Source organism: Pinus tabuliformis, chromosome 7 (genome assembly GCF_031772625.1).
Source record: "Pinus tabuliformis cultivar Carrire ecotype Pingquan chromosome 7, CPIR1, whole genome shotgun sequence".
In the NCBI taxonomy this organism is placed as follows: Eukaryota; Viridiplantae; Streptophyta; class Pinopsida; order Pinales; family Pinaceae; genus Pinus; species Pinus tabuliformis.
The window spans coordinates 2,048,709,417-2,048,781,505 of NC_142293.1; positions in this window are offsets into that span (position 1 = coordinate 2,048,709,417).

Consider the following 72,089-nt stretch of genomic DNA (forward strand, 5'->3'; position numbering starts at 1 on the left):
CTGGTATGAAAAACTAACTGAGCATCTTCTGAAACTCAACTTCAATCATTTTGATCTTGATGATGCAACTTTATTTGTCAAGAAAGTTGGCAAAACAGTTGTATATCTTGTAGTATATGTAGATGATCTTTTAATGACAGGGAACAATGAAAGCTACATTGCATCCATAAAGAAGGAATTGGGGAAAAGTTTTGAAATGACTGATTTGGGCTATCTTCATTACTATCTTGGCATTGAAGTAACCCAACATCCAAAATCCATATTTCTTTCTCAAAAGAAATACATTGGAGATTTGTTAAACAGATTTGGCATGACAGAGTGCAATCCTCTTTCTACTCCAATGGAACAAAACTTAAAGCTCACATCTATTGAAGGAAAGGAATTTGAGGATGCAACAAAGTATAGACAGCTTTAGGAAGTCTCATCTACCTCACTACTACCAGACCAGACATTTCATTTGCTGTTGGAATCCTCTCCAGGTTTATGCAAAAGCCTTGTGAGGGACATTGGTCTCCTGCAAAAAGAGTTCTAAGGTACTTGAAGGGAACTCAAGACCTTGGAATCAGGTATACACAGGTGGACGACTTCAGATTGATTGGATACTCCGATTCAGACTTCAATGGAGACAAAGAAACTGGGGTATCTACTTTAGGATATGCTATGAGTCTTGGATCAGGAGCTGTCTCTTGGAGATCACGCAAACAATCAATTCCAGCAGATTCCACAACAGAAGCAGAATACGTGGCAACAGTTGAAGCAACGAAAGAAATTTTGTGGCTCAAAAAAATTCTTGAAGATTTGCAGGTAAAACAAGTACAATCAACTCCACTCATGATTGACAACACCTCTGCAATAAAGTTGGCCAAGAACCCAAAGTTCCATGATTGTACAAAGCACATCAATACTAAATATCATCTGATCCGACATCATGTTGAGGCCAAAACAATCCATCTCCGTCATTGTTCCACAAATGAGCAAATTACAGACATCTTCACCAAAGCGCTTGGAAGAGAAAAGCTTCAAAGATTCAGAAAGATGCTTAGACTCACCAACATCCCTTCAAATTAAGGGGGGGAATGTTGACACCTAATCCTCTGAGATTGGGTGAATTTGGAATGTGAACAGTCATCAGAAGATGAACTGAGCAGTCACATTCTTTGTATATAACAATAGCTACCTAATGAAATAACTTGTATCCGTTTTCTGCCAAACTGGAGTTACTCCTGGCCTGACAAGATCTTTGTCTACCAAATTTAGTGTTGTGGTAGAAACCATAGAAGAACATAAGGGTTTGAAATCATTGACATTTGATGAGATGATGGGATCACTTCTATCACATGAGGCAAGGATAGATAGAAATTAGGATTGCACTTTAGAAGCCACTTTCGTAAGTTAGGTTTCTATTTCAAGAGACAGAGGTCGAGGTAGAAGTAGACTGAGAGGTAGAGGACATCGCTGGAGCCATGGTGGTTAGAGAGATGGCCGAGAAGAGCATGAAAATGATTGTGGAAGTAAGAAAAAAAGCTTCAACAATAATCAAAGAGTTGACAAATCAAAGTTGAGATGTTATTACTGTAATAAATTTGGTCACTATGCCAATGATTGTAGGAAGAGGATTGATCCAGGTGGATGTTGTTGGCCACCTACCTATTCCACTGGGACCCCACCACTGTCTCTTTCAATTTTTAGTTTCCTTAATTGTAGCACAATCTACTATTTTTGGCAGTTTTTCGGGTCATGAGCTTCCAGAGGCATTTTGAGGCCCTAAATGATGTTTTTATGGAAAATCAGGGCCAACAAGTATAATAGACAAGTGTTGGCCTATTGGAAGTTGTATTCCTCGAATAGATATTTCCAACGAGGTATTGTGCACATCAAACGGAGATCGTGTGCCAAAGTTATGACATGTGAAGTTGATGCACCAATTTACCTAAATAGGGCCTATATTTTTGGCACTTTATCTCCTAGGGTTAGGTTTTTGGATGTTTAGGGTTTTCCATTGTTTCTCAATAATAAATAGGCCTTCAAGCCTCATTGTAACACAGTTCAAAGGCATGTAACCACCACATCTCTTCTCAGAGATAAGCTACAATCATCCGAGGTAGCCTTATTTCCATTCTATTTGTAAGCATATTTCAATATTTGATATTAATGAAATGAAGTGTTATTTCTGTTGTGTCTTTGTATTTATGGTTATATCATTAATATTTTGCATTCGTGTTTAAATTCGGATCAAGGATAGTTGATCAAGGAAACCATAGAACTAATGTCACTACAAAGAGTACTAAATCGATGTTCCTAGCTTGCCATATCATGCATGAACCTTCTGATAATGTGTGGCTATTAGATAGTGGTTGCAGTAATGTTTTGGAGAATTTAGTATCTACGTATAAATACTAATTCCCTAGATAAGTAGTTGTATCTAGAACAACAATTTAAATTGTTTTATACTTTTTCTATAAGCAATAGATAAGATGAGAAGATAGAAGGCTTACCTATAGTTCCACTTTCCTCTCGTCTCCCTTGTATCGATTCCGTCGCTGCTTCCCAGACTTAATCGGCTTGAGAAGTACCTTGTAAACACAACAGAAGACAAAAACTGATCAAAGCATACGATCCATTGAATATAAGTGAAAGGAATCAGATACAATTCACACACATAAGCATTATAAAACAATACAAACATATGGGAAAAAGGTTCAAACACTTTATTAGGTAGAAGAAGGAATTACAACCATTGGTGTATGATTCAAAGCCATTCCTCCAACTTCGATCCCATCCACATCACGTCAAAAGCATGACAAACTTGTAGCATCACAATACTTGCTTCAAAGCCAAATCTCATAGGAGCATTATCTCCTTACAATTCAACATAGTCCAGCCCCTGATCACTTAGATGAGTGGTCAATTTATAGGAAGATGAAGGAGGTTGTCATAAATGGTGGCATTGAATGGCCTTCCATACTTAGAATTAGTTCCATGGAGGAAGGGATGAGAGCATAGGATGCATCTTAACTCATTCCTCATCCATTTTCGAGCTCATAGGAGTTGATAAGTGAGGGAAACTTCTAGATGACTCCAAAAGATGAGAATATTCCCAAAACCCTATGTGAATTTCATTCATTCTCTCCTACCGTAGGTGAAAGGAAGCCTAATTGCTCTGCAGAGCACCCTCGCAGTGGACTTAACTTCTCTACAGCGCACCTTCATAAGGGTTTACCTGCGATGGTCCCTTTAGAGGCTATTTCTGGATGTCTTCAAGTCATGAAACTATCTAGGAAGGAGGCATTCAGAGGGGTGACTTGTTTAGGGCATGAAGCAACTGAAATTAGGGTTTGATGAGCCCTAAAACATTGATCTCAATGTTGGGATTTGATGTGCCCAAATGGATCTGTAACAGCTGCCCCCTAAAGAATGAAGTCGGAAAAATGCCAATGTCGAATGAAATGCTTTACGATGTGATGAGGAGTTATAAAAGTGGAAGGTGACCTACATCAATTAGAATACATATATCATGATACTTGATTTTACATGAATTGCTGATGGGAGGCACACCCATGCTCAGCTTATAAACTTTCATTACATGTACATAAACAATCGTCTAAGATATAGACCCATGATCAGAATGACCAATGACCATCAATGTAAATCCATTGTACATATGATTTAGTAATCCTGAAATCGCAGCTCGAATGGATGAAACTAGATATAGGGTCTTCAATCTAGTTCAACCGTTCGCTCAAGTACAAGTCTAACCATGTGAATATGTGATCTAAAGCGAACATGGGAAGACACCATCTAATTACTAGCCAATGATGTAAGTTGTTAACAGAGCGAGAGAAATCAACGATAATGATAACAATCATCAAGGTACTACAGTACATTCTGCATGGTGTGAATATATGATTTGATGTCGAACACCATACAAATTCTTTTGGTCGATGGCCATTGATGTATGCCTATCGCCGAAAGCGAGAAACCTGTCGTTGATGCATGCAAGATTCAAGGTACTGAATGGGTGTTTCTAAGTCAATGACAGGAAACGAGTGTAGTGATTTTAGATATAGAATTTAACTGACAACACAAGGTTCAGGAATGGCGGTCATGAAATTCAAGGTTTATGGTATTGTAAAGGATGAATTCTCTTGAACATATCAACAAAACTGAATGAATTGGTAGCATTGACCCAAAACCAAAGTAATGGATGGTGTGATAGACCATAAGTATGATAACCATCAAGCAAATAACCCAACCTACATAGTCTGAATGAATTGGCAGCATTGACCCAAAACCAAAAGTGATGGATGGTGTGATAGGCCATAGGTATGATAACCATCAAGTAGATAACCCAACCCAAATAGTCACGGAGATGACGTGAAAGTGTCATGTTCAAGAGCGACCTGCTACCATAAAGTGGTTTTCCCCTTTTTCCCATTTTCCCTAGTCATTGTTGACCAATATCTCTTTATTTTTATCAATCTTGAGGAGGATAACATATGCTTGTTGTATAATTTCACCCTTCGAGCGAATCCATCGCTATTTGATGTTTTAACGAGTCTAGTGAAGGTGAAACTCGGTCTTGTCTAGATGGACAAGTTTGTTGCTATTTGATGTTTTAATGAGTTTGAACCATCTGCCATTACAATAAGGATATCGACTAATATATACACCTTACAGACAGATTCCTAAACAAACATCTCAACAGTGATTCCGCAAAAGAAACTTAAGAAGGTTTCACTAATGTCGCTCAACACAAAAAATCATATTATTTCTGCTGACTAACGGTTTAATACAATTTTATACTGTCTATGATTCACTCGGAAACAAATTGTGCACATAATCTATTCACCCTCAAGCACATTGTGTTTTTGTATTTTCATTAATATAACAGAATATAATTACATAGGCCAATGGCCATACTGGTAAGGTCCAATTTACAGCCTCGATCCAATCTCTCAAATGCTTCAAATGTTTAGAATATATACAAAGAGAAATCTGAACTAATTTCAATTTAGAGAAATGTGAACTAATTTTAGTTTAGAGAAATGTGAACTGATTTCAATTTAGATCCAACAATCTCTCAATCTCTCCTAAAGCTTCTCCTAGTTCCATTCTTTACTCAACCAAAATCCTATATTAGACCTCTAGATCCCTAAAATTCTTATGTGTTCTAAATGTACAAAATTTGGAACCATGATGCTCCTGCATCATATATAATACCTATGATATTGGTATGTGAAGAATCTCTTTTACTTAATGTAAAATTTGTTAGTTTAAGCTTACTTAGGTTGGTATATGATACATATGATGTGACATTTTTTAATATATAAACAATCTCTCATATTTAATATTAAATTTGTTGGTTTCAGTTTACTTATATTGTTATGTGATATTTAATATTAAATTTGTTGGTTTGAGCTTATTTATGTTGTTATGTAATATATATGATGTGAGCTTATTTATATTGTTATGTAATATATATGATGTGTTGTTACTCCACTTAGTAACAACACTAAGTGGAGTAAGAACACTTAGTGGAGTAATAACACACACCAGTGGAGTAACAACACATCTTAATAGCAGCATCGGTGGAGTAATAGCACTGAGTGTTACATTTCTCATAGCCATATTCCTTTGTTATTCCTGCAAAATACAAACAAGTAATAACAGTATTATTATTATTATTATTATTTTATATTATTATTATTATTATTTTTTATTTTATTTATTTATTTATTTATTTAGAGCAAAGTGAGAGTGTCCTTTATTCCAACAACCATTAAATCAGATGAATCAGAAATGTGTTTGACAAAGGAATCTCTAGAGGCTAGACGGTGGTATAGTTTTAGACAGTTTCCATTTACTAAGAAAGAGGTATGATTCTCATCTATTGTAATTAATCTAACCGTTCCATTGTTGAACACTGCATCCACTTGATATGGGCCCATCCAGCAAGTGCAAAGGTTGCCTTTGAAATCCTTAAATCAGGAGTCATCAAGTAATGCCCAATCCCCCAATGAAACACCTTACTTTTGATAAATTTATCATGCCATTTCATTCTTTGTTGTTGAATAGCAGTAGTCTTCTGGAAAACTACTAACCAAATCTCTTCCAACTCATTCAGTTGTTCTAGTCGGTGTTTCTGTGCTTCTGATAGGTCTAGGCCTACTTCTAGAGCTGTTTTGAGTGTACTGATCTCAAATTCTACCAGAAACAAGGGGGATTTCCCATAAACTAATTCAAATGGAGAAAACCCAGTTGTGTTCTGCCATGTTGTTCTATATGCCCATAAAGCTTCTGGAAGTTTCTATGCCCAGTCCCAGTGATGACTTGCTGCTGTCTTTGTCAAGATATTTTCCAATATCTTGTTTGTGCTTTCTACTTTTTCGTTTGCTTGGGGGTGATAGGGGATTGTCACTCTATGTTTGACCCCATATTTTTGCATCAACTTCCCTATCATGTGAGATGTGAACTGTGATCCTCCATTTGACACAATTTCCCTTGGAGTACTGTATCAAGAAAATATTTCTTCAAAATGAAAGTCTGAAACTATTTGCTCTGTTGCTCTCGTGACCGCTCTGGCTTCCACCCATTTAGTCACATAATCATTGCATACCAGGATGTAAGCTTTCCGATGAGAAGGTGGGTTAAAGGGTCCAAAAAAATCAATGGCCCATTTCTAGAATGGTTCAAGGACTATATGTGGCTGTAGAGGCATTCCATCTGCTTTCCCAGGTTGTCCCATCCATTGGCAACTATCATGCCATCGGACATAATCCCGAGCATCACAAAAGATGGAGGGCCAGTAATATCCCATTTGTTGTACTTTATGACCTGTTCTTTTATCTACAAGGCATCCTCCACGGGGTACGTCATGTGCAACCTTTAATATCTCATAGATATCATCTTTTGCAACACAGTGGCAAATCTGTTGGTCAACCCATGGATGAAATAGATATCCTACCATCCATGAATATCAGGCACTCTGATGAATAATCTTCCTTTGCTCCTTATATGACAGATGATGAGGCACCTTCCTTGTAGCAAGATAATTAGCAATGTCTACATACCACGGAGTGTTAGCAGAAACTGCAAAAAGATGTTCATCCGGAAAATTATCTTCAATTGGTGTATTCTTACCATCATGATATATCCTAGACAAGAAATCTGCGACCACATTATCCTTCCTTGGTTTATCTACTATAGTAATATAAAATTCCTGTAGTAGCAAGAGCCATCTTGTAATGCGACCAGGGGTAACAGGTTTATTCATTAAATACCTGATAGCTGCATGATCAGTATGCACAAAGGTAGGATACCCGGTAATGTAGTGCCAGAATTTGTTGATGGCGTAAATGACAGTGTTAGAGCCTAGATTTGTCTCAGGCTGAAAAGACAAGGTTCTAGGTCCACATCAAACCACGCTCAGCCTCGTAGCTAGCCCTACGAGGACAGGAGAGGGCTCTCTCCGGGTCAATCTCGGCAAAAGGTGATCAATGAGGCTCGAGATGACTAAATTGGCAATTGATCTTAGGCTAGGTATGAAGTACAAGGAGTTTGAGGTTGATTTTTGAGGTTTTTGTTTAATCAAAGGAAAAGGCAATTTTGGGTGCGGGGATGAGACACAGTTTTTGCATAGGTCTACTTGGGGAAAGGTAGTCGATTGTCTTGACGCTTTAAAGATAATGAATGGCTAGATATGACTGGTGAGAAGCTAAGGAGAGCAAGAAACTTTCAAGGATTCTCCTTAAACAGACGAAAACATGGAAAATCAAACAAACTTAAAGGCAGAGCATAACAATCTATGGATTCTACCTTAACACTTCATTTGTTCAATTGCAGAAGATGAAAGAAGGAAAATGATACACATTAACAACTTACAATTACAGAAAGAAGCACACCCTCAACACACAAAGCCACAAGGATCCCAAACAGTGCTGCAAAACCCTGGTCATTCCTTTGCCAAAAATGCAGAAGTGAATATACAATAGAGTGTTAAGCTTTTCCCAAGAGTCCAACCCTTGCTACTGACTGAAAATTTAAATAATATAGACGAAGCTAACCAATTCCCTAACCTCTAGGGGTCGAGCTCCTCCTTTTAGGAGCAGTTTCAACCAATTCTAAACAAGGAACCAAAATCTAGGTAGTCAAACAACTAACCCCTATATCCTAGGAAACTGATTCATTACATTAAATTTTTGCTAATTTGTGGATGAATAATCTAGAATAGGAAAATAAGTACCAAATTTACATCATGTAAATTAAATTACATCAATCTGGGTCAAAAATCACATCAAGAGGTGAAACTGGTCATGAATGGCCGAAATTCTGAGCTGGAAAGTGAAAAATTGACCAAAAACCTCTATGCGTAGCGCCCTGATCTCTATGCGTAGTGCACCTTTCAGCCTATTTTGGGGGCACTTCCAAACATCCAAATTGAGCTCATGATAGCTCGTTGGAAAGCCCTAGATGTCTACTTTCCAACCCAAGTGGAATTTTTCAATTTGGAGCTCATTTTCCCCTCCCAAACTGCATTCTTCCATAAGTACTTCCTGATGTTGCAAAAGGTGGAAGCAAGGTGGTTTTCATGGTGTTTTTAGGCCTTTTGATCATCCAAAACTTGATGAAATGCTTCGGAAATAACTAAGAATGCATAACTTACCATGAAAAACCCAAACATACAAAGTTTCCCTCCAGCAAGTGTCCCAATCAAAAGCGAGCGTGTCGACGCGCTACTCGTAGAGCTGAAAAAACTGTTTTTGGGACCAAAAAATTTCAAAATGACAAAAATTTCTCTGAATTTGCTCAAATTCGGAGCGAAGACCCTCCATCATGTATCATGCCCAGCCAACGAAGCCTCGGCCAAAAATCGAAGTGGATCTAGCCTCTTTCACCGTTTTAATGCTCTGCTCAACCTCCTTTTCAAAATCTTCATTTTTGCTTTGCCGACATGCATGTGATACCAATAGTGATGTTTCATGTGACATAGCATGTCTTTGTCTCTATTGGCCTTCACCAGCAACTTCTCTAAGTGGATGTTGACCCTCTCAAGCCAAAAATCTCGGTTAGCCTCTACCTCCTGCTTATAAACTGAATCTGTGTCTGACATGGCTTTGAAAACAAGATGTCTGCAATATGTATGTTGATATAGGTTTAGTGAAATCAAAAGTTCAATGTATGCTCAAAACCTAAACATGTTACATGTGTACCAAAGCATCATAAGGAACAAGCCACAGTGGTAATAGCTCTATTTAAGTAGATTGGCATAAAATAGTCACTGCTTTGATCACAAGGGAATTTGACAAATGAGCAAAAAGTTTAATGTGCACCCTTTGCAATGTTGGCTAAAACTTTACAAATGAGTATGGGACTGTATTTCACCAATGGAGAATGGGAAAATCTTCACCAAGCCACCCACATGTCTTTAAAAACCCTAAGGAATGATTTTGGTATGTGCATAGGGTTTCACTTTTCTACACCCAACACATCAAATTTCCCACCTTAAACACACTAAAAACATTTTAAAATTGACTGAGCAGCCATGAAAAACCTACTTGCAAGCTTTGGAGTCGATTTGGCAAGATCTGGTCGCATTAACAAAAAAACATTTTGGTGCTGTGACTGAGTGCGTAGCGCCCGAACCCAACACGTAGTGCACACCTTTATGCGTAGCGCCTTTGTTTTTTTACACTGGGCAGTGAGGCCCAGTTTGTAGCGCACACCTGTGTGTGTAGCGCACACCTGTGTGCGTAGCGTACACCTGTGTGCGTAGTGCACACCTGTGTGCGTAGCGCACAGACTCAATGCATAGCGCATTTTGTAGGAGGCGTTTGGAGGCCTTGCTAGTGTCAAAATCGAGTGCAGGATAGCTATTTGGAAAGGTATCTGAGTCTATTTCCACTACAACTAGAATTTTTCAATTTGGAGTTCATTTGCCTTGTCAAAAATAAAATATCCCAAGACTCGTCAAAATGTGCCAAATGAGGCTGCCTCAAGGGAGAGTGTTGTTGCAGTCAACTTTTGAATGCCTTCCTCAATTCAAAATTGAGCTCATGACAGCTCATTGAAAAGATCGTTTTGTCTAGTTATCCTTTGACTTATCAAGAAACTTATTTTTCCAACCGAGCTAGGAGAAAAATTGAGTTTCCCAAGGTCACTTCAGAGGTGGATCAATTCTCCCGAGGCGATTGTATTTTTAACATTTATCCAAAAATATTATACTTGTGTAAAATGTGAAGGAGGGTTTTCTTCCTTTGCCTGTTGTGGACAAAAACCTCTCTCAGTTTTCCAAAATTCATTTTTTATTGCTCTAAAACATCATTTGAGTAAAACCTATCCCGATGTGTGAAACAAGGGATTTTGTCGAAATGAAGCGAAATGAAGGGGATAAGGGGCTTCTAAATTATTGGGGAAATTTTTGGAAGTAGGGAGGGATGTTAGGAAGCAGGGGAAAGTGGAATCTCAGATATCGAGTGAGGGGAAGGGGTCCAAAAGGGCAAAACACAGGCCTAGCCTAGAAAATTGCCAAGTTGTGGCAAGAAACTAGGGTTTGTGCGAAAATGAGGAATTTGGGGATATCAGTGATGGGAAGTGTTTAATAAGGTAAATTAAGGATAGGGGAAGGTGTATGAACATTAGGATACAAGTTTTGCTGATGATTTGGCCATCCAAGAGAAATTGCCTTCAAAACCCTAGGAGAGGGAAATGAACCTTGCCTAGGCGCCACTAAAGCATGACCAAGGTGTAACATGACCCAATGGAACCTGATATGATGATAACAACCATATGAATGATGATAGAATCAGCTGAATAGTGACATAGACTGACATTTGGGCAACTTTGAAAGGAGTGAAAGCAAACCCTAGACCTAATGCCTAGTGACCAAATTTTGCTTGAAGACTCTTTGAAATGACAAAATTGACCTTGACACCTTAAAATCACTTTGTAAGAGCATATTTGATCACTGGAGGAAGGCTACAAAGGCTGACACTAACGTTGGCTCCAATGGGGATGGTAGCTCCTTGGAGGTGCCAAGAACGGCAGATCTTTGGGAGAGCAGACCAGTGCCTTCATCCATTGGGAAATGGAGTCAAAAACTCAAGCTGAAATGCATGACTGAAAACCAAGACAAACTAACTTAACAACAAGATTGAAAATTGATTCACAAATGACTCATGACTCAACTAAAAACTGACGCGATACTTAAACGCAACCGACAAACTGAAAATGATGCTCAAAGGGGAGCTTATTCATCACAACCTACTCTAACAGTTTCATTCATCACATGATCAAGTGAAATGAAACAACCAGTGCAACCAAGTAAGTATTCCATCTGCTGTTCGAATTTTCCGCAAGTTCTCACTTATGAACAACAAGAGAGAACTACTGAAAGACAACTCCCACGACAACTTAGAAACATATTCGTTGAATGATATGGATTTTCTATTCGCCTCCAAAAACATTTCATAGGGATCTTGAAATTCAAGTACACTGGAACTTAGCTCATCCAATGGATTACTTCTCTTTTCCTCATACCATGAATGCAAACTTTGATCTAAGCCTTGTGACGAGACCTCTGCTGAAAATGACAAAGAAACCAGCTGTCGGATCAAGTTTGTATCAATACACGTTTCAAGCTCACATATAGTCAATGGAGAAAAACTTTGACTGCAAACCTCATCCAAAACATCAGCTATTGGATCATGAAAAACTTGAAAACACTGCTACAAACCATTTTCTATTGGTTCCAATGTGATTACATGATTGCGCTGCTCATTCTTTACTGAAGATTTACTTTGCAATTATCCCTTCAAAAGCTGAAATGATTCAAAACAGAAAGGTAGGGAACCTTCTTATATCATTTGATCATATTTTTCAGCTTCCATGCCTTCATCTGCAACTTGACAATCAAAGGCATTCGGGGGCTGCAATTCTGGATATGACAAGTCTTGAACAAGGTTTTCATTGCTCTCAAGATGGTCCAAATCAAAACTTGTTGACAGCTGATTTCTGATTGCATGGAAGTTGTCTCTGATGAACTGACATGAATCAAAACAAAAAGGCAAATATCCTTCACTTATTTCAAAATTTGCTGCACTTTCCTCGTCACTGTCATAGCTGATATGTGATGGTTGAACATTGTATTCAAGCTGCTGAAAATGAACTTCTTCCTCCTACAAACTAGCTGCTTCTTTGATTGCAAGATTAGCTTCTGTTTGGAGAACATAATCATCATCATACTGATCAAACTGAGGCAAATCATCAGTATAAAAGACATCATCAAGCATACATGTCATATCAACGGATCTCTCTTCTCCAAGGTAATCTACAAAACAATCATTATCAGATCTATGACAACTAGGATAAGAAACAAAATGTTTTGGATCAGCAACTTGTTCTTCTTCAATCAGCGAGCCATGAGCTTGAACATCATAATCATTCCTTGGGGTGATCCTTTGCATCATCTCTTCTACTACACTCACCAAAATGTCAAGCTTTACCTCTAGAGATGTTGATTTGACCGGATCTATGTTTTTCATCTCTTCTTCTTTCAACCTTGCCCGTCGGATCAGCAGATGCGCCTCTACATTTACTGCACTGTTTTGCATCTCATGAAGCGTTGCAATATCCCTTTCTCTCAGCTGAAACTCCATCTCCGGATCAAAGGCACCCGGATAGTGCAAGAGAGCAGATCTAGGAGTAGGCCTTATCTCAACTGGCATTGAATAATAAACTTGGTTAAATCTGGCTGAAAACTGTTGTACTGTCTCCCCTGGCAATCTTTTTAGCTGGTTATACTCTTCTATAATCAAGAAAAGGTTCTGCCCGATCATCCACCTGTCGAGAAAAACTTTGATGAACTGCCGGAAATCTAAGATGCTCACATCAGGCAGGGTTTTGAACCAACTCTTCACTTTGCCTTGCAAAGAAAGAGAAAAAAGCCTTATACTGACATCTTCTTCATCAACTTCAAAAATATCTAGAAAAGACTCAAAATTCTGCACATGTTGCTCAGCGTTGACATTCTTACATTCACCGGCAAACCTCGGCAAGTATAGATGATAGTTTTTGGGGAAAGCATGGAGAACAGAAGGTAAAACAAGAGGTTTATACCGATTTGGAATTTTACAAGGTGTAGGGGTATGTACAACAGCTATAGAATCAGTCTTGGTCTCTTGAGGTTCATCAGTTTTAAGATGGTCATCACAAGATTTAGAAGAAAGGTCTTGATCAAGCTCAAAGGTATGCAAATCTTTGGTATTCACAATCTTCAAAGTGAAAGAATCAACTACAAACCTGGGATCTTTTCTTAAGCATAGTATACTTTGCAAAGCCTTCTTGACATTCTTGGGAAAAGAGAAGAAATAATTTATGACAAAGAACAAAATGTCTTGGATGAAATTCCAACTTAAATACCTGATCTGTCCATATTGTCCTTTCATGTTTCTGCTAGTCAGGATTATCCTCCAGTGGAGTCTTTGGATCTGATCTCGAAAATGATTTAGAGGTACCAGGTGAATGATTTCAGCCTTGCCAGTGTCTGATCGTTGTCCACCATCAACAATCAGATCTGAACTTGATACATGTACTAGGGTAATTAACAAGTTAAATGTCACATTTACAAGCTAGACAGGAGATTGACTGAAGAAGCGTTTATCTACTTCCGCTAATGCAAAACAAAAGTGTTTCGAAGGCTACCTGACATAACTTCAAGCTCCGTTTGTAGCTATAAAACAAATGACATCAACAATCAAACCATTTTCTTCCCCAGTATGGTCGCCACTATGTTCGAGCCTAGATTTGTCTCAGGCTGAAAAGACAAGGTTCTAGGTCCACATCAAACCACACTCAGCCTCGTAGCTAGCCCTACGAGGACAGGAGAGGGCTCTCTCCGAGTCAATCTCGGAAAAAGGTGATCAATGAGGCTCAAGATGACTAAATTGGAAATTGATCTTAGGCTAGGTGTGAAGTACAAGGAGTTTGAGGTTGATTTTTGAGGTTTTTGTTGAATCAAAGGAAAAGGCAATTTTGGGTGCGGGGATGAGACACAGTTTTTGCACAAGTCTACTTGGGGCGAGGTAGGCGATTGTCTTGATGCTTTAAAGATAATGAATGGCTAGATATGACTGGAGAGAAGATAAGGAGAGCAATAAACTTTCAAGGATTCTCCTTAAACAGACAAAAACATGGAAAATCAAACAAACTTAAAGGCAGAGCATAACAATCTATGGATTCTACCTTAACACTTCATTTGTTCAATTGCAGAAGATGAAAGAAGGAAAATGATACACATTAACAACTTACAATTACAGAAAGAAGCACACCATCAACACACAAAGCCACAAGGATCCCAAACAGTGCTGCAAAACCCTCGTCTTTCCTTTGCCAAAAATGCAGAAGTGAATGTACAATAGAGTGTTAAGCTTTTCCCAAGAGTCCAACCCTTCCTACTGACTGAAAATATACATAATATAGACCAAGCTAACCCATTCCCTAACCTCTAGGGGTCGATCTCCTTCTAGGAGCAGTTTCAACCAATTCTAAGCAAGGAACTGAAATCTAGGTAGTCAAACAACTAACCCCTATATGCTAGGAAACTGATTCATTACATTAAATTTTTGCTATTTTGTGGATGAATCATCTAGAATAGGTAAATAAGTACCAAATTTACATCATGTACATTAAATTACATCAATCTGGGTCAAAAATCACATCAAGAGGTGAAACTAGTCATGACTGGCCGAAATTCTGAGTTGGAAAGTGAAAAATTGACCAAAAACCTCTATGCATAGTGCCGTGATCTCTATGCGTAGCGCACCTTTCAGCCTGTTTTTCGAGCACTTCCTGACATCCAAATTGAGCTCATGATAGCTCATTGGAAAGCCCTGGATGTTTAATTTCCAACCCTAGTGCAATTTGTCAATTTGGAGCTCATTTGCCCCTCCAAAAATGCATTCTCCCAGAAGTGCTTCTTGCTGTTGCAAAAGGTGGCAGCAAGGTGGTTTTCATGGTGTTTTTAGGCCTTTTGGTCATCCAGAACTTGATGAAATGCTTTGGCAATAACTGAGCATGCATAACTTACCATGAAAAACCCAAAAATACAAAGTTTCCCTCCAGCAAGTGTCCCAATCAAAAGCGAGAGCGTCGACACGCTACTCGTAGAGATGAAAAAACTGTTTTTGGGACCAAAAATTTTCAAAATGACAAAAATTTCTCCGAATTTGCTCAAATTCAGAGCGAAGACCGTCCATCATGTATCATGCCCATCCAATGAAGCCTCGGCCAAAACTCGAAGTGGATCTAGCCTCTTTCGCCGTTTTAATGCTCTGCTCAACCTCCTTTTCAAAATCTTCATTTTTGCTTTGTCGACATGCATGCGAGCCCAATAGTGATGTTTCATGTGGCAGAGCATGTCTTTGTCTCTATTGGCCTTCGCCAACAACTTCTCTAAGTGGATGTTGACCCTCGCAAGCCAAAACTCTCGGTTAGCCTCTACCTCCTGCTTATAAATTGAATCTGTGTCTGACATGGCTTTGAAAACAAGATGTCTGCAATATGTATGTTGATATAGGTGTAGTGAAATCAAAAGTTCAATGTATGCTCAAAACCTAAACATGTTACATGTTTACCAAAGCATCATAGGAAACAAGCCACAATGATAATAGCTCTGTTTAAGTAGATTGGCATAAAGTAGTCACTGCTTTGATCACAAGGGAATTTGACAAATGAGCAAAAAGTGTAATGTGCACCCTTTGCAATGTTGGCTAAAACTTTACAAATGAGTATGGGACTGTATTTAACCAATGGAGAATGGGAAAATCTTAACCAAGCCACCCACATGTCTCTAAAAACCCTAAGGAATGATTCTGGTATGTGCATAGGGTTTCACTTTTATACACCCAACACATCAAATTTCCCACCTTAAACACACTACAAACATTTTAAAATTGACTCAGCAGCCATGAAAAACCTACTTGCAAGCTTTGGAGTCGATTTGGCAAGATCTGGTCGCATTAACAAAAAAAAATTTTGGGGCTGTGACTGAGTGCGTAGCGCCCGAACCGAACGTGTAGCGCACACCTGTATGCGTAGCGCCTTTGTTTTTTTACACTAGCCAGTGAGGCCCAGTGCGTAGCGCACACCTGTGTGCATAGCACACACCTGTGTGCGTAGCGCATAGACTCAACGCGTAGCGCATGTTGTAGCCGGCGTTTGGAGGCCTTCCCGGTGTTGAAATCGAGCGCATGATAGCGCGTTGGAAAGGTCTCTGAGTCTACCTTCCACTACAATTAGATTTTTTTAATTTGGTGTTCATTTGCCTTGTCAAAAATAAAATCTCCCAAGACTGGTCAAAATGTGCCAAATGAGGCTTCCTCAAGGCAGAGTGCTGTTGCAGTCAACTTTGGAATGCCTTCCTCAATTCTAAATTGAGCTCATGATAGCTCATTGGAAATACCTTTTTGTCTAGTTATCCTTTGACTTATCAAGAAAGTTATTTAGCCAACCAAGCTAGGAGAAAAATTGATTTTCCCAAGGTCACTTCAGAGGTGCATCAATTCTCCCGAGGCGATTGTATTTTTGACATTTATCCAAAAGCATTATATCTGTGTAAAACGTGAAGGAGGTTTTTCTTCCTTGGCCTGTTTTGGACAAAACCCTCTCTCAGTTTTCCAAAATTCTGTAAAATTTTCTGTTTTCCCACCCCGGTTTTCAGTTTCACCTTATTTCTCCCATGTAGTTAAATGCCCATTCCCATAGCCATTCATTTAACAGACTGAAAAAAATAAATATTGCTGAAAACACAAATTCTGGAAATTTTTCAGAGTGCTGGAAATTGCAGAAATAAAAATCAGCAATTAAAAACAGCCATTAAAACACATTTAAACTCAGTGATTTTTGGTCAACTTGACCCTGGAAAAACCCCCTACAACTCTTGGGGAAAACCAGTTTGAGAGCTCTTCTTTATTTCTGGAAAATGCCTTTTATAGAGAAAAAAAATTTCAGCAAAAAATCAGCAAAACAAAAAATTTTCCAGCAAGCAAACTTATCTGTTTTTCAGCTAACAGACAATCTGGAAAATGGCTGTACGAGCTGTACGGACCGTACGGATGTACAGACTGTACGGACGTACAGATGTACGGACCGTATGGACTGTACGGATGGCCGTACGGACTTGTACAGACAGACCTCGAAATTCGTGCAGAAAATCGCCTCCTCGATATTCGTGCTGAAAATCAATTTTTTCACTGTTTTGCTCACTAAATCTGCTTTTTTCTTCTTGTTCTTTGAGCTATACGGATTTGTTGAAGTGCTGCCTTGGTATGTGTGCCAAAATGCTGCCTCTTTCTCCTCCTTGTCTAGAAATCTCCTTTGCTCTCTTGCTCTCCTTCTCCCAATCTGCTCATGAAAGAATGAATGAACTTTTCCTCCTTTTCCTCCCTTAACCCAACCCTAAATGACTTTTGGGTGATCCCTAAATCCAATGGCTAAAATAGATTTAGATCAATGGCTGAGATTAAATGCTCATTTAAATCTGACTTTCTATTTTTTAATTCACCCCACTTTAATAAAGACCCACTTAGTCATTTATTTCCAAAGTCACTTTTCCTTTCTAATTTTTCATTGACTTTATAAAAGTCACTTTAAAATTAGACTTAGTAACTTTATCACTTAAAGTCACTTTCAAATTAGATTTAACTTTATAAAAATTATAAAGTTACTTTAGGAGAAAAATTAAATTCTTTTGGACACTTTTCCCTAGGCCAAAGATCAAAGCCTTAGGGAACCACCTGTCCTCCGGTACCAAATTTCAACAAATTCAACTTTTATTACTCTGAAACATCATTTGAGTAAAACCTATCCTGATGTGTGAAACAAGGGATTTTGTCGAAATAAAGCGAAATGAAGGGGATAAGGGGCTTCTAAATTCTTGGGGAAATTTTTGGAAGTAGGGAGGGATGTTAGGAAGTAGGGGAAAGTGGAATCTTAGAGATCGAGTGAGGGAAAGGGGTCCAAAAGGGCAAAACACAGGCCTAGCCTAGAAAATTGCCAAGTTGTGGCAAGAAACTAGGGTTTGTGCGAAAATGAGGAATTTTTGGGATCTCATTGATGGGAAGTGTTTAATAAGGTAAATTAAGGATAGGGGAAGGTGTATGAACATTAGGATACAAGTTTTGCTGATGATTTGGCCATCCAAGAGAAATTGTCTTCAAAACCCTAGGAGAGCGAAATGAACCTTGCCTAGGCGCCACTGAAGCATGAACAAGGTGTAACATGACCCAATGGAACCTGATATGATGATAACAACCATATGAATGATGATAGACTCAGCTGAATAGTGACATAGACTGACATTTGGGAAACTTTGAAGGGAGTGAAAGCAAACCCTAAACCTAATGCCTAGTGACCAAATTTTGCTTGAAGACTCTTTGAAATGACAAAATTGACCTTGACACCTTAAAATCACTTTGTAAGAACATATTTGATCATTGGAGGAAGGCTACAAAGGCTGACACTAACAGACAGCAAGGAACTCTTTTTTAGTCACTGTGTAGTTTAATTCAGCAGGAACCAAATTCTTACTAATACTGCACCAATCGCTATTTGGGAAGCATCCATATGAATATGCAAAGGTAATGCCTAGTCTGGCCCTCTAAGGATTGGAGTTCTATAGACCAATTCCTTAATTTTTGTAAAGGTTGCATCACAGTCACCTGTCCACACAAAATAATTGAAAGAGTGGATGTGCTACCTTAGCAAAATTTTCTATAAAACGTCTGTAATAACCAATACAACCAATAAATCTGCATACCTCCATGGGCGTTTTGGGTGTCAGGAAGTGTAAAATTTCCTTTATTTTCGCTGGGTCCATGCGGATTCCTTCGGCTGAGAGAAAATGTCCTAGAACATTTCCTTCCTCCATCATCATATGGAATTTACCATACTGAGAGAGACATGCACTTGTATACACCTTTCGAGAACTTTTTCTAAATTTTTTAGCCCTTCTACAAATTAATCCCCATATGGAGTAAAGTCATCCATGTAGATTTCAACACTGTCATCTACCAAATCAGAGAAGATTCCTAAAATTACCCTCTCGAACATTGTAGGAGCATTACGCAGGCCAAAAGGAAGGACCCGATATGCGAATGTTCCCCAGGGGCATGTGAAAGTGGTTTTGTCCTGATCTTCAAGAGCTATCTGGATCTGGTTATACCCACTAAATCTGTCCAAGAAGGAGAAAAACTTTTTGCCAGCCAATATGTCCAAAATTTGGTCAATAAATGGTAAAGGAAAATGAACTTTCTACATTTCCTTATTTAGTTCTTGATAATCCATGCATATCTGCCATTTACCAATTTTCTTTGGGACCATTATTAATGGGGAAACCCATTGGCTATCTAAGATGGGGTAAATAAAACCTACGTCCAGTAATTTCCGAAGTTCTTCTTTCACAAAATTTTTCAATGCAAGGTTCATTCTTCTCTGAGGTTGTCTCACAAGATGACAATTTTCCTTAATATATATAAAATGGGTACATAAAGTAGCAGGAATCCCCTTCATGTCTATGTAATCCCAGGTGAAGTATTCTTTATGCTTTCGAAGGACATCCACAAGTTGCTTCTTCTGGGATTCTGATAGGTTTGGATTAATATTCACGGTTTTTCCTGGTTCTAATTACACTGGGACACTTTCTTGGGGTGCATCAACAGGTAGCTCCTCTGATCCTTCTGTTGTTTCAATAGTTTCCTGAGTCTCACAACTTAGGATAGATTCTAGGATTTGTTGATTTGGCTCTGAAATAGAGTAAGGATCATCCATAAAGGAAGTGATTACATCATCTTTCGATTCCATTTTCAACTGAAGGGTCTGTCCAATAGTGAGGACTGGTCTCAATTCCTCATTTTCTATTTCAAGCTCTTTCCTAGATAAAATTTTCTTGCCACCTACTGGTTTTATGGATGGATTTGGTTCTGCAGGTGGGTATAACACTAAGTTTGTAGTGTTGTGCCCATTTGAAATAACCATGTGCCCCGAACGACACCTAATGTAAGCATCTGCAGTAGCCAGCCATGGTCTACCCAAAATGAAAGGATGGCCGCCCACCGAAGATTGTGTATGTAAAACTAGGAAATCTATGGGATAGTGCCATGAATCCACTGAAATTGTTACATGTTCCAACTTCCCTACAGGTTTGACTGTAGATTAGTCTTCTAGTTCCAATACTGTAGGTGTATGTTTCAAGTTACGAAGGCTTAATGCATGCATGGTTTCAGTGATGATAATGTTAATGATAGCACCCAGGTCTACTAGCACATTCAGAATCTCTAACCCATTAATTTGCACTGTCAAAATTAGGTCCCCTGGATCTCCATACTTTACAGGCATTGACTTTCCCATCATGAAATCTGATAATTTTTCGATAACATGAATAGTGAGGGGGTCTTTGGATTTCTTTGTAGGTTTCTTTGAACAATATTCCCTAAGAGTCTTTTCATATATCAGCACATCCTTCATAGCTTGTAATAAGGGAATTTTGACAAATGAGTTCTGCAATTCTCCTAATAAATCGAATTCAGCTTGAGGGCTTGATTTATTCAAAGTTAGTCTTTCTGGGTAAGGTGGTTTAGATTGTTGATGTTCTGTAGGAGGCGCCTGGTTTCTATTAGTTTGTTTTGGCTATTTATTAATTAATTCTGATTCCTTACCTTCACTATCAAGTTGTTTAATGATAACTAGAGGAGGTTGAACATTGATTGTCCGTCCTGATCGTAGATTCATTTCATACAACTCTCCAGTAGAGATGCTATACGAAGGTAGGTTAAGAATGTCAGCTTGATGAGATCCCTTATTATTAGGATTCTGGTTAGGTTGAATTGGAAGCTGAGGATGGGCAGGTTGATTACCAGGAGGCACATTAGAGGGCAGTTGGAGTTGCTGCTGTGGCATTGGCTGAGGAAACTGCCCAGGAGAGGATCCTCGCCAAGTTGGAGCCCATGGGTAGCTCAAACTAGCTTGAGGGTTCCACTATTGCCAAGGTGGAAACTGATATTACGGCCACATGGGAGGATAGGGCATGGACTAAGGATTCATATTGAAATTATTGAAATACTGAGATGGATCTGAGTACATACCTTGATTTCCCATCGGTGGTCGAGGCTGCCATGGCTTTCTAGACCCCATGAGGTACAGTTGCTCCATGTCTTCCCCTATCCCTTGAAATACTACTTTCAAGCCTGGAAAGGAGGGGCATGAGCTTGTTGCATGATTTAGCCCATAGATTGCACATTCCCCTATGGAGTTTAGTGGACATTCCCTCTCTGGGTGCTTCTTTCTACACTTCAGGCATAATATTGCCATGGTCCTGTATAATTCCAGCTGCTTCTGTTTTACTTGTAACGTATCCATCTGTGCCGACAGAGTACTAAGGATATCTATTCTCAAGTTGTCTAGTAGGTTTCCGATTTCTGCCTTCGTAACACTCCCACCAGACCCCTTTGTTGAGCGAATCCCTTTTCTATTTCTTGCAAGCCCCCTCGAGCACTGAATACATAGTTCGTAGATAAATTCAAAGATTTCCTTAGAGATGTCTCCCTTTCCCACAATGTTCAATAGCTCCATCGAGTCCTAACAAAAAGACCGGAGGAGGATAATTTTTAAAATTTCCTTATCCAGTTCGAAGTGACTTGATCTCTGTAAGGTGTACTTGAATCGTTCCATACAATATTCCAAGCTCTCATCTTCTTTTTGTGTGAACATAAAAATTTCCTCCTTGATGTTCCGAGATTTGCAGTAATCTTAGTATTTTTCCAAAAAAGTTCTCTGCATATCATCCCATGTGGAAATAGAGCTTCCTCCAAGGCCCACGAACCATCGCAAAGCCATTCCTTTTAATGTAGCAGGGAAAATTTTTAACTTCTGGGCATCCGTCATGTAGTCATACCCCTCACACACTATGTCAAATTCAAATAAAAATGTGTCGAGGTCTTCTTAAACAAGCCCATGAAATCTTGGTAAGGCTGCTAATGGAATAGGCTTTATCGGTGCACCAGCTCCCAAATCCCCGATCGAAAACTCTATGGTGGAAGTTGTGGGAGCCATAAATATCTTCCAATAATTGCTGGGAATTTCAACAAGCTCTATGCGTGATGGCTGAGGATTCCTTACCACACGGATTCGAGTTGCTTTAGCAGCACTTCCCTGGTCCCTTGGTGATGCAAGTACCCCTTCATTTCCTTCTCCTGCATCCTGATGACTTGATCCCTCGGCTACAACCTCCTTTCCCTTGCTAGAGTGCTCTGACTCTGTCGATGTTCTGCTTGTGACCTCTTCCCCTTCTATTACTAGTGTAAGGTTTCCTTGGTCAGGTATACTGCTTGATATTTCCTCAACTGCTGGAGGGACCTACTATGTAAAATCACCAGAGAATGTTGTATACAACACTAGTTGATCTACTGATTGTCCCTTGGACTTCACTCTCCGTGCACCTGGTCTCACGACTGCATGAAAGGATGCTTCTGATTCAACCTTTGCTATAATTTGTTAGATATAGGTCTTTCTTCCCAAGTCTGGTCCTCCCCTCTTTGGGGTTGTTCCTCTGCCCCTCTTATTTGGTTCTTTGTTCATACAAATGTTGGTATGATGAAAGGTCTTGGTATCAACCTACAATGCTTTAGTCTTGAAGTAAGGCGTCAAAGGACCATTCCTTCCCCAAGACAAAAGAACTTACAAAAAGAGAGACAACTAAAAGAAAACAGGAATATAGGGTTTAGGGTCCGAATTAGGGCATCAAAGGACTCCTCCCTCCCCACGACAAGAACCAAGAACAAACACACACCTCCAAGAAGACCTAATATGTCTAAATCTGAAGTAGGGTGTCAAAAGACTCCTCCCTCCCGAGGGTAAAAGCTAGGGTTTCCTAGGAAAAAAACACACAAGGGTTTGAAAGAAAATAAATCTAACTCAGGGCTTGGAGCAATGTGTCAAAATAATATTCCCTCCATAGGATGAGAGAGTGGCCCAAAATAAATAGAAAAGAAAAATAAAAACAAATGGAAAGAACACCTACGGTGAGGACCAGAAGTAGAGTGATAAAACTTGTTCTCTCCCCAGGACGAGAGATTGACCCTCTGGTTGGTCCGGATTGTTGTCTTGCACCTTTGTTAGTCTCCCCGACAACGACGCCAAAATTTTTGGGTCCGGGCATGAACGATTTGTTCACCCTATTCCTACATTAATTTATCAATCCGGGTACATATCCTTTCAAGGCAACGCGCAAGGTATATGCAGGGGCAAGAGAACAATGTGTTCCGACCAAGGGTTCGTGATTAAGATTCAAAACATTGTTGTAAGACTAAACTAAATACAGAACTCCAGAAAAGCGATTACAAGAATTAAAGAGCTGTAACAACAAGCATAAATAACAAATAACACACACACACAGAAAGACGCAGCAACTGATTAGAAGAGTGGGCCCAGCTCTCTGATCAGAGCTGCGTTAGTCACAATGAAGACTGGAACAACAAAATAGATAATACTTTATTAATCTCAAAAGGGAAATTACAATATCGATGGGGAGTCCCCCATTTACAGGAACAACCTATCTTTTATACACAACGAGGGAGAACAACATCTTTCCCCAAAACATGGTAATTATATACCCACGAATGTACATTAGTTGGAATGGCACCAACACCAGATAGATCAGATCAGTGATGGGGTCCAAGAATGGTTCAGGGATTTGTGACTCCAGCTGTGCGGCCTCCTTATGGTTGGTCATTGCTATGAATTACAGATCTTCTACGGGATGCTGAAGCATTGGTTCCTATTCTCTAGAAGCTGCGGTCAAACATACATTTTAGTGTTGTGAATAGGAAAAACCCCATGAATTTACTTCATTAACAAAATATTCCAATAGACAAGACAACGATATTTACCTTCTAGATTTAGCATAGTAAACATGGGTAAATAAGTGCAAAAAGGTCAAGAAGGGTGATGGAAATGCAATAGAAAGATAGCCCGATTTGGTGCCCAACACTATGTCTCAAATATGTAACATGACCATAGCGAATTATGGGATGCCTACCCCCAATGGTCCTAACCTAAACTATAAATTCTTTGGTGTCCCTTGTGGGGAATTGAACTGGTTCAAGTTATGGCTGCTTTTAAGGGTCTTACTTTTCTTTAGGGTGTGAAATGTAAGCTAAAATAAACTAAGTATCAAAAGCTCTGGAAACTGAATGCCTTCTAACATGAAATTTATATAAGCTTAATGTGTGATGTGTAATTGTGTGAAAGTGATCAAGTGAGCATGTAAAGTGTAAGATGTGGATATTTGTTGATTCATTTCAACATATTCATAATTACACTGGATTTCAATTCTTCCTTCCATGAAAAGGAAATGATATGTGGATAATAGGCTGCGTACTCTTTCTCCTATTACACTATGTGAATTTCAAAACATGGAGATGGAAATTCAAGTTCTTTATGAAAGTTTCGTATGCAAATCTAGGTTCATCTAAGAGATGTAAGGGAAGCATAGATTACTTACTTTCTGTAATAACACTTGATCCTAGTCTGAAAAAATTAAATAAATAAGTGCATAGTTAGTAACAATATTTGTGGATGATGGGTCACTTACGCCTTTACTAATTAAGTTATGTGATTTTCAAAAACTAGCAAAATAGATTGAAAAATCTGTGGGGAATTTGGCCACTTACTTTTCCCTCTAATTAAGCTATATGAGAATTGAAAATAAAAGTAAAGATAGTCTAATTACCCATCTAATTAGGATTAGTAGAGAAATTAAGTAATCTAAACTAATTGGAAAAAAAATTCAGAGGTGGAGGCAATTCACTAAAGGCTACCAATCACCTAAAAAATGAGAAATTGCAAGATATTTTTCACTTTCTGAAAACCACACAGGTTTTTCTATGAAAAAACATGATGACACATCTTTCAGAGAGAAATCCACGGAGTGTGTGTCTATCTGAGAAGAAGCTACGCGGTCGACAAGAAATTCTAAATTAGAAAGTTTCTTGGCCAACGACATGTCCACACGCTCCTGCAAAATTCCAAAGAGGTGCTAAACTCCTTGTAAGTTGATTATGCAGAGAGAAGGTCCTACAAACACAACCATTATATTAGATTAATGAAACCACTATGGTCACCATTTATGTTGTAGTGTTTTTGTAGCAACGATGTATTAGAAGAGTAGTTGATTTCTCCTTGCAAAGGAATACAGATAGAGTTGCCGTTGTTAGTGAACAGACTAAGATTAACAAAGCACTACAAATAGTGAAAACAATGCACATACAAACATAAACCCAAACAAAGAGATAAATACACAAATAATGCTTAATGAAGCAAACAAGTCAACAAAATAATGGAAAAATGCTCCCTTTACACTTGAAGATAATTCTTTGAGCTATGGTGCTCAAAACTCCTCACCAACGAGGTTCCTTTCCTTAATATCTTTGCAAGCTTCTCCTCTCTCTCAAATAAGTATGAAGACTCTATCAATGGTGGATTCTTCTTCTCTCTCTAAGATGATGGATTTCTTAGAAGAAATATAGCCAACATGCTAGTGCTCTTACTTCCTCTACTTCAAAAATGAAATATGGAGTTTCTCTGATAGAAATTTGGCCAACATAACATTGTCTCATGTTTTGGTTCTCCCATGGCCTATTTATATAGAATTTTCGAATCCATCTTCCCTTTCTTGTTTTATGAATGATAATGACTTATGAGTTGGATAAGATGATTCCATTGAGGGATTTATATATTTAGGGCGACTCTAATTCAATTGTACTTGACTCAGATCCTATCAAGGAATCATCTTCCAAGTGTGGGAAGTGGTCCCGAATTGTTGTGTCGGCCATTTTATTGACTGCGTTACTTTTCAAGGAAATACCACATGCTGCGTGACTATTAGATAAAAATCTAAGAAAAATTCAAAATTTTAATTCCATGTACTTTGGAACTTAGGATAAATTAATTATTTTGAACTTCATAATATCTTCAGCTGGAAAATATTCCTTTAGGAATTCTCCTAGGTGACTTTAGGTGCCTTATAGATTGTACAACCATGTGTATGATTTTCTAGTGTTAACAAATACAATGCGTGTTCAAGCTCCTATTTCCTTGCGTTTTTTCTCAAGGAATCATACCCCTATTAATCAGGGAAATCCCCATCTTGAATTGCACAATCCCTATAGGTCCTTCTATGACTGCATGCACCACTTGTACAACTTATAAAATTATACAACTGATAGTACGATTCCCTTGAACTGCAATCTCAACTAGGTAACTCGAATTTCATACATGCATGAGTTAATTATGGTTGATTTATTAGTTAAATGATTTAACACTAAAGCTACACCCCACTACTAGACATCCTACTAGTTCCTCCAACAATTGGAACTAGTTTAACTAACTTTAACTCAGTTTAATTGAATTAAACTATCACAACTCAAATTAAACTCAACATAGGCTCCTAAAAGTTAGGAGACATTCTATATGACTCAAGTTAGGCCCTAAAATCGAATTAACTAAGACAACTAAGTGAAATTAACTTAGTTAACTCACTCTTGTTTTCTTATGATGTCGAATTATGATTTTCTCCTAATATAATTAAGGGGAAAATTAAATCAGGATTTTCTTGTTTCCATTTTCAACACTCCCTTTTAACAAGAAATGGATTAACATCTACCCTGATACAACACCTTCGAAATGTAATACATGCAACACTTCTCACTATTTTTGTTGCTACTGCAACATCTACAATTGAAAAGAATAAAAAAACAAATTGAATCAGTTGTGTCCGCAACTGTCTACTAGGAAAAATGTGTTTCTTCCGACTCTACTACTGACCTCCTTCTTTGCTATCAACACTCCTCTACACTCCTCAGTATCTAAATGGCATTGATCCTCCTACTACTAAATATTGTGGGCCCCCGTAGTAACGTAATGATCAATGAGACAAGAAAACACCTCAATCAACCCTACCCAAATTTTTTCACTCCTCGAACTATTGCTTTACATCACCCCAACTCACACCTTGAGTTATGGCTGCATATGCTCCCTCTACCCACTTATCCTGAAATATCACCCTACTAGAGGTCTCTTATTTAGTGGATGTTTCCACTCTGTCTCCTCTCTACGTCTCCAGTTGTGGCTGCTTCTCATGCTCCACTTTTAGAGGTAAATTATACTCCCTCTCACCCACAAAGTCGATAACATTTCCCTTTCTCCTCAAGGCTTTGCATTCACCCTTGACCTCAAGTATACAAGTTATTAACTTGCACTCATTTTGCGATGTATCTAAGGAAAACCTTTCCTTTGATGAATATCACAGTGTAGCCATGGTCTCCCAATACTGTGACGGAATAAAAGAATATTATTTAGGCCTTGAAAAACATCACGTCCTTGAGTTTGTGAGGGGAGTTAGAATCCCTCTAAAAAGTGACTGTATCGATATCGGTTGCACTATACCTCCCGTCGTCTCTGAAATCAATGTTTTGCTTGAGATCTTTCTCCTCAAGGTCATCGAAGAGAGCTCGATTCCATGTCATATGGAACAAGGAATCACTATTGAGATACCACATGCTTCCCATTATTATGCTTTCCATGCATGCAATGAGAGTAAAATCATACTTGAATTATGAAGTTATAGCCTCACCTGCTACTACTACTGCAGGATCCTTCTTGCTTGCCTTAATGGCAGTGAAAGCGCTTGATGTTGGAAAATTATTTCTTCTTGATCTCCTTTCCCCGGGACTTCTTTCCCTTGGATTTATTTCCTTTGTTTACTAATGGAAGGTTGTCTTCCTCTTATTTTGATGAGGTCCCATCTAGGTTGTCCTCCCTTATTTCTTCCTACAATAGATTAGGCCATAATTGCATCCAACTCGGTAGTTTGTCTCTACCATTCACGGAATCCTGATAAATATGCTAGCTCTTGGAAGACCCAACAAATCTAGAGATACCAAATCATCTTCAGGGACAGCCACATTGACCCCAGAAGTTCATCGCAACAATGTGTAAACTTTCTCAAGTACTGTGGAATTGTGTCATTATTTTTCAACTTGATGCTACAAAGATTTTTCTTAAGCGTTAGTTTCTTATGGTCATTGTTGTTATCAAACAATTTGGTCAGTGTTTTCCACATCGTGAATGGAGTTTCTTTCCCATGGAGATTCGAGGCAATATGATCTCGAACTCCCTCCAATATAATCCTCCTTGCTTTAGCTACATCCTTCTTCCACTTAGCAAGATCCTAGGCATTAGTTGGGGTTTAAATACATCTATCTTGATGTAATCTACTAGCCCATTATCATATAATACAACCTCCACACAGATCTTCCATGCCACAAAATTTGTGGTTCCTTCCAAATAATACTCGAGCTTTAGTCCACCGGAAGTCATCTTCTGAGTCCTTGAGAAAACATGCAACATTGATCTTGTAATTTGAACCTCCTACACAAAATTATAATTCTCTTCTCTTCTATTGTTATTCTAGCTCCAATACCATGTAGAAATTCCAGGTATATTCAAACTACTTATGTATTATGCTAAAACAAAATACTTGAATCTACTCTACTCATCAACACAAACAATTAATCAATTGAAAAATAAAAAAATAAACATGAGACAAGATTCAATCACATATGCTAAGATATATATCTAAGGGGAAATAAAATGCTGAAAACCCCTTCCCATCTTCATTGCATTACTCATAAAATAGAGAAGAAATACAATGCATGTTAACAATCTTTGCATAAGTATAATCAATCTCACTACTTCCTAGACAAGCTGTGGTCAATACTTAACCAATTATCCTTCTTTCCAAGCTCCTATTTCATTGTTCTTTTTCTCAAGGAATTAGACCCTATTAAATAGGGAAATTCCCATCCTAAAATGTGTAATCCCTATAGGTGTTTCTCTAGGTGCATGCACGACCTATATAGCTTGGAAAATTATACAACTAATAGTACGATTCCCTTGAACTCCAATCTCAACTAGGTAACTCAAATTTCATGCATGTATGAGTTAATTATGGATAATTTATCAGTTAAATGGTTGAACATTGAAGCTGCACCCCACTGCTAGACCTCCTACTAGTTCCTCCAAGGGTTGGAACTAGTTTAACTGAGTTTAACTCTGAATTAAATTATTACAACTCAAATTAAACTCAACCTAGGCTCCTAAAATTTAGGAACCACATGACTCAAGCTAGGCCCTCAACTCAGATTAACTTAGAAAACTAAGTGAAATTAACTTAGTTAACTCATTCTTGTTGTCTTGTGATGTTGAATTACAATTTTCTCCTAATTTAATTCAAGAGAAAATTAAATCAGAATGTTCTTGTTGCCATTTTCATCACTACAATCCAGTGTCTTAGATGAATAAGGAATTTCAGGAAGAGGCAATAAGGAAAGCAATAATATACTTACTAACCACTTCCAGGATCAATGCATAGACCAAAAAATAAAATAATGGGGAAAGTATAATGCGAAGAGAGTAATCATTTCTACCGCACAATATTCATTGAACTACATATCACTATGAGAGCATACCTATGAGACTAAGACAAATCTAATGAGTGCAAAGAATAATGATTGGAATTTATTGCCTTAATGGATTTTTATTCATTTTTATTTATACAATTATTTAAATTGTTTTAAGTTGACATTATTTAATTTTTTTTACAATTGTATAATAAAAAAATTATTAGTTTTTTAGTTTGGCTTCAACTTTGATGACGGACTAACATCCTAACATCCTTACACATCATACTAGGTTATAGAATGGGCCTCTAAGTGAAATGATAACATCCTTGCTAAAAAACTAACAAATAAACCAATTAAATAAAAGACCAACTGCAACTTCTTTAATCTACTAGTGATTGGCCAACTCAAGGAGAAAGTATAATACCAAATATAATTCCATATGCCCACACCACTCTTTTCATTCCCATATGTAGCTCCCATGCAGAGAACACGAGCTCTTCGGTGACCCTGAGGAAGTTAAACAATGGAAGATTCTTATAACCGCTGAATACATCCACCATTTTAACCAAAATCTAAGACGATATTCTTTCTAGAACTTTGACGGTTTTTCAAATTTTCAGAGCCTCCAAAGTGACTGAACCTTGAAGCTCGAACCTCCAGGTGCCTTAGAGAACCAAACTCCAAAATATTTTCAAAGAGGTCAATGCTTAAACAAATTCAGATTAGATCATCATGAGTCGTTTTTTCCTTTTTTCCTCCAGCTATCTCATATCTTAATACCTACAACCTCTGTTGGCGTTAATTTCCCTCATGAATTTCATTGATCCTCACAGAGTCCATGGCTGATTGGCATCTACGTTTGTCCTTATGAAACTAAATAACTAATCGACTGGATAGAGTGTCTACCTTTAAAGTCACACAAATGAATATGCAGCGCTCAACACTAGAAGACACAATAGAAGCTAAAAGCTCTACAATGGACATTCACAACAATCGACCTTCATTCAAGATGACTCATGCAAAGAAAAAATAGTCGATCTATGAACAATAAAAATGAGACGCTAACTAGAAAATGACTTTGCATAATGAGTTGAGTCTCATTAATCTCACCCTTATGGCTCTAATTCCATATTAGAAATTAAAGAGAGATTAGAAACATTACACACACAAATCACACTCATATTTAATTGATGACAATAATTACATAAGATATAATTCACTCACTTAGACAAGTCTAATCATACACATGGGAAACAACAATATGAAGAATAACACCTTGAAATACTCAGTGACAACATATAATACATGTGACACATGACATGGAAGCATTACTTCCAACATTATGGACAATAATTGAGAAGAAGAATCAACCACACTAGCCATAATGATATTATCACACTAGATACATTCAGGAAACACTTGGTGGTCTTATTGGAATGTAGCTAGATTTTTTTTTTCAATGCAAATATAATCCATGATCAATTAAGTGTTGATGTACACTGAACATCAAAGAGTTAGAGTCAATGTATCAATGAAGCATAGCTTATTTGGCATGGTTTCAAAGTATAACATTGTTCTGTTTCTCAACGTCTAGAGAAAATTATGTAAAATTTAATTTTTAGTGGTGGGTGGTAATGTGAGAATGAAAAATATATTAATGTGATCTATTTTCCTAAAAGTCTATCAATAATTTTTCCTTGACCCAAAATCTATCAAAAGAAAGCAAGTCCTACTCATCCAAGTTTAACAATGGGTACATGTCCAACCAAGAACTTTAAAACATCCCAAGAATACTTAGACAATGCAAAGCAAAGCAAAGGTGGTTCTTTAAGTTTACTTAGATGAAGGATGTTACCAAAAACAATAAGGAAGATGCATCATTTTCTTGCAATTCTATACATATGTACAATGATTCTCAACAAATATTTGGTTATGCCTATTTCCCAAAAATCTTGCACAATCGAACCCTTGAAGTAATTGTATGTGTGACTCCTACAAGACCTATATTATTCTTCTTCTCATGTGAATAATGCATTTGACTTATTGTGCCTAACCCTTAACTTAGCACAACTAAATAACTCCTTTTACACTCATGGTGAATTACAAACCATTTATGCCTTAACACTTTTGTCAAGAGGCTTCCTTTGGTTCCTTGTTCATTGATCATCCACATCAGACAAATGCACTTGAAAGTGCACTCAACTTTATCTAGATGCACTCAAGTGCATCAAAGTGTGTAAAACTACACCCAAGTTCATCCAACTATGACCAAGTTTTCCAAACTAACTCCAAGTGTGCCGAATTTTATCCAATATATGTGCACTTAAAAAGTGCATACCACATTTTTTCTCCACAGATTCTTGTGCCCAAAGGCATCGTTTCCATCCATCACAATCCACAAGTGTGGACCACCCAACTCCTTTATTCTCTTGTATCCCAAGAAGCCAAGACATTAAATCTTTCTATGCCAATTTATTCTATCATGAATCATACTCGCATATTACTTGCATATTAGACGGGGTCATCTCCAACAATCCCCACTTCGCTTTCCCTTGTGCCAAATTTCCTTTTGAGCTTATCTTGGTATGTCCTATTCAATACAAGATACGAAGGTTCGTGATGCACCCAATTTGATAAAGAGCACCGAATCCATCCATGATAATTGTTGTAATATTGCAAGGGTGCCCAAATATAAACCTTATAACCATCAACATTCCATCATGTCTATGTGTGTCAATCAATGAACCGTGAGGTAATCATGTGGCAAATGTTCTTAAAACCATTTAAAGCTAAAAACTTGAAGTAGGCCTCTTCTACCTCCTTTTCCACTATTCCAAAGTTTTATGCATATTTGAAAGCTCCATTTTAAGGCATTCTTGGTAGCAGTGATCCACCATGCGGCCCCATAATTATGTTTTTAAAAAATGAATCAGGATATTGGTGAGTTCCCCGACTAAAGAGTATTTATATCTATTGCACCTTCCTCCAAGATAGATTACCATAATTCATTTGCAATTGTGATGAAAAACTCATAAAAAATTCATTTGAGGAAGGCTTAAAATACACCATAGATGTTGTATATGATGTTTCTTACCATTACAAATAATTTAAGCAAAGCCTCTCGGTAAACTATATTATTATATTATAACACTCTCATTAGCAAGAGTGGGGTTGATCACCTCCTTATATTATCTTACATTCCTTTTTCCCTCTAACTCCTTATCATCCCTTAAACTTGGAAGTAATAGTGTTTTTAATATCATACTTATCCTCCTCCAAGGTGATCTCCTCCTTTATCCCCCAATGGTTGAGTCAAGACTAGGCATCATTATGACAGCCTCGCTGAGAGTTAGGGTTTTTGACTAGAGTTAGAAGTGATTTTGGGGAACCTCTTGGATTCCATGTTGTACAACTTCTTCTTGTACATTAGATACTTAAACTTAGCCATGATTTCAAGGGGGGAGGGGATATTTTTAATCAAGAGAATAAAGTAGAGAGTATTTCCTTTAATCTTGAGGTTGTAGGTCATAAATGGTTTTTGGACCATCTCAAATTCTCTAGATACACTCAAAGCCCCAAAATTTGCATCCATATAAAATAATAGGGGTGACAAGAGTCTCTAATAGAAACTTATTTTAACTCCAAACCCAAATATTAGTTGACTTACAATTATTTTTAAGCTAGTAGTAAGAATTCCAACCTCCTATAATCATTTGCTTACTTCTCTAGTTCTAGTTGAGTTGATGGTGAATCTGAATACCTAAATATTTGTATGAGGAAACCTTCTCTAAGTAATTGTTTATAATAAATGAAATTATAATAGTTGATTCTTTTGGATTTAATTATCATGACTTTAGTGTTGTCTTTATTAACAATCATACCCATCTTGGAGTAGTGATCATGGAGGATACTAAGATTCTTTTTGAGATCAACAAGAATACAATCATACCCATCTTGGAGTAGTGGAGGATACTAAGATTCTTTTTGAGATCAAGAATTCTTGCAAGAAGAACATTATAATCAACATAAAGAAGAAGAGTAATGACTATACTGGCAAGCTTGGGCCCATCTCATCATATAATTTCTAAACACTCTTATAGCTGATTAATGTAAATACCAAAAAGGGGCAGGGGATAGGGGACATCCTTTCCTAACCCTAATATTGCATTTAATCTATTGAGACCAACACTTGGTGGTCTTAACCTTGGAAATAACAATCTAGTATAACCTAGTTACAACAACTCTCAACTCGAGAGGAGAGATTATCTCATTGAGCCTTTGTCATAACTTCTCCCAAGGAACAATGTAGAAAGATTTTCTAAAGCCAACAAAAGAACATACGAAAATTAATTTTACTATTGCAACACTCCTTGGCAACACTCCTAAGAGTGACAAAGTGGTCAATACCTAAAACTAGCTTGCCCTTTAACTCTTTTACAATAAATTTCAAACCAGACACTAAATATTTTTTGCAAATTAAGCTTATACAAGTTGGCTAAAATGTGACTAATCATGATAATTTTATAATTAAAAAAAACATTTTATACTCTCTTTTAGATGCAATAATTATTTTTTATTATATTAATAATAAAATAATAATATTAATAATGATAATATAAATAATAATTTACTTACTCTACCTTTGAATTTGAATTTACAACCTCTTAAAAAACATTACATGGTTTGGATGGTTAAACCCACTCAAATTATATATTAATATTGATTAGATAACCGTTTTATTTATTTTTCCTATAATAATATATCATACCTATATTGATGTAGCTCTATGGCGGCAATACCAAATTGATGCAGACATGACAATGAGTATGCTCAATCCAAGGATTTCATTCTGTATATAGTGTGCCCTCGTTGAAAACCCAAATTGAAATTCTTCCACAAGCACTTTTAAATATTTAAACGCTCATGTCTTCGAAGAAGTATAGTTGTTCTCCGCTAGTCCAACTATAGTTGTTCTCAGCTAGTCCTCAATAATGCTCCTCTCCAAGCTTATCCATCTGCGGATCTCGATTTATATATACGCCTTACCCAAGAAATCATATTATTTCTGCAGACTAATGGTTTAATGCAGTTTTATACGCACATGGTGTTTTTGTATTTTCATTAATATAAGATAAAATAATTACATAGGCTAGTAGCCATACTGGTAAGGTTCAATTTACAGCCTCGATCCAACCTCTTGAAAGGTTTAAATGTTTGTTTATTATATATACAAGACAAATTTAAAATAATTTCAGTTCAGATTCAATAATCTCTCGTAAAGCTTCTCTCATTTCCATTTTTTACTCAACCAAAATCTTCTTATATTAAATCTCTAGATCCATAAAATCCTTATGAGATTTCAACTAGAATAAATCTTTCATGTCCTCCTACATTTGAAAACACATTTGAAAACATTTATACATGTTCCTCACAATATTTAATTAAATCTTATTCTAAATCACTCAAAACATTAAAAATTACATTAATTAAATAATTGGAGAACCAACACCCTTGAAAATACCAGACCAGGTAGATTCTACTAAATGTAGAAAATTTGGAACCATGATGCTCCTGCATCATGATTTCATCCCTCGAAATTGTAGCGCCCTAATAATTTGAGAGTAATTTCGATGACACAAGGAACTATCGTTGTTCCCTCGTTTAGAAGAGGATAATTGATATTGTGATAAAACATCTGATAGTAAATTTTTAGGACCATGCTCTGGATTTTAAAATACCTGGATTTTCCAAGATGAGACAGAATATGTACGAATAGCCAATATTGATTTTTCAAGTATTGTCAGCAAACCCTTGAGTCTGAAGCCGATGATATCGACTATCCTGCCCACTTCAAGCCGATGATAAAGAGTAGGAACACTAGTTGTGTATCAACCACCATGAACAAGTATTGGTATCCCTGGATTAATGAAAACAGTTCCCTGTTCGATTCCCCGTATTCGCAATAGAGACTGATCAGGTTCAGCTTCTGCCACACTGGATTCCAATCCACTTCTTTCTTATTTTCCTTCTCCTTCTGAGAAATATAACGATAACGTACACCAAATCCTTCAGTAGACTTGCCATTTCAGTCTGGTTTAACAGTTTAGTATAATCCGAAGTTACCTGAAGCCGTGGGACTCTGTTTCTGGTGATGTATCGCTGCATCTCTTGTCTCAACTCAATCTGAGAAGTATCCTGAAGCCGTGGGATGACATTATTGATGTGGAAGGGGTGGCAGGTATATGGGTTGATGGCATCATGTTTCGTCACCCAAATTGTCTCCAATGTCCTGTGGTTGTATAGCAGCTGGGCAAGGTCTTCTGCAAGCGGGAGTCGAATGGGATCGTAGGCAAATTCTTGGAACACCACATCCAAATATTGTTCCGGAACACCGTCTGGAGCCATTTTGCAATCGATTGGTGGATATGAAAATGAGATGCAAATGATTAGCGGATCATTGGTGGTTGTTTTGATCGAACAGGTTTCTTAAATAAGGATATAGTGTATTAGCTTCCACATAAATTAATTTTGTCGGCTTCATGTGTGATTTGCGTTAAAGGCCTATGTGTTTTTTGTGTTAAATGTTTTTACATGCGGTAGGGTATCGTGTTTTTTAACTGGTTGGGATCCTTCTCTAAGGATGAGATTTCATCAATGAGAATTACATGGTGAGATTTCAATTTTCATATTACTATATTTATTAAGGCAGAAGTGTTTCTACTAAAAATTTGCATAATTTAGTTAATGAGAGAGTCTTATATTTGCATAGTTTAGTTAATAAGAGAGTCTTATATTTCACATTGAATGAAGTTTTATTGTGTAATATTCATGGGATTATGGAGATTTGTATTTGGTATTTAAAAATATTGGACTATTTTTTAGGATACATCTTTATGGATCTTTTCCTCTAGATGGCATTCCATTATTTGATGGAGGGTTTTGGTTGGGTGAACCTAGCTTCTCTTTGGATGATTGTGCTTGCTGATTTAGTGTTCTTCTCAAATATGCTTGCCTAATTGATCACCCCTTGGTTGTATTTAGTTGGTTATGGAGCATGCTATCTCATTATGATGTGTTTTTGGTATATATATGTTTATGGAATTTGTGTTACATCTTGTTCTTATCTCGTGGTTATATCCCCACAAGTAATTAGATGATGGTATTTGCAAGTAGCTGTTTAATGTTTTGTCTGGTTTTCTAGTGACCTTCCCATAATGATGATGTATTATTAATGTTACTAGGAGGGGTGTTTAACATGTTCCTCTTATGTTGGATGTGTGGTGGGACATACTTGATGGTTGGATGGGTTATCATTTCTACCGTCTCCTTCTCTTATGACCTTGATGTGGTTAGATGATATGTGTTGTCTTAGTGCACTTTGCATTTGTGGGACTTCCATAGGTGACATGACTTAATATTCTAATATTCATTGGCCACATCACCTAGGTGGAAATTTGTTTGATAATGTTAGGTTCAATGTGTATCCACTTTCTTCCAATATTAAGTTAGAGTGGAAGGATACTACAGACATATTTCGTGGAGAAATCCCCTCCTCATTATGTTTTTATCATGATGGGTTTTGATAGGATATCTAGCTTATTTCCATGGTCCAACACTTACTCGAGAGACCACCCACCTCCCTATGCAACTTATTAGCACATGTGTTCATGTTGATCTAAATAGTTGTTGATAATTGAGAGGTTTGGTTATGGTTTTGTTGAGCATTAAACTTTGTGCTCACATGTTGAGGTTTATTTAACCATTCAATGGTTAAATTAATTCATTTTATTGCCTTGGAGGTTAATAGCTTGAACATCCTACCTCACTTGGTAGTTGTTCACACTTGAAGGAGTTATTTAGAGGCTATTTGAGTTTTTATTTGGACTAATCCTCTCTTGGGAATAGTCTCCAAGGATTACATGATTTTTTATTGTTGGAGAGGTTGGAAGATGTTGTATCCCCAACACTTAACTCCCACTAATATTGTAATTGCAATTAATTATATTATTGATCCTCCTATGGGTGTGTAAGTGTAAATGGGAAAAATTCTTGGATCGATTGTAATTATAATTTAATTATCGATGGTGATGAGGTGAAACCTTGATATGAACCATGAGAAGGCATGAGGAGGAAGGGAAGCTAGAATGGGGGTATGCTAAAAAAATGAGAAATTAGGAAGGAACATTTAGACATCTTTGATCCCCCTATCATCATTGATGTTGACACCTATGACCCCCCTTTCATCATGCTTCCTATTATATCCTCTCTCTTCCCCACCGACATCAATGGAAACTGGTGTCTTTATTTTTTGGGGATGCTCCCCCTCATGATATTTTTTCTTCCTGCTCGACATGTTTTCTTCTCCAAACCCTAGTGGGTTTGATTTCTTGCCTAATCTGCTTAGGATTCTACTTCATATCACAGTTGCAATAAGGTATAATATCTTCAAAGTTATGTTATTTAAAGAATTATTTGTTGTAATTGAATGCTGGAGGAAATTTGGTGTATGCTTTGTTCGAGAATCCATTAGGGTTTCTGACTTGACTGCCTTTAAAAATGCTTCATGGATTTTGATGATATTTGTTGTAGTTAACCCTACTATAAGCTTTGCAATCTGTAGCCTTATGCCCAAAATTTGTACATGAATAACAATAACCAAGAATTATACGTTGGAACCTTAGTGAGTTGGATTGCGTTGATGATATTATGAATTTTTTCATACTTGGAGGAGTTATAGTCTTCTCTTGCTCATCTTGGAAGGTATATTTTTGAGAATATTAGCACACCTTCTTGGACTATCAACTTCACACGTTTTCTAGTTTTCACTTTGTCTTTTGAGGACAAATATTCCTCTTTCAATTTTTTCTTCAAAATTCTCCTTTGTGGACTTGGTGCTTGCATAATTTTTGCATGAAGATTCAAGTGGACTTGATTTGTTGTAGCTTACAATGTTATCTATCTCTTGCAGGCTTTTTAACTTTTTTATTGAGCTTGTTAACTTCAACCCTTAATGATACAACTTATTCTCCATGCTTCTCACAATCTTCTTCCTTCCTTTTTAGCTAGTGTGGTCACTTCTTCAATTCTTCTTTCTTCTTCAAGTTGGGTCTTCAAGGAGATAATTTCTTCTTTAAGCCTTTTCTCTTTTTGATAAAATTTAGTTTGTAGCTTGATCAAGTCCTCAAATTTTTATTTAAGATGACTTTTCAGTATTTATTCTCTCATTGTTTCCTCTTTTACCTCAGTGGTTAAGCTAGGAGCTTCCTTTTTAGCTTATTTTGAATAAAGATCTTCTATCGCTTCCTACATATCTATAGTGAAGGAGCAATGTACTACCTTCTATTTTATAGGATATGATAAGCTTCTTAGTATGATATCCATTGATCTTGTATCATCTTCTTTTGAATCCTTTGTGGTTTTATCTCTAGTAAAAAATACCAACAATATATAATCTAGAAATCGGTCTCAATAAACATGCTCCATAATTCATAGTCTATTACATCAAATACCAGAGGTAGTGGAAACATGACAACTAGGTCAACTTGATCTTCATTAATGACTTTAGTATGTTTTGGCATCATTGAAATCTACAAGACTTTATTTTCATTTTCCTTAGAGAATTTGGAGGCTAGCATTTCTTCCTTTCCCTTCTTCGTTGCTAAGATCTAGCTTCGAGTTGTTGGACTATAATGAAGCAACTTGATATGATAGTAGTAGTTGGAAATACTAGGGGGGGGGAGTGAATAATTTTTTCATTTTTCTTACAATTTAGTGTCACTTAGCATTAACTAACCATATGACATCAAAGGAATACAATATTTATATTAACAAATTTTTTTTTTTCTGAAGGAAGCTACAACTTCCTTGCCTAACACCATCTTTCCACCCTTACATTTTTAAGATAAGAATAAGAATTTTTGGGCTCCCATACCAGGGCTCCTCTTACTAAACCATTGCTTCCCATAAACTACTGTCTCAGTGCATCATCATCAACTACTATCTCACTGCATCATCATCAAATTTATTCTAGAACTAGGCATGATCTTGCACATAACCTAGGTTATCCTTCACACTGCTCTACACTTGCACACTAACTAGGTAACGATAAGAATTGATTGATGCATCTCACTCAAACTTCAAAATACATAAATATATTTAGCGTGGACCCAAAACACACTATGACTAAAATTTATATCAATCCCACCATTACCTTGTAGCTTAGATCTCAATACACAACATACTCACCATACTGCACTCAAATCACACTCAAATAGTTTCATAAAGCATTACATATGAGGATTTTACACATAGGTGCATTCTCTACTTCTAATACACATTGTGTTCAACACAAAATCAATCTTAGACTTCAATTAGCTCCAACATGGAGGTACACATTCAAGTTCTAAAGCACACTGTCTTTGTACTATGAGCTTGAACCATCACAATTCTGTGATTATACCATTGTGGCATCAAATCAAAACATAGATATAGACAAAATAAAATTTATAAAAACTGATTATGCAATTGTATGAGTCATTGTTGATTGATCCCAACACCACATCTCAATGACACGATGACCCCTATACTAGAACAAAAAAAGGCATACATATTATTTTGTCAATTGGATGCCATGTTCATGAATATTCAACAAAACAACTTGATACATGATCACACTCTATTTGACCATAAATTAATGATTAATACTTCTTACGAATCAAACCACTTGAATGATTTCCTTCGGAAAAGGTATAATTTAGATCTTCCTCATAATTACTTAGGGTGACTTGTGATGGTCCAGGGCTTTCGATTACTTTTTGTTAATTTTTCCAAGATGAGAAAAAAAATGCCTTCATTGCATCAGCGCATGTCACCTACTCCCTAATCCATAATCATATCAAATGGAGAGTCAACATAGCCATGCACGAGAAAAATGTGAATCGAAGTGTGAATAGATATAAGAACTTGTATTATTACAACTTCTTCCACAAGTTACTCCTATTATCCATCAACGTATAGATATTAATATATATATTGTGTACTAGAATTTTTGAGACCGACCATATATCATTGTTTATGATTTTACACCTCGTGGCTAACCTGAATCACAAATATTTAACATTATTTTTATTTAAGCAATATAACCATTGAAGATGAGGAACCCTAATTTCAAAACACACCCAAATAACTTAGAACGAGATAGAGAAACTACCTGGGTACAAAACTCTGCATAGAAGAACTAGAAAGTTGAATGAGATACCTATGAAATTGGTGCCTTGAAGCTCCAAAGTAGGGAGTACAACCACGAATTCAAAGACTCGACCAAAAGTAGTATTATGTAGAAATAATATGAAAAGAATTGACCCTCTCCAAATGAGCTGGAATAGAAGTGTGGGTGACCACAAAGCATAGTTTCTCATCCAAAGGATGCCCTAGAAAGATTCTTGAGGTCACCACCAGAAAACCCCAAATGCAAGTTTATAAAATGACAAAGTGGGAGTAAAAGACAACTATATTTTCCATTGCCCCATCACCTTCAGAACCATCATACTTCGACCATGTATTTAACCATCTATGGTATTTATAAATGATGTAGTGTGATGAATGAGGAAGGAAAGGAAGGTTGTTACCGTACCATTGCAAGACCATGGAATGACAAGTAGTGTGTTTGACACACTTCTTAATGAAAACATTCATCTCGTAATCCTTCCCACTGTTAATGCGTGTCTCACCTAGTATACTCTTGTACTCCATAACCTAACATTTAAAATGACAAGACCATAATTTTGTTGTTCGGCCTTCATTACTATTTAACCTTGCATGAAGAGAGGGATAGTTAGAAAATTTGGCATGCTCTTCAAACCTATCTTATTTAATTTCATGTATTTACGCCCATCGAGGATTCAAAAATATTTGTTTTGCGTCTATTTTTTTCAAACTTGCATGAAACCCATGAGAGTATTAAGCCCCCATTGAAACACAATATAAGGACAAAGCACATCCCAGTCATCACATACCATATGTGTATCTAGGAAGTTCGTTATTCTTGTGACCTATATCCACCATGAATTTGTTAACCTAGAAATGCTTGAACCATAATAAAATTGAAACATATTGGGAGACTTAATAAAGAATTATACACTCTATATCAATGTATCCACATTGTGATTCACATAATATTTTGCAAGTAATACATCTAATCTTTGGGTAACTTCCATTCTATTCTGTAGAGGCCAATGTAGATCAATATGAATATTTGGAGAAGAACAACCTATGCTTTCCAGATAGTCTACAACTCCATTCCCATCCCATTTGGTATGTAATACTATAATGTAATCATAACCTCTCAAAAGATAGGCCATATTTGTCCTTTTGGGTTCCATCTAGCACAACTTTAGAAACTGTATGTCTATTAATAATTATTTGTAAACAATTAACCACCATTAAGGAAACCCCTACCATCTGTAATAACTTCTATCCTTCTGTGAGAGAAATTTGAACTCTTGTTTCAAGGGCCATGAACTCCACATAATTTTTACAGTCCACCCCATAACACTTAGCATATATTCTCAAGGGATTTAGTTTACCATCCTAGAAAATACCTCCAAACCCTCCAATACCTGGACTTCCTTTAGAATCCACATCAAAGTTTAATTAATTAAATTTTATAGGAGGGACCTAAGAATTGATGTATTGACAACTTGTTTAGTGAGGATCCCTGTGGGTTTTCTGTTTACCATTACTTTATGTAGGCTTATAATTCGAAGCATATGAGCCTCCATGACTTCAAACTCCTTATATTGTGATGTCCAAGGTATGATCAAGATGGTTTCTCAAATGTTTGAGAAGATTTGATCCTAGACCAATATTGGATGTCTCTTCTTATCCATTAAGATTCAGTAGTTACACTCCTTCCACAGATTCCACAAGATAAATCCCAATTTAAATTTCTAAGATCTCTTAATAATTGGATTCTTGAAATGAATTATGAACCATTGAATCATTTTTATCCAAGTGATCTCAGTAGGTTCCCAGAAGTTGGTAAAAATTATAGGAAGGCGTTTCCAGACTTTTATTGCATAAATGCATGAAATAAATAAATGATTCAATTATTCCTCTTCTTTAACAAATAGATAAAAAATTGAAGGCCCTTCCACACCCTTCTTATGAATCCTTACCAATGAAATTAACCATAAGAAGATCCCTACTAGCCCAATAGGGGTCTAGCAACAATCACACAATGCTGCCACGCATGTTCCTAGTTACAATTAAACAAGAAGTAAAGAGCACCTACTTGGATTCCTGCGCTGTCGTTTGTCGAGGAGATGTTTCCCTTGCTCCTTCGCTTCAGCTGGTCACAGTCCTCCGCGATCCCCGCGAACGGACACCTGCACACACGAAGAGAAAGCAAACGCAAGCGTGAAATCTAGTAAAAGTAACTATATGCCAGTCAGAAAAGACATAATTCACATTTATCCATTGCATAAACAAACGAGAATGGAACAATAATAGCAGTCATCTATTATTAATCAGAATAGAGAAGAGTACAACCAAATGTCGTGACGTCGGTAAACTTCTCAGGAGGGATCAGTCAGCATGTATCTCAAGCATTCACCTTTGAGGATGGTTCTCCCAAGACAAACTACTCTCTCTCTCTCACACAAATGTCACAAACAAACTTCCCCAAGCAATCAATCACTTCCACTCCTAACACACCATACTTATAGCAGCAATCTGAGCACTACAAGCTCTGTACAATCCAAGCTAAGTCTAGCTATTTTCTAACCAGCTGCTCATGGTAATGGTGGAAGTTTATATAGGAGAGGAGTCTCCTAAAAAGGTGGAAGGATGAGCTTATCTTCAAGGGGAGTAGTTGCAAAGGGTCGAACAGACATGCCATAGAAGGGAGTCGACATTCACAAAGCTAACAACCAAGCCTGGAGAGATCTGGAAGGCTGGTTGTTTGAACAAATTCGCCCAAACTGGATCAGCGCGGATTATATGGAGACTGCCGCGCTGTCAGCACATGACAATAACTGAACAAGCCGTGTCAGCGTGGAAGGACACGCGAAAGCCGCGCTGTGCGTCATCGCGGAAAAGTGATGTTCTTCCGCGATGGCAGCGCACGAAATACACTGTGGGGCGCTGGTAATCGCGGTTATTTTAGGAACAGACGCGCTGATGCACAAAACTTTGGAAAAATGGGTTTTAAGCCAGTTCAGGGATCAAACACTTAGTGATTGTGACTTCTTGGACACAGCAGGGTGACTGACAGGAAGGCAGTGATAAATTACTGTGTAACAGATGCCCCCTAAAGCATGAAGACCGAGAGAGTGGGAGGGGTGAAATGCTTTACAACACACGCCGAACTGGAACACCACCAGGAAGTACCGAAAAATCTCTGACAATCATATACACGCAGTCTAGGCATGGGCGCAGCCATCCAAAAGACATGCAAGGCTGGTCTATGGTATGGACGCAGCCACCCAGCTAAAGAGACCATAATAATGATAAGGTATGGTCGCAGCCATCCATGAAGACTCAGGTATGGGCGCAGCCATCCATCAATGAGTCATGTAATGATCATCCACAAAATCGCAACCTGGACCACAGTGAGCAAGGATCCAGGGTCTTGCGCTCCATCTCGACTCGAACAGAGTACAAGTCCACACATGCGAATACAGGGGTTGGAGTCGAACATGTATGAACATCGCCTGATTACCGGCCAATGATGAGAACCGTTAACAGACGCGAGAGGTACCACCAATAATGACAATGGCCCTCAAGGTACTATAGGTACAATCCGTAGCGTGTGAATCAATGAGCTGGTGTCGAACACCCACGGAATCATTCGATCGCAGGTCAATGATGTAAACCTTGCGTCGAACACGAAGAACCTGCCATTGAGGCATGCAGGCTCCAAGGCACCTGGAAGGAGTCTCTAAGTCACTTTCTCGGATAATGAGTTGAAGTCGACGAGAAGTGGCCTTGATCGAAGGTGGGCCATGATGATTCCCACATCAACGACACGAGACAGAGGTATAATAATTTGTGATGAGATAGCGAACGAGGTTGCTTTGTGGCAGAGGACAACTTCTCTTGAACACATAACGGCACTGTAACGGATTTGGCAGTACTTGACATCAAATGAGCAGCGGGTAAGATGATGACGGCAATGAACAGATGAGAGGTCAAATAGGATATCCCAAACCCATGGTGGCTAGTGAAAACGAGATGAGATGACCCCACCCAGACACGAAACAGTGGAGTGCCATGTTCAAGAGTGACGTACTGCCTAGACGACTGTAATCAAAATTCCATTTTCCCCACCTTTGCAGGCAGGTACCCCGATTATTTTTGGATGACAAGCTTGACGGGGATAACATATGCTTGAAGAGTGTCATTTCGACGGTGTCCGATGTCATCAAGTGTTTAACGAGCCTGACAAAGGAAAAACTCGGCGTCTTTTCTTATTTAGAGAGTCTGAAAAGACAGCGGAAAAGGAGACTCCAGGGGGGGTCCTTTTTCGTAAAGTTGTGTCTCTCGAGCCCGAAAAAGTATAAAACAATGCCCGAAAGAACCGCCCGACCATTTCGATCGAGGAGTACTTTTCGTAAATAGTAACTTCGACCCGAAAAAGTAAAAAAGCAGTCGGAAGTACGTCGTTTTGGAGCCAATAACGAGTGCGAAACGACAAACACCCGGCAATCTTTTTAGTTTAAACGGTCGAAAAAAGAGCTTTAAAAGTGACCACCTCTCGTTCCGTTAACGAGTCGAGAGGGGGACTCGGCAATCTTTTCATCTTTAAACGGTCAGAAAAGAGCTGAAAGCAGACCTCCATTTTTATTCTCTTTAACGAGTCAAAAAGGGAAAAATACTCGGCAATCTTTTCACATTTTACGAGTCAGAAAAGAGCTTAAAGGTGACTCGTCCTAGAGGAACGAGTGGTATAAAGGGTAGCAACTGGTTCAGGTAATGGTGGAACTGCTCAAAACATGTAATGGTCAAGAGGCTGGCTAATCAAAACCACTCATCGCTGCGGTTCCTCAGGAAAGGATAAACAACCAAGTGAGAGCATATGATCGGCCAAAGAGATGGTAGCAATGGAATGAAACAACCAAGGCTCATCTAGCAGAATTCAGCGAATAAAAATGGCAATCACGAGATGTAAATCGGGTATGGGTTCATTTTTACACAAGCTTGAACCGTGGAGAACTTTGCTTGGATTTGGTTTCATGTTTACACAAGCTTGAAACGAAAAACTATGCTTGTTATAAGTTCGCATGCCCCCAGCATAATAATGCAAATCGAGGTACATGCCCCCCAAGCTTCATTGCATTCAACAAAGTGGATGGAATGAAGGTTCACTTTCGAGATCTTGGAAAGACTCGACTGGGATTTTACGAGATCTTAATCAAAGACTCGATCTGAAAAGGGAGTTGTTTCATTTTTTAATGAGGTTGACACAGTAAAAGAACTATCCTCATAACCCTTGTTTCATTTTTTAACGAGCTTGACACAAGAGCAGGAACTATGCTCCACCAAGCCTAGTTTCATTTTTTAAGGAGCTTGACACCGGAAAGGAACTATGCTCCGACCAGACCCAGTTTCATTTTTTAAGGAGCTTGACACCGGAAAGGAACTATGCTCCGACCAGACCTAGTTTCATTTTTTAAGGAGCTTGACACCGGAAAAGAACTATGCTCCATCAGACCTGGTTTCATTTTTTAAGGAGCTTGACACCGGAAAGGAACTATGCTCCAACCAGACCTAATTTCATTTTTTAGGGAGCTTGACATAGGAAAGTGAACTATGCTCCGACTAGACTTCATCATAATGAACGGGAAGTGGAGGCCCCCAAGAAAGTGGCTCCGGAGGGAAGGCCGACATCTTGGAAATCAGGACCTAATGCACCCAAGACACTATGCACGATGGTGTCATCACTAGGTACGGGCACGGGGTAGGTGGCCACGTAGTTGATTTGCGGCGAGGCAGATGCAACTTGTGGATGAAAGCCAGGAGGGAAGGACGAGTGCGCCGGAGGGGCTGGTGGACGAACGAACGATAATTGATCGAACGTCATGATTCTTCCATCGTGTGGAAAACAAACCACACGGAAAAGCGAAGAAACAAGGGCTCCCATGGCATACACATAATCACGACCAAGGAGAAGACTGAAGTCTAAAGAACCTTGGGTAACTGAGATGTCTATATAGACAGTCTTGCCCCCCAAAGTAATAGGAAACTTTGGAAGGATCCCTAATGGCTGACTCGTTCCTCCGTCAAACGCGGTGAGATGCGGTGCGACAGGTACAAGCGATGGGGAACCCAAAGCTCGCCAAGTAGTAACGGGCATAAGACTAACCGATGCACCTTCATCCAACACAGTGCCAGGCAGCGCCATATGGGAGGCATAGGCGGTGACCCAGAAAGGCACATGGGACGGAAGGGGAGGGGCAGTCAAACGACTCCAATCAAAGGAGATGACCGAACTACTTGGTGGGGGAACCATATGGTTGCCCCCCTGCTCGGAAAGAACCGAATCTAAATTCTCCGGAGAGGTTTCAGGAGAACCTTTATCAAGCGCAGGAGAATCTGAGGAGACGAGAAGAACATGAGAATTTTCCTCTTCCGAAACAGAGTGCTTGAGAGGAGGTGAACTCGAATCAACACCCTTTCCGACCAACGACGGGTCTGGAACAGACTGGGAACAGCCAGGTTCGGGAAGAGGGGCCTGGACAAAAGGGGAATCTGAAGCGATCTCTTTGTCAACAGGGGCGCGATCTACAGCTGTAGAAAGACGTTGATAACCGGCGGGAAATGGATTCGGAGGAGCAGCAAGACTTTCCAACACAGCAGAGGCTTTATCCATGAGTGGACAAAGGTGAAGGGGATGTTTGCCTTCACAAAGTCGACAGGGGATTCGAAACTTCCCTTTCTCCTTACCATTCCCAGCTGATGAGGTAGCATCGCCATGATCATCAGTGGACGATGAAGGGTGGGCCGGATCGCGAGACCATACTTCTAGTACCCTGGGAATGCCAGGACAATCACGAAGCAGATGGTCCTCCTTGCATAATCGACAAGGAAACTTAACCTTCCGCGGAGGAGCAGAAGGTGACCCGACTTCAGGTGTACTGGAGTGGATAGCTGGACTTGAGAGGGGGACTATGTGTGTAGACTCTCCCTTAGGAGACTTCTTCTTCTTGGACTTCCTCTTCTTCTTCTTAGCCACCTGGTTATGCGAATCGAGACTTTCACCGGGCGAAGTGGAAGAGGACGACGTAGAAGTAGGCGTCGAAGGGGAGAGATCCACCTTTGGATCAACGTGATGTCGTTCAGGTGGAGGGACTGATGGACTAACAGCCGATACGGTAGGGACCAAAGAGGTTGAAAACAACCACACAGGCAACCCGACAGTTAACCCTGGTAGGGACAACGTCGCCATATACGGAGCACCAACATTCCCAAGAGGAGGGAATTGTCCTGGGTTCCCATCAGAGGGGGAACCTGGGTTAGTGAATCCTGGAAAAGTTGCCATAGCAAATGAAAACGAAACCTACTCAAGCTAACGCACACAAGATCTAACAGGGAATGTTATCGTGGCCGAATAAATTTTAAGACACAAGAACCAAACTTGACCTTTTCATGTTTCAGGAGTCGAGAAAAGGACGAAAAGATGACTCCAGTCTCCTTCGAATTTTTAATGAGCACGAAGTGACAAGACGCTCACAGGCACCTTTTCATTTAGGGAGTCCGAAAAGGATCAAAAGTGACTGCTCTGGAGACTCTAGGTAAAAGGTGTGCCAGACTTTTCGCAAAACCACAGAATACTTTTTAGGGTACGGGTGGTCAATCTTCGTGAATGCTGTGTTCACTGCATTGCGAATTGTAAGGCGGCAGACTCGGCTTCCTATGGATCAAGGATAAAAGCCTAGTGGGGTCTCCCTATATACGCGATGGTACGTGGGAGCGCAATCCGTATTAGACCACTATCGAGTCACAGAAGGAGGAATCACCCAACCTAATGTGAAACAACAGTGACTATGTTTAAAGACGCCGGAACACGTCTCTAACCTAGACCTCTAGATATTTGCGTTTAGTTCCAATGCGTTTTTAGATTCATTCGGTTCATTTTATAGTTGATCTTGAGATTAAGTTTCGATTTCAAGCTCTATCGTATGTTCTCTCACAATTACCTAGATGCAAACTACATGCCAAAGAATACCATTTTGTTCGATGAATTCTAGCTACGAAAGGGCAAGAAATTTTCTATCAAACAAAACAAGTACAAGCAAACAAGCAACTTAATGCAACCTTAAGCGAGGAAAGGAAACTTTTCTTTTGAAAATGCAAATCAATGAAACATTCTTTCCCTTTTCAATTTTTTAAAAGCAAAGCCACTAGTTTGATTTTCTTTCAGTGACACAAAGCATCTAAAATAATTTGGAGGAACCGGAACACCAAGTAAACTACTTAATGAAAGCACACAAAGTTCCCTAAACATTCAACCAAAGCTTCCAAATCAAAGGAAAACAAAGGTCTGCACGAGCTATGTAATCTAAGCTCGTCAAGACAAGCAAGGATTGTAACAAGGAGGAAGCGAATGTGAACTGATCGATCCAAACAATCGTAATCTATGCTTGGTAGTGAAGAAATCGAATCAACATAAAAAGGTGGTTCAATAATCGACACTAAAAATCAACCAGCAATAAGCAGTGGAAAAGCCTCAAGCAAATCAATAAGAGGGTTGTGGATGAACCTTGAATAGACAAGTAACCCAAGCAAATGGTTTCTCGATGAAACTTCTAAAGGGCTAGGTCACATGGTCACAAGACTCACTCGAATGAAATCAAAGAGAGAGCGTCCCTTAACCAAAAGTAATCAAAACAAGCTAATGAGGGACAAGAAACCACAAGGGGATAAGAAAGATTGATGAATTCAGGAGATAAAGTTATAAAAACAACTTTTCAGGAGTCAGCGCAAGTTTTACACTAAAAACCCATGTCAGCGCAACTTTTACACAGACCACCCGAGCTGTCAGCGCGACTTTTGCCCCAAAAACCGAGATGATCTCAGAAAAGCAGAGTCAGCGCGGAATTAAGCTAGAAAAACACAGTCAGCGCGGAATTAAGCTAGAAAGCGGCGCTGACATCGCGGATATACACGTCTTTTCCGCGCTGATCCGATTTTCAGCGCGACTGTTAAAATTAAATCCGCGATGGAGCTCAAAAATAGTGACAGGCAAATCAAAACTCCCAAATCAAAACAACCAATCTTTCAATCAAACAGGGGCATTTCCCAGATCAACCCAGGAAACGCAAAAGACTGATAATTAATCCCCAAAGTTTCAAAAAGAGAGCAATCAAACAAACTCAAAACAAGGATGAATGAAAAAGGACAAAGGCTGTCCCCAGCGGAGTCGCCAAATTGTTGAGAAGGTAAATCCCCTCTACGGATAGAGGCGATCCCTACTAGCCCAATAGGGGTCTAGCAACAATCACACAATGCTGCCACGCATGTTCCTAGTTACAATTAAACAAGAAGTAAAGAGCACCTACTTGGATTCCTGCGCTGTCGTTTGTCGAGGAGATGTTTCCCTTGCTCCTTCGCTTCAGCTGGTCACAGTCCTCCGCGATCCCCGCGAACGGACACCTGCACACACGAAGAGAAAGCAAACACAAGCGTGAAATCTAGTAAAAGTAACTATATGCCAGTCAGAAAAGACATAATTCACATTTATCCATTGCATAAACAAACGAGAATGGAACAATAATAGCAGTCATCTATTATTAATCAGAATAGAGAAGAGTACAACCAAATGTCGTGACGTCGGTAAACTTCTCAGGAGGGATCAGTCAGCATGTATCTCAAGCATTCACCTTTGAGGATGGTTCTCCCAAGACAAACTACTCTCTCTCTCTCACACAAATGTCACAAACAAACTTCCCCAAGCAATCAATCACTTCCACTCCTAACACACCATACTTATAGCAGCAATCTGAGCACTACAAGCTCTGTACAATCCAAGCTAAGTCTAGCTATTTTCTAACCAGCTGCTCATGGTAATGGTGGAAGTTTATATAGGAGAGGAGTCTCCTAAAAAGGTGGAAGGATGAGCTTATCTTCAAGGGGAGTAGTTGCAAAGGGTCGAACAGACATGCCATAGAAGGGAGTCGACATTCACAAAGCTAACAACCAAGCCTGGAGAGATCTGGAAGGCTGGTTGTTTGAACAAATTCGCCCAAACTGGATCAGCGCGGATTATATGGAGACTGCCGCGCTGTCAGCACATGACAATAACTGAACAAGCCGTGTCAGCGCGGAAGGACACGCGAAAGCCGCGCTGTGCGTCATCGCGGAAAAGTGATGTTCTTCCGCGATGGCAGCGCACGAAATACACTGTGGGGCGCTGGTCATCGCGGTTATTTTAGGAACAGACGCGCTGATGCACAAAACTTTGGAAAAATGGGTTTTAAGCCAGTTCAGGGATCAAACACTTAGTGATTGTGACTTCTTGGACATAGCAGGGTGACTGACAGGAAGGTAGTGATAAATTACTGTGTAACAGACATCAATCTATATATACCTCCACAACTAAGCCTTCTCCAATCTATTATGCACCACAACGATCGAGTAGGCCTCTTTAAATGTGAAGGAGCTTGTAGAAAGAGTTCCCCATCTCAATATTTTAGAATCATATTATGATCTAACCATCCTTTGTGACAACTCCTTTTGCAATATTTCTCAAGGGAGACTCTGTAGAAATTTGGCCCAAACTTGCTTTTATTTCCAAGATCTCCAAACATTACTATCCCCATCTCCTTGCCAATAATATGTTACTTTTGTAAAACCCATATGTTTCAAGAGTAGTTTCATTTGTCTAAGAGTACGATCTTCCATCAACCTTGGCATCAGTTGCCATGATTCATCCCAAAAGTATGCCTTCTCTCGTGACTTAATATCCCATAACACATTCTTTTGTATCAATATCCCACTGATGTTCACCCAAACCCATAAGCTGGAAACTGGAATATTTTTATCATAACTAATCTTGTCTTACTATGTATGTAACATGACATATTTCCTTAACCAAATTTATATCAAAATTAGATCCCCTCCTTTTATCCATTGCCACCAAAACTTAGTGCCAAAAGTAGTACTCACGATTTCAAGATCTAGTAAACCTAGGCCACTTGAATGTTTCGTTAAACTAAGCTTCTCCCAGCCAAATAAAGACCATCACCAAGCCTTTTTGGCTCCTTACCACAAAACATTAGTCCATCAAGGTCAGAATTTAGTTGCAACAACTTTTGGAAGAGGCATAGCCACAATCTCATATACAAGAATGGCTTGTATGACGGCCTTAATGAAAACTAGTCTTCTTGCAAAGTTAAGGGCTCTAAAGGTCCAATTTTGAATCTTGTTTCACAACTTTAGGTTTAAATATTTCCACCACGATGTCCCTTTAGGATATAAAACCAATGTGACCCCCAAATATTTAACAAGAAATTTATCACAATGGAATGCAAAAAAAATTGTAATATGAATTTGGATAGAGTCTTTACAGTTAAAAAAAATATAGGGGTCTTCTCCCTATTTATCACAGTGCTTGAAGCTTCACGAAATGTCCTCAAAATATTTTGAATTACTTTAGCTTAGTGAAGAGTAGGCAGACACAACCAACAAATATCATCTAAAACCTATTGGTAAATGAGTTGGAGATCCTTACCAAACAATGAGAGACCTCTAAGCTCACCTTGTGAGTGGGATTTATTTAACATTATTCTAAATCCTTCCATCACTAATAGAAGGAGAAAAGGAGATAAAGGGTATCCCTATCTCAAACGTCGAGAGCAGTGAAAGGCTAACGATGGCAACTCATTAATTAAAATTGAAAGGAAAGGGCGGAGATTAGTGAATAAACCCATGTAATCCATTGGGAAGAGAACCTTGAAGCTTGTAACACCTATATCAAATAGATCTAACATAAACGATCATATTCTCTAGATAGATACAATTTAATTAAAATACCTTGATTTTTTATAGTATTAAGAGAATGAATAATCTCATGAGTTGTATGAATTTCATCCATAATTTTTCTTCCTTCTATAAACCCTATTTTTTCAGGTGCAATAAGCGAGGAGAGTAATGGCTTCAAATGTTTCATCACGATCGTAGAGGTAATTTTATATGTCATGTTGAATAGAGCTATTGGGAAAAAACCTTTTGGATCCTTAGAGCAATCTTATTTGGGTATTAGGGAAATAAACATGGCATTCAATCTTGTCCATATTGACTATGATTGCTCGGAGTCTTCCACAATTTCATATATCTCCTGTCTTAGGAATGACCAAAATGATTGATAAAAGTTAGACATGAAATCATCAAGTCCGGGTGCTTTAGTTTTAGGCATGCCCATCACCACCAATTCCACCTCTTGTAACCAAATAAGTCACATTAAATCTACGTTTTGATCCATTGTAATTAGATGAGGGATTCTATTATATACCTAGGGGGGATAATATGGGGTACCAAGGGAGGTACCCAAGGTAATAATGTAATAATGGGATGGGCCATAGTAATAAATAAGGTGGTTAACCCATATCATGTAAGGGACCACAAGTAGTTAGTAATAATGTAATGGGCCCATGGTATTAGTTGATGGTATGAGGGAACCATGGTAATGACCCATGGTATTGTATGTATGAGGCCTATATAGAGGCTAGAGACTCCAAGTCAAGGAATAGTGAAGGATTATTGTATGAACAGGCATATGGCTTGTGGAGTGTTCTCCTTCCTTAAGGAGTGAATGTATGGTGTTTCCCTACCTTAAGGGTTTGTTCAATAAAGAAGCATTTCTATCTATTTCTATCTTGTTCTTTCTTGGATTTATTTCTATTATCATATGTTTTGGATCAGATCTATAACAAGTGGTATCAAAACTATAACAAGTGGTATCAGAGCACTTTCTTGGGCACAAAAGTGGAGATTTGTTTTTTTTTTTTTTGCAGGACTTCGGGGGCGGCGAGTTTGCAGATCAGATCTGTATGTTTTGGTGAAAAATCTACAAAATATAATTTCATATCTGTATTTTTTGTGAAAAAATAGCCGATTTCAAAAAAAAATTGGTTGAATCGGAGTCCGGATGAAGGAGATATCGCTGATCTAAAAATCAGTGGGGTTGCAGACAATTTTTTAGGGCAGCGAGTTTGCGGCACAGATCTGGACGTCCTGGTGCAATATCTACAAAATCTAATTGTAGATCTGGATTCTTTGTGAAAAAATACCCAAATTCAAAAAAACAATCAGTCGAATCGGAGTCCGGATGAGGGAGATATCGCTGATTTAAAATCAGCTCTTTTTTGCAGAAATTTTGGTGACGGCGGGAGAGTTGCAACACAGATCTGAAATTATAGTCTCTGGATCAAGATTTCTATCACATGGGAAGATGCAGAATGATTGTTCCATTTCTGGAAATAGGTTATAATAGGGATTCTAAGCAATATTGACGGAATTGTGACCATTTCAAATTTTCGCCAATTTTTTGTGATGGCGCGCCTAGATCTGAATTTGAGGGACTTGTATCCATTTGATGGCTCCCATCCAGCCAACTGGATAGCACAAATGGAGAAATTTCTTAGATTGAATTACATCATGGATGATGAGATTCAGCTGAGTGTGGGAACAATGTACTTGGACATTTAAAGATTGCGATGGTGGCAAGGGCATCAATGTTGCTATCGAAGGCCCTTGACTTGGGACAAATTCATAAAAGCTCTTATGGACCACTTTGACCGTAAAGCTAATCTTGTGGATAATATCACATAGACAGACACAGAACCTAGCAAAGATTTTATTTTTACAAGAAAGAAGGAAACCAAGGAACCTAAAGGGTTATTTTCTGCTGGTATCTCCTTATTGCAGGTTCATGGATTCATTCAAAAGGAGAAGATCGTTGTGTCTGTAAATCCTAGTTGTAAGCATAATTTTATCAATGTTAATTTGGCAAAACAATTGCAAGTTCCAACAAAACACATTGAAAACATACAGGTTGATAATGAGGATGTTCAAGTTTATAAAGATTTGAAGCTTTCTATGGATAAGTATGTGTTGCATTGTGACTTTTATACTTCAGATATGGATAACATGGATGTTGTTTTGGGATATCCTTGGATGGAATCTGTGGGTACGGTCAATATTAATGTGCAAAAGAAATTCTTGAAGCTCTGGTATAAAAAGAAGAAAATTACATTACAGGATATTTCCATCAATAAACAGGTAGAGTCCACGGAGGTTGATGCAGAAGATGTTCCAGGGACTGACATATCAGATGATGAGCATATGATGGTCGAAAATCAAACACAAATAGAGGTTGAAGCTGAAAAGGTAACAGGTGCTGACACATCTGATGAGGATTCAGTGGTTGAAGTCATATTGGAAACAAAGACACCACAACACGCACCAGAGCAGGGTGAATTAAAGAAAAAGTCACCGTGGGTTAAAACTTCAACATATCATCACCCACATCACCCCGCAAGAATACAACCAACAAGATGGCAACCAATTAGTCATAAGGACAACAACCCCCGTATGAAGGATAGCGAGGAGCGACGATCCACCTACTACACATCAACACATGAGAGCTGCCACGGTCAACTTCCATCTCAAGCGAGAGAGGCACCAGCAAGATCGAAGGTTCACCTTTCTCTTAGATGGCTAGATGCACATTCATGGTACCAGTGGACTACTCTTTTGAGTAGATCTTATTATTTGTGTTCTTCCCATGTTTCAGAGATGAAACATGCTAAGGTGGGTGGAATGTTATATACCTAGGGGGGATAATATGGGGTACCAAGGGAGGTACCCAAGGTAATAATGTAATAATGGGATGGGCCATAGTAATAAATAAGGTGGTTAACCCATATCATGTAAGGGACCACAAGTAGTTAGTAATAATGTAATGGGCCCATGGTATTAGTTGATGGTATGAGGGAACCATGCTAATGACCCATGGTATTGTATGTATGAGGCCTATATAGAGGCTAGAGACTCCAAATCAAGGAATAGTGAAGGATTATTGTATGAAGAGGCATATGGCTTGTGGAGTGTTCTCCTTCCTTAAGGAGTGAATGTTGGTGTTGCCCTACCTTAAGGGTTTGATCAATAAAGAAGCATTTCTATTTATTTCTATCTTGTTCTTTCTTGGGTTTATTTCTATTATCATATGTTTTGGATCAGATCTATAACAAGTGGTATCGGAGCTACAACAAGTGTTATCGGAGCTATAATGGATTCCCTCAAAATCCCAACGATTATGTTCAAATAGCTAATTAAATCCCGCATGGAGATTTATCTAAAATTAGAGAGTTAGTTAACTAAGCATTGAGTCAAGTCAAGTCACAGTTGAATTTAGTTTGTGGTTGAATGTCAAGTTATTTTAGGTGAGTCTCTAGTTTGAAAAGGTTAAATACCCTTCACCGGGTTCATTTTAATCATCAAGTTTTGTGTGATCAATAGAAGAGCCGCAACTGGTGTTTTGTGTGTGAAATTTTTGTTTTGGCTCCTTTGACTTTCCAACAAATCGTTATTAGAGCTGAGGAAGGTTCACAATATTTGTGGAGCCCGCAGAGCGAGTCAAGAAAAGGGGAAAGTGAAAAATATCAGTGATTTTTTCAGTTTGCAAAATTTTCAAATAACTAGTGTGAAGCAAACTCGTGGAATAATTAAAGTATTTTTGGCTCAACCCTCCCCTTTTGTCATAACTTGTAGGAAACTTAATGAGTTGGATTACCTTGATGATATTATGAAATTATTCTTAAGTGGAGGAGGTCTAGTCTTCTCTTGCTCATCTTGGAAGGTGTCTTTTTAAGAATATCAACATAACTTCTTGGACTAGCAACTTCACACTTCTTCTAGTTTTCACTTTGCCCGTTGAGGACAAAGATTCCTCTTTCATTTTTTTCTTCAAATTTCTCCTTTGTGGACTTGGTGCTTGCATCATTTTTGCATGAAGGTTCACTTGGACTTGATTTGTTGTAGCTCACAATGTTATCTATCTCTTGCAAGATTTTTAACTCTTTATTGAGCTTGTTGACTTCAACCCTTAATGATACAACTTCTTCTTCATGCTTCTCACAATCTTCTTCCTTCCTTTTTAGCTGGAATTTGGTCACTTCTTCAATTCTTATTTCTTCTTCAAGTTGGGTCTTCAAGGAGATAATTTCTTCTTTAAACCTTTTCTCCTTTTGATGAAATTTAGTTTGCAACTTGATCAAGTCCTCAAATTTTTATTTAAGATGACTTGTCAGTATTTTGTCTCTCATTTTTTCCTCTTTTACCTCATTCTTTAAGCTAGGATATTCCTTTTTAGCTTATTTTTAATAAAGATCTTCGATCCCTTCCTACATATATTTAGCCTAGGATCAATGTCCTACCTTCACTTTTATAGGATATGATAAGCTTCTTAGTATGGTATCCATTTATCTTGTATTGTCTTCTTTTGAATCCTTTGTGGTTTTATCTCTAGTAAAAACTACAAACCATATACAATCTAGGGCTTTCAAATATGTCTCCATAGACATGCTCCATAATTCATAGTCCATTCCATCAAATATGGGAGGTAGTGGAAACATGACAACTAGGTCAACTTGATCTCCATCAATGAATTTAGCCTCTTTTGGCATCATCGAAATGGATGGGACTTTATTTTAATTTTCCTTGGAGAATTTGGAGGCTAGAATTTATGCCTTTCCCATCTTTTTTCCTAAGATCTACCTTCCAGTTGTTGGACTATAATGAAGGAACTTGCTATGATACCAGCTTTTGTAAATACTAAGGGGGGGTGGGGGTGGAATCAATATTTCACTTTTTCTTTAAATTTAGTGTCACCAAGCATTAACTAACTATATCACATAAAAGGAACACACTATTTATATTAAAAATTTTATTTTTTTCTCAAGGAAGTTACAACTTCCTTGCCTAGCACCACCCTTCCACCCTTAGAATTTAAATATAAAATAAGAATTTTTGGGCTCCCATACCAGGTCTCCTCTTACTCAACCATTATTTTTCATCAACTACTATCTCACTGCATCATCATCAAACTTAATCTAGAACTACACAAGCTCTTGCACATAACCTAGGTTGTCATTCGCACTACACTACACTTGCGCACCAACCATGTGATGTCAAGCACTGATTGACGCATCTCACTCAAACTTCCAAATACACACTATGACTAAAATTTAGATCAATCCCACCATTACCTTATAATGTAGATCTCAATACACAACATACTCACCATACTGCACTCAAATCACACACAAATAGTTTCATAAAGCATTACATAGGAGGATTTTATGCATAGTTGTATGCTCTACTTCTAATTCACATTGTTTCCAACAAAAACTCATTCTTAGACTTCAATTAATTACAACATGGAGGTACACATTCAAGTTCTAAAGCACGCTAATTTTCTACTATGTGCTTGAACCATCACAAATTTTGTGATTATACCATTGTGGCATCAAATCAAAACATAGATATAGACAAAATAAATTTATAAAATTTGATTATGCAACTATCTCAGTCATTGTTGATCGATCCCAACGCTGCATCTCAATGACACGATGACCCCTATACTTGAACACAAAAAGACATACATATTATTTTCTCAATTAAATGCCATGTGCAGGAATATTCAACAAAACAACTTGATACATGCTCATACTATATTTGACCATAAATTCGTGATTAATACTTCTTATGACTCAAACCACTTGAATGATTTCCTCTGGAAAAGTTACAATTTATCCATCTTCTCGAGCATTACTTAGGGTGATTAGTTTTGGTCTAGGGTTTTGGATTACACTTTGTTAATGTTGTAAAGACAAGAAAAATAAGGCCTTCATTGCATTAGGGCATATCACCTACTCCCTAATCCATAATCATATCAAATGGAGAGTCAACATAGCCATGCACCATAACAATGTGAATCCAAGTGTGGTTAGACATAAGAAATTGTATTATTACAACTCCGTCCACAAGTTACCTGTTATAGACAATTTTGTGCGTTACAACATCAGGCATGAATTGTCAATAATCCAAGGGATCCAAAGTCCCTAAACATGATGTTCCTACCCCTAGAGGAACAAGGTCAGCAAACCAACAGCTCTCAGATCAGTTCTCCACCTGAAAAAACTCAAAAACAAGCAATCATGAAATCAAAGCAGGTGCTCCACTAGGCTTCTGCGCTGAAACTCAACTCCTCCATGGTGTACCTGCGTTGCAAAGCAAGTGGAACAAAGGCCACCTGCGCTGAGCGAGATGGGACAAGTGGCGCACTGAGTCATTTCTCTGGAATCTTCCAAAAATGACACTTGGATCAGGGATTTCGCCTTGTGATGAGTCAGAGGCTTTGTTTCTCCAAGTGGAAGCAAGGTTCTCCAAGTGGACTCAAGAACTGAAGATCAACTGAAGAGAGAGAGGACACAAGGCAGCTACACATCAGTTGCAAGCTCACTCATCCTTTCTCAATTCATCTATATATTGAGCTCTCTCCTATGAGCTCAAGAGGCTGGAATTTTGTGCAAAGTAATGATATGCTGTTGGTTTCACTATAGAACTATTGGGTGATTGCTTGAAGGAGGTGAAGAGGAGAAATTCTTTCTGCTGGGAGGTGTTGCTGGATTGGGGCCTTCAATGGTTGTAACTCTCTCAGAACTTTACTTCTTCATTAATAAAATCTATTGAAGTTCTTCTATATGCACTTGTTTCAATGATATATTGTGATAATTGTATATTTGATTTATGCTAATCCTTGAATCAGTTATGATTGCATGCTTCTTGTAGTTTCCTTCTTTGCTATTTTGCAGGATCTCATTGTAGCTGGGCCAGCAAAAGAGCAAGGAGCTGGGAGCAAGCAGCAAAGAGAAGAGTTTGGATTCGACATTAAGCGCAAGGCAACGGTTAGTGCATTTCCTCATTCTCTCTTGCTTTCATAAAGAAGTAAACCTTAAGTAGTTTTCTTTACAGTTGTTGCTGAGGTACTATCACCCTTAGAGTGGGATAGGGTCATCCGAATCGGATACTTTTCCCTACAACAAACTGGCGACTCCACTAGGGATCGTATCTGTTTGATTGTTTGTAGTATTTTGCTATTCATTTCCTGAACAAAAGAGTACCAAATCGAAAAGCTTTTGACTATATCAAAAGCGAAGTAGAGGGCAGCTACTCTAGCTCATTTCTGAGCATGTTCATGATTTGAAGAGCTGATCTACAAGGATCCTTGTAAGCTCTTAGTGATATCTTTTCATCTTCCTTGTCATCCCTTAGTGTGTGCTTGACTGATAGCTTCTGATTTGAGCAAAAACTGTGAATTTTTGAGAAAATTGTGACCCGAAAACTGAGAAAACGCAACTTTCGTTTTCCAAAGCAGGTAGTACACAGGCTACCTGCTTTGCAACGCAGGTCCCGAAGGGGCTACCTACACTGAGAGCCAGACTGGCTGTGCAGCACCTGCGTTGGCCCAATTTTGCCTTGTGCATTTAGGGTTTCCTCCCTTTTTCTTGCCTGTTTTCACTATAGATTTTGCAGCCAGTTACCAGTCTTGTACCTGTTCTGAAACCAACCTTACTTGCCATCATTCCGCCTCTGTTATATAACGAAATTGTACTTGTTCTTTTGTATTTCTTACATCATTTACAATTTCCCATAACGAAAGTGAACTAGTCTTGCTTTGGCCTCTTAGATTTGAACCTGTGTTAGGCATTTTGTTGGTCTAAAGAGTTAGCTTGTTTGTTGTCCATAGCTGATTAGTCTTTTTACTTTCATCATTATGGTTTGATTTCATGTATTTCCAGTGATTAAACAAGTAAATATTAAGGTGTCTTTTGATTTTGGACAAGCTTGTTTGTTTTCGCTTTAAATCGAAATCAAAGTTAAATAACAACTTTCTTTTTGTAATACATCAACATTAAGAAAGGGAAAAGAAAATACATGCATTGTGCATTTTGCATTTGAAAAAGTTTGCATGATGATTTAGGAGAAAGTGCATTAGTTTGTGCTGTATGAACTGTGTGAAAATATATGCCTTTCTTCTCCCTCAGTAGTTAAGATTTTCATCAGTCAAAAAGATTTGAAAAAGCTTGCTTCTCATCTTAGACTGCATTTAGGAATTTGTATCAAACATCTCATGGTGAACCTTGGAAGGAAAACTTTAAAAAAGATCAACTTAAAATATATTGAATGAACCTAACAACGCTTTGAAACATAACGCAAACACATAGAGGTCTAAGTTAGAGACGTGTTCCGGCGTCGTTAAACATAGTGACTGTTGATCTCGACGAAGGTGGGTGATTCCTCCTGAGAGTCGGTGGCACTAATACGGACTTGTGCTCCCACGTACCATCGCGTATATATTGGGAGACCCCTATAGGCATATATCTTTTATCTATAGGAAGCCGTGTCAGCCGCCCTACTGATCGCAATGCAGTGAACACAGCATTCACGAAGATCGACCACCCGTACCGTAAAACGTATTCTGTGGTTTTGCGAAAGGTTTGGCACACCCTCTGCCTAGATCTCCAGAGCAGTTTCTTTTGGCCTTTTTCAAACTCTATAACTGAAAAAGTCCATCCGAGCATTTGTCACTTCGGGCTCGTTAAAACATCGAAGGAGACTAGAGTCATCTTTAGCTTTTTCTCGACTCTTTAAAACTGAAAAAGAAAGTTGTGTCTAAAGCGTCGTTATAAAATTTATTTTAAGCGGAATAATCATCACCCTTCCCTCGTTGATCTTCGAAGTTAGTCCACCACAAGTGGAAGTTCCTATAGAATCGCTAAGAAATCTTTTGGATAGACTAGATATGTCTGAACAACCGTCAACATCTAGGACTGTGTCGTCCGACACAGCAGCAGCAGAGCCTCCTGCTGCTACTCCAACGATGTTCGCTAGTATACCATCTGTCCCGGAAAATTGTCAACAACAAGCCGGAGTCCCATCAAGGACGATGACATGGTTAGTTCCTATTTCTTCGTTCGGATTATCATTTGGTATTTCTTATGTTGAAACTCAACAAATCAATCCAACATGTCTTCAAAGGCCAATCTACCCTTTAAGTACTGGATTGCCACCATATGGAGGACAATATGCCTTTTCATTGTTCCCCCCTGGAGAAAAACCATATGGGAGTTTACAACAAAATTCGTGTCAAACTGGAATTACATACAGCGATTGGGTACCAATACTACCTCAGCAACCAAGAGTTGCATATTCAATGCAACCAGTCCACCCTGTGTCGAATGTTGCCACTATACCTGGTATGGTGATTGCGTCGCAAGTACAAGCGCTGCCTACTGTATGTCAACCCCAAGTTTCTCAGGTTGCCATACAACAGCCTCTTGTCTCGACATCTCAATCGCAACCTCAGGTCAGTGCCTCCTTATCCGGAGCGACTCAGGATCAAACAAGTACTGTGACTCCTCATCTTGGTCAATCATCTAGTATTGGGCATCAGCAAATGGTCCAACAACCAGAGCTGGTTCAAACTCAACAACCGCCATTCCAGCAATCATGTCAAGGACCTGAGCAACAAGTCTTTGTAAGTAATGGGCAACCATACTATAATGGTTATGCCCATCAACCTTGTCAAAGTTGCCAACATTATGCTGGTATGCAAAGACCCACTACTCAGGCGATTCCATCTTATCCTGGATATGCTTTGCCTAACTTGAATCAACAGTTTCCCTTTGTAGCAACTCTAGAACTACCAAATCTAAACCGGCTGACGAATGATCCAATTGCTTATGCCCCTTGGTGGCCAGCGATTCCACATAAACTTCCGTCAGATATTCCTAAATTTAATGGAAATCCGGGTGAAGACCCGTCGAATCATGTGATGACATTCCATCTATAGTGTTCATCGAACACCTTGAATGATGATTCGATAAGACTTCGCCTCTTTCAGAGGATGTTAACGGGTCCAGCGGCAAAATGGTACATTGAATTGCATAGAGCTTCGTTCGACAACTTCAGTACCTTAGCCACAACCTTTTTAACCCATTTTCAATTACCGATAAGGTATGAAACGGGAACAGAACTCCTTACCAACTTCAAACAGACGACGGCCACCCATATATCTGATCATATACATGAGTCGCGTCGTCGTCGTAGGGTGGTGAAAACATACGTTCCCGATCAGCTGTTAGCTGAATGGTTTATAAAGTCATTACTTCCCGCTATAACGGAAGATGTGGCCAAGGGGGGAGTCGTAACAGAGGAGCAAGTTATCGCTCGTGCACAGTATCTAGACTTCATCTATACTCAGTCTGGCATGCTCTACGACAAAACACCTGACGCCCCTAGACCAGAATTCTCAATTCCTCCTGGTCCTAAATCAAACAATGACTCTCACGCCGGCGATGGCGTGATTGGCAAGCGCAAAATTTATAGTCAAAATGAAAATGAAGAACTTCTTGCCTCAGAAGTAAATGCCATGTCGACCGACAAGGGCAAACAACTGAAGCAACCAGGGGGCAAGAAGAAAAAGACAGGGAGAAAAAGGAAACCCCTGACAGGGTGTCATATATGCGATGAGGATCATTGGATGAAATATTTTCCACATATAGCTGAAGTTAAGAAACTCTTCAAGAGTTCAGAAACCCCAACAGTATTGACTGATCCATTTCCTAATCCAAGTCAAAATCTGGTTGCTAATCAAAATGCTTCTGGATCCCAAGTGCTTATGTTGTCTACCTCAAAGCAACAGAATAATGCTTTGACAAGGAATAAATATTACGGGAATCCAAAGCTATCGAACAACAAGGTTAATGAACGACCTAGTAGTTCAACAACAACTTTGACCAAAGTCGTGCCACCCATCGTTCCTGAGCCAATGATAAAGTCGCCAAAGGGAGTAGTACACAAATCGACATTTAATCCTCGTGCCAAAGGAGCACAGAATTATAATACAGTAAAGGACCTGGCCCAATCGCCGTCCACTATGTCGACACTTGAGGTACCACAAAATTGCCCCTCCCAAGAGCAAGCTTTATTATCAGCAATAGGTGGGATTGGCCCAATGGATTCCAATCTTGTGGCCTTTGATCATAAAGGATATGACCCTCAGTTACTAGCTCAACTAGCTTTCCTTATTCAAGTGAAAGCCCTCAACAAAACTGTTCATCGAACAATTATTGATGAGGGGGCATCTACATGTCTTATGTCGATGAGTTGCTGGAAAGATTTAGGCTCACCAACCTTGTCGAAATCGTCAACGACGTTAAAATCATTTGATGGACGATCATACACTCCATACGGGATTTTAAGTAACTTGCAGGTTGAACTGGAGGGCAAAACAATAGGAATTGATGTTGAAGTAATTGATGGAAACCTCGATTACAACATCCTACTAGGAAGGCCCTGGATCTATGCCATGGCCGCGGTTGTGTCAACCTACTTCAGGAAGATTGCATTTCCCTTCCAAGAAGGAATTACAATCGTCGACCAACAAACTTTTCTCCCCAACAGTTCACAAGTTACAGGAAGCATTCCAATGATCCATGGAAGGAATCATTTGCTCCAAAATATCGGAGTAGGTCTCCTAAAAGACCCTGCCTTAATGGGTACTTTCGCCCTACCGCCTCCAAGTAATCTGGCGGGAGTGGCCACGGTGGAAACCTACAAAATGAAATCTAATCCAATCTTTTGGTTGGATTCGGAAGATTCCTAAATATTTTGTCGGCATGGATCATCGCCCTAATAGAAATATTGTAAATACAGTGGGCTCTGAGGACAGTTCTTATCTTGTGTCAACCTCGTTAAAAAATGAAACAAGGAGTCGAGGATAGTTCCTATACCAGGTCAACCTCGTTAAAAAATGAAAAATCTCGAGGATAGTTCCTGTCTCGGGTCAACCTCGTTAAAAAATGAAAAATCATCGAGGATGGTTCTTATTTTGTGTCAACCTCATTTAAAAAATGAAACAAATCCCCTTTCCAAATCTCAAAGGAAACCTTCATTCCATCCACCAAGTTGAATGCAATGAAGCTTGGGGGGCATGTACCTTGATTTGCATTATTATGCTGGGGGCATGCAAACTTATCATCGAGCAGTTTTAGCACACAGTTCATGCTCGTTAAAAAATAAACGCAAGATTCGAGCAGTTTTAGCACATAGTTCATGCTCGTTAAAAAATAAACATAAGTTGTGAGCAATCTTCCCCTAGAGTTCAAGCTCACCCAGAAAAAATGAACCAGTAAATGACCTTGGTGAATGTAACCTTTGACAGCCATATTAAAGCCCTTGGTCGTGTTCTTGCAGTCTCACCTCCATCCGTTCATTTGGCCAATCGTTCATCTCCATATGTTTGTTTACCCATTTTGAGGAACAACTGCGAAGAGTGATTTCACTAAGCCATCCTTGTGACACAGTCGTGATTGGAAAATTCCAACCTGTACCTGGAATCTGCTGCTATCCCTGTTCACCACTCGTTCCTCAAAAGACGAGTCTTCTTTGAGCTCTTTTCACTGACTCGTAAAATATGAAAAGTTTGTCGAGTTTTGGCCTTCCAGCTCGTTAAAGCGACCGGAAGAGCTATCCCTCCTCTAGATTTTAATCTTTTTGGACCTGAGGGATTATTGCACAAAAATATCGAGCGCTTGTTTTGTTCGGCTCGTTAAAGCAATCGAAAATTCATCCCTTTTGTATTGTTTTATACTTTTTCGGACTTAAGGGATTAAATGACGAAAAAGGAATTCTGGAGTTGACTTTATGTACCTTTTCAGACTCTCTAAAAATGAAAAGGACCGAGTTATCCTTGTCGTTAGACTCGTTAAATTCATTAAATAGCGACAAACTTGTCTTTAGACGAGAACGAGTTTCCCTATCGCTAGGCTTGTTAAAACATAGCGATGGGCTTGCCCGAAGGGCAGGTTATAGAACAAGCATATGTTATCCTCCTCAAGCTTGATAAAAATAAAGAGGTACTGGTCAGCAATGACTGGGGAAAAATTGGGAGCAAGGAAAATTTTAAGGATGGAAAAATTTCTTGAAGTTTAAAAACATTGGCGAATCTCACTAATCCCTAATATGCAAACTATAAAATGTTTATTGATATATTTGTAAAATTATTCAAATTTATAATGATTTTATATATAGCCTCTATACAATGTTGGCGATTTTTAAGGTAAAATAATTTTATATTCTAAAATTTGGGCGAATCGTCTTTTATAAAATTGGAAATTGGCGAATCTTTTTTGTGGAAAAATCATGGAAAATTAGCCCACTGGGCGAACATTAGCCCCTAAAATTTTCCATGATTGGGAGAACCTCACAGCTTTAATGGTAGCAAGTCGCTCTTGAACATGACACTTTGTCCTCCGTATCATATCGGGTTGGGTTGTTTCATTCACCGGTCTCATCACCATGGTCCTCGCCACACCATCCACATTTGGGGTAATGCTACCAATCCATCACATCAGTGTCGTTATATGTTCAAGAGATGTTGTTCTACAAAAAGTCAACCGTGTCCCATCCACTGCCATACATTGTCCTTCATCCATTTCATGACCGCCACCCTGAATCATACATCACAGTTTGTTTTCACCTCATCACAATCACTAGCTCCGTTCCGTGTCACTGATGTGGGATTCATTAAGGCCCTCCTTTGACGGATCGCTCCTTGTCGACATCAGCTCATTATCCAAGGAGTTGATCTAGGAACAACCCCTTCAGTACTTTGAAGCTTGCATGCCTCAATGGCAAGTTTCTCACTTCCGGCGACAGGTATACATCAATGACCTTCGACCAGAAGATTTTGCATGGTGGTCGACGCCAAGTCCTTTATTCCCACCATGTGAATTGTACTGCCGTACCTTGAGGGTCATCATCCTTATCGGTGATTCCTCTCGCGCTTGTTAACGGTTTACATCATTGACCGGTAATCAAGCGATGTCTTTCCATGTTCGACTTCAAAAAATTCTCACATGGATCGACTTGTGCATCGAGTGAAGATCGGAAGAGATTGAAGACCCCGGATCTAGTTTCATCCATCCGGGCTGCGATATATATTCAGGATATAAAGACATTTGATATGTACATCATTGCAGCAGATGATCATCCTTCTCAAAGGATGGTAATTTCAGCAGAGAATTATCAGTCTATCGTCAGACGATCGTCTGTGCTATGTACCAAAATGAATTTATAAAGTTGAGCATGGGAATGCCCGCCTCAGCTAGATCATGAAAAAGTATGAAAAATAATGTATTTTATTGTATCTTATTACAGGACACTTCTCAGCAGATTGAATGAACTTCGGATCCTCCTAATAAAGCATTTCACCTGATAAACGACCTCATACTTTAGGGGGCATCTGTTATAGACAATTTTGTGCCTTACAGCATCAGGCATGAATTGTCAATAATCCAAGGGATCCAAAGTCCCTAAACATGATGTTCCTACCCCTAGAGGAACAAGGTCAGCACACCAACAACTCTCAGATCAGTTCTCCACCTGAAAACACTCAAAAACAAAGCAATCATGAAATCAAAGCAGGTGCTCCACTAGGCTTCTGCGCTGAAATTCAACTCCTCCATGGTGTACCTAGGTTGCAAAGCAAGTGGAACAAAGGCCACCTGCGCTGAGCGAGATGGGACAAGTGGCACACTGAGTCATTGCTCTGGAATCTTCCAAAAATGACACTTGGATCAGGGATTTCGCCTTGTGATGAGTCAGAGGCTCTGTTTCTCCAAGTGGAAGCAAGGTTCTCCAAGTGGAAGCAAGGTTCTCCAAGTGGACTCAAGAACTAAAGATCAACTGAAGAGAGAGAGGACACAAGGCAGCTACACATCAGTTGCAAGCTGACTCATCCTTTCTCAATTCATCTATATATTGAGCTCTCTCCTATGAGCTCAGGAGGTTGGAATTTTGTGCAAAGTAATGATATGTTGTTGGTTTCACTATAGAACTATTGGGTGATTGCTTGAAGGAGGTGAAGAGGAGAAATTCTTTCTGCTGGGAGGTGTTGCTGGATTGGGGCCTTCAATGGTTGTAACTCTCTCAGAACTTTACTTCTTCATTAATAAAAGCTATTGAAGTTCTTCTATAGGCACTTGTTTCAATGATATATTGTGATAATTGTATATTTGATTTATGCTAATCCTTGAATCAGTTATGATTGCATGCTTCTTGTAGTTTCCTTCTTTGCTATTTTGCAGGATCTCATTGTAGCTGGGCCAGCAAAAGAGCAAGGAGCTGGGAGCAAGCAGCAAAGAGAAGAGTTTGGATTCGACATTAAGCGCAAGGCAACGGTTAGTGCATTTCCTCATTCTCTCTTGCTTTCATAAAGAGGTAAACCTTAAGTAGTTTTCTTTACAGTTGTTGCTGAGGTACTATCACCCCTAGAGTGGGATAGGGTCATCCGAATCGGATATTTTTCCCTACAACATTACCCCTATTATCCATCAACATATAGATATTGATATCTGTTTTGTGAACCAGAATTTTTTATGCCACTCGTATATCATTGTTTATGATTTTACACCTCGTGGCTAACATGAATCACAAATATTTAACTTTATTTTTATTTAAACAATATAACCATTGAATATTAGGAATCCCAATTTCAAAACACACACAAATAACTTAGAACCAAATAGAAAAAATACCTGGTTACCAAACTCCACATACCAAAACTAGGAAGTAGAATTATATACCTATGGAATCGGTGCCTTGAAGCACCAAAGAAGGGAGTATAACGACGACTTCAAAGACTAGACCAAAAGTCATATTATGTAGAAATAATATGGAAAGCATTGACCCTCTCCAAATGAGCTGGAAATAGAAGTGTGGGTGACCACAAATCATAGTCTCTCAAATAAAGGATGGCCTAGAAAGCTTCTCAAGGTCACCACGAGACTACTCCAAACACAAGAGTATAAAATGACAAAGTAGGAGAAAGAGATGAATATAGTCTCCATTGCACTATCACCTTCAGAACCATCATGCTTCGACCATGAATTTACCCATTTTTGGTATTTATAAACGACGTACTATGATGAATGTGGAAAGAAAGGAAAGTTGTTACCATACAACTGCAAGCCCGTGGAATGACAAGCAGTGTGTGTGACACCATTCTTAATTAAAACATTCCTCTCATAATCCCTCTCACCATTAATGCATGTCTCACCAGGTCTACTCCTGTACTCCATAACCTAACCTCTGAAAGCTCTCACAAGCTTATCCATTACTACGATAAGGTAGAGTGCACATACTAAATATTGTTTGTGGATACTGAAAACATCAACCTTCCCACATTTAAAATGACAAGACCATAATTGGGATGTTTGACCCTCGTTACTATTTATTCTGCCACCTTGCATGAAGAGAGGGATAGTTGGAAAATCTAGCTAATTTTTTCGAACTTTCATGAAACCCCTGAGAGTATTAATCCCCCATTGCAACATAATCTACAGACAAAGCAAATCCCAATCATCACATGCCATGCATGTCTCTAGGAAGCTCGTCATTCCTGTATCCTATATCCACCATGAATTTGTTCACCTAGAAATACTTGAACCATAAAAAAATGAAACATATTGGGAGACTTAATAAGCAATTATACACTCTATATCGATGTATCCATGTTGCGATGTCCATAATCTTTTGCAAATAATACATTTAATCTTTTTGTAACTTCCATTCTATCTTGTAGAGGCCATGGTAGATCAATATGAGTATTTGGAGAAGAACAAACCATGTTTTCGGGATAGTCTGCAACACCATTCCAGTCCCATTTAGTATGTAATACTATTATGTAATCATAACCTCTCAAGAGATAGGAAATATTTGATGCGATTCCTTTTGGTCGCCATCTAGCACAAGTTTAGAAATTGTATGTCCATTGAAAATTATTTATACACAATTAACCACCATTAAGGAATCCCCTATGATATGTAATAACTTGTATCCTTCTCTGGGAGAAATCTGAAGTTTTGTTTCAAGAGCCATGAACTCCGAATAATTGTTATCGTCCAACCTGCAATACTTAGCATAGATTCTCAAGGGATTTAGTTTATCATGCCAGAAAATGCCTCCAAACACTACAATACTTGGATTTATTTTAGAATCCACATCAAAGTTTAATTAAATAAAATGCATAGGAGGAAACCTATGACTTGATGTATCAACAACTTGTTTATTCAGGATCCCTGTGGGTTTTCTGATTACCATTATTTTATGTAGGCTTAGATTTCGAAGCATAGGAGCCTCCATGACTTCAAACTCCCAATATTTTGATGTTCAGGGTATGATCAAGAGGGTTTCTCAAATGTTTGAGAAGATTTGGTCCTGAACCTTTATTGGATTTCTCTTCTTATCCCTTATGATTCAGTAATTACACTCCTTCCACGGATTCCACAAGATAAATCTCAGCATAAAGTTCCTAGCTCTCTTAATAATTGGATTCTTGAAACAACTTATGAACCTTTGAATCATTGTTTCCGAGTGATCTCAGTATGTTCTTAGAAGTTGATAAAAATTATAGGAAGGAGTTTCCAGACTTTTATTGCATAAATACATGAAATAAATGAATGATTAAATGATTCCTCTTATTTACCACATAGATAACAAATTGAAGGCCCTTCCACGACCTTTTTTTATGAATCCTTTCCCATATCAAAAGATGGTTCCATGCAATTAACCATAAGAAGATAGATTTGTTTGGCCAACCTACACCAATCCATATAGACTTCCACAACTATGCCTTGTCCCATTTGTTATGCACCACAACAATCGAGTAGGCCTCTTTAACTATGAAGGAGCCTATAGAAAGAGTTCCCCGTCTCAATATTTTAGAATCATCTTAGGATCTAATCATCCTTTGTGACAAATCCTTATGCAATATTTCCCAAGGGAGACTCTTCAGAAATTTGGCCCAAGCTATTTTTTGTTTCCAAGATCTCCAAGATTACTATCCCCATCTCCTTGCCAATACTCTGTTCCTTTTGTAAACCCCATATGTTTCAAGAGTATTTTCATTTGTCTAACAGTAGGATCGTCCTTCAACCTTGGCATTTGTTTCCATGCTTCATCCCAAAAATATGCCTGCTCTCCTAACTTAATATCCCAGAACACATTATTTTGTATCAACATCCCATTGATGTTCGCCCAAACCCATAACATGGAACCTGGAATATTTTTACCATAATGAAACATATCTGACTATGTATATAACGTGACATATTTCCTTAACAAAATTTATATCAAAATTTGGTCCCCTCCTTTTATCCATTTCCACCAAACCTTAGCACCAAAAGTAGTATTCATGATTTCAAGATCTCTTAAACTTAAGCCACCTGAATGTTTGGTTAAAATAAGCTTCTCCTAGCGAAACGACCATCGCCTAGCCTTTTTGGCTCCTTACCATAAAGCATTAGTGCATAAATATCAAAATTTCGCTGCAACAGTTTTTGGAAGAGGCATAGCCACAATCTGATATACAAGAATGGCTTGTAAGACTGCCTCAGTGAGAACTAATCTTCCTACGAAATTAAGGGCTCTAAAAGTCCAATTTTGAATCTTGTTTAACGAATTTACTATTATCCTTTTTAGGATGTAAAACCAATGGGATCCCCAAACATTTAACATGAAATTTATCACGATGGAACGACAAAATTTGTAAGATGAATTTGCACAGAGTCTTTACAGTTAAAGAAAAATATACACGTCTTCTCCCTATTTATCAACACGAGTCAGTTTTTAAATGCTCGAAAATTGTCACGTGGGTTATCAGAGACGGTTAAAACATTAAAGGTTTTGTATGTCACGTGGGTGGTGACATTAAAAAGTTCAAACATTAAAGCTGTTAATGCATGTCACGTGGGTGGCTCAAGTTTGTAAAAGTGTTTTTTTTAATGTTTTTTACGTAAAACAAATACTCGGGCTTATTAAAAAAGAGTTATAAAGTTGTTTTTTGAAAACTAAAGTATTGGAAAAGATTTTAATATAGTCTTTATTTAAAAGGTGTTTGAAAAAGGCATATTAAAGTTTTTTTTAAGAGGAATTTATTGAAAAGGGCTTATAAATTTCTCTATAAATTTAGAGTTTTATAAGGGAATTTTTTTTTGGAAGAAAATTGGTTTTTTCAAATTTCGAGTTCCAGTTTCCACTACCTACAAGGAAGGATTATGATGTCTGGGTCATTAATATCGTGACCATGTTGCAATCTCATGATGTTTGGGATTATGTCTAGTTTGGGTTTCAGAACCGAAGCAGAAGAACGAGTTCTCACTAATCCAAAGAGGGAGCTATGGAAGAAAGACAAAAAGAAGAATGCACAAGCATTGTAGTTTATCCAACAAGGAGTGAACCGAAAAGTGTTCCATAAAATTATGATCACTTATTCAACAAACGAAGCATGGCAGACCTTGGCTACAAGCTTACAAGCTATAAGGGTATGACCAAAGTCAATATTGTTAAGTTGCAGAATACTAGGAGAGATTTTGAAAATCCGGAGATGAAGGAGACAGAGGACATTGATTCTTTCATGAATTGAGTCAAGACTATCGTAAATCAGTGAAAAAT